We start from the raw sequence: 72,089 nt of genomic DNA, 5'->3' as shown, positions 1-72,089 counted from the left end.
GTACGTGACATTTGATAAAGAGGAGCAAAGAGGAAAGAGGCAAGATGATCAAGGGAAGAGAGTGAAGGTTGCAATTCATAATTTTTGTAAGGAATTTATGTAAGGGTGAGAAATTGCTTCAATAATGAGGGTATATGCATGAAGGGTAGAAGAGTGCCTAAAATCCAATAGGGAATTTTAGATTTTACTAAATTTTAAATTTTTATGATATCTTGATGTTATATGTTGTGATTATTGATTATTTTTTTGCACTATGTGTGACTGTATTTTCTTTTTTGAGTGTTGGGATAATTTCACCATTGTTGAGAGTCTCAAAGGATTATAGAATTGATAAAGTTATAAATTATATGATTTAATTGATTCCAATATGTGATAAATCATAAATTTAATGTTTTAATCATTGTATAAGTGTTGTAATTTAAATTCTGAGATCGGGACTTTTTACGGAATCGAAATCGGAGGTCCGAAAGGCCTCAAACAGTGAAAAATAAGTTTTTATGTTGTTCTTCGAACCTGTAACCGGTTACTGAACTGAGTATAAAAAATAGGTTTTTTCGGCTAATTTTGAGCTCGTAACCGGGTTTAAGCGTAACCGGTTACCACTTTTACGTAAAAATTTAGGAAATTGAAAATAACGTAACTTGAGTTTTGTAACTCCGTTTGACGCACGGTTCAAAGCATTAGAAAGCTAAAGCATAGTACTATCCCATGGTGATGAATTAAGAGTCTAACTATGATGTATTTAAAATTGAATTAATTGGTAATGCATTATTTTTGTAGATTCCTTAGTTGTTATATGGAAGTTGTTTATGTGAAAGTTACAATTGTCAATTTTCCGTGTTTTGTTAGTTGTTTGCTACTATTACCTGTTGTATGATGTTATTTTGATATCAGTTGTTGATTTATCATGATTTTAATCGGTATGATATAGTAATTGATGAATGATAAATATATGTCAATCATAAATGATTGATTAAACATGAATAATCATTGTGTGATAATAATGTTGTTATGTCAGTGTTGCTATAATGATGTTATTAAGATGATTGTGTTGATGTTGTTATGTTGGTGTTTTTATGCTGACAATATGAATATGATGAAATTACATTGATGATGTGGTGTTGATGTTGGCATAAACGGTCAAGAGTGGACCGATGTGTTGATGATATTGTTATTGTTGCATGTTGGGAGGCATGCATCCATGTTGTCGGAACTTTGTTTCTATTTATTTAGTGAGCCTCGACCCTCTGGTGATGGATCGGGTGCGAGTAGATAATTCCTATTATAGAGGATCAGTGAAGTGTTACATATGCTGATGGTAACAATTTTGGTGTTCTCCGGTTCCAAGAGGGAATCGATACTATGGTGGGGATTATGGAGTGAAATGAACCTAAGCGTTCATATTTGGTACCACATGCGGTGTTGAGTCCATTGCATAAGTGTTGCATTTATATTGGCTGTGTAGGATTTTGATGATAATTGAGAATTTGTTGTGTATGATGTTGATGATGATTTGGGTGTGAGAATTACAATATGTTATTGTGAATGATTATGTTGAGTGCAATCTATCTTTTATGTTATGCCTTTTATAATTGATTGTGATATCTCACCCTTTCTGTTTGAATGTTGCCTCTACATGGGGATCGTGCAGATACCCAGGAGTAGACCCTATTGAAGTAAATGGAAGGAATCTTTGTAGTGACTTCCATTGGTTGTCATTATGTAGTGAAATTCTGCTCTGGTCATGTAACATCAGGTTGGGATCGAATGTTTGGATTAAATTATAAAGTTTTATGATGAATCATATTATGTTGAACATTTTAAGGAATCTTTGTAGGACTCTTTATGATGTTTTTTAAATTGAAGTTTAAGACTAAATATCATATTCTCTTCTACCTTCTTTGAATGTTAATGTTGAATTCTATTGTGATGATACCTAAATGAAGGTGAGCATGCGATGACAGGTTAATATGTTAGTTGTAACCCGTGTTACAGGGCAAAATAAGTTATCTTTTATGAAGTGTGACACCCTTGTGTTGGTGATTGTTTAAATAATTCTGTTAATTATACGTGGGATTTAGAAGGGTGTTACATTAGTGGTATCAGAGTAGGTCGGTCCGTCCGGCCAGGTTGTTTAATTATGTGTGTTCCCTAGTATGCGACATGTGTGTGAGAACACTGTCAATACTTGTTTTATTTTCCATTTGCAGGTTGGAAATGAAACAAGTGGGGGAGAAGTGTCTGTTTCTCTTGGATGTTCCAACTTTATAGAGCTTAAACATCATGTTGTTGCATGCAAGAGTGCAATGCTGCCTAGTTCAATTGTTTTGAGAATGTTGTGCTTTTCCAGAACCCGGAGAGAGGTCAAATTTGAGGATGGTGTCGGTTAGCAAAATGGTGCGATTCTCGAGGGAAGATGGTCAGGTGTTCTTGTTGGTCGCTTCCCTGTGAGGGGGAAGGCGATGTTTTGGCCATAGACGAGCCAATGGTATGTTGAGTATCCTGACGTGTTCCATGAGGATGTATATGGTTTGTAGTTTGTTGGAACAAGTTGATGTTATTCTTGGAATGAATTGGTTGGAGTTAAACCAAGTGTTTACCAATTATTTTGATAAGTTGGTGCAGTATGCCGCTGATTACAAGAGCTCAGGAAATGTTGAAGTTGTGTTGTTCCTAACACTGAAGATGTTGTGGACTCGAGATTCCAATTTGTCGGTCAAGTTAGGAAGTCTTTAGGGAAAATGATCAGGTATTGTTGATGTTACTTCTCAGAGAGTAGAGAGCAATGTGATGACTAATGTTATGTCAGTGATGTGTGATTCCTGATGTTTTCCTGAAGATACATGGGACTTGCCTCCAGAGCGTGAATCTAAGTTCGATGGAGGTGAAAATTTGACGTTTGTATCAGTTAAGCAAGTGAGAGAGTCCATGAAGGATACGACCTAAGTGTCCGTGATGTTAGCTTTGTTGGAAGCTAAAGGAAAGGGAATAGTTCGTGATCTTTCTGGAGTGTGTGAATTTCCTGAAGTGTTTCCTGAAGACATCAGTAATTTGCCTCTAGAGCGTGAAGTAGAGTTTGCTATTGACTTAGTACCAGGTATGAGTCCGGTGTCGATGTCTCCTCATAGAATGACAGCTTCAGAGTTGGGTGACTTGAAGAAACAAATGGAAGAATTGCTTGAGAAGAAGTTTGTTCGACCAAGTGTTTCTCCGTGGGGTGCAACTATGTAGCTAGTTAAGAAGAAGGATGGAAGTATGATATTATGTGTTGACTACAGGTAGTTGAATAAAGTGACTATCAATAATAAGTATCCACTTCCGAGAATTGACGATACGATGGATCAGTTGGTTGGTGCTTGTGCTTTCAACAAGATAGATTTGACGTATGGTTATCATCAGATTCGTGTTAAACCAGGTGATATTCTGAAGACATCATTCAGGATGAGATATGGTCACTATGAGTATGTTATAATGTCATTTTGAGTATATAATACGCCAAGCGTGTTCATGGAGTACGTGAATCAGACATTTCATCCATATTGTTTGTGGTGGTCTTCACCGATGGCATTTTGATGAGGAACATGTTGAACATCTGAAGATTGTGTTGCAGGCGTCGAGAGAGAAGAAGCTTTATGCCAAGCTACCCAAGTGTGAGTTTTGGTTGGAGGAAGTGAGTTTCCTGGGCCATGTGATTTCAAGTGATGATATTTCTATAGATCCTTCTAAGGTTGATGATGTATTATAGTCGGAGACTCTGAAGTCTACTATTGAGATTCGAAGTTTCCTTGGCCTAGCTGGTTATTATCACAGGTTTATAGAAGGCTTCTTAAAGTTAGCATTGCCTTTGACTCAATTGACTCGAAATGGTTAAGCTTATGTGTGGGATGCTGCATGTGAAGAAAGTTTTGTCAAACTCAAGAAGAAGTTGGCGACTGCTCTGTAGCGGGGTATTCGTTACCTTTAGATTTATTAACTAAATCAAAAGTAAATCATACAATTCGAGTCGTCACCGCACTTCTATTTATCCAAAGGAAAGGTTAGAAAGCAAACAAAAACCGAGAAGTTTTATCAAATAAAAACTAATAAAAATGTCAGAGATCTGGGTAAGGGGGTTGGTTATGCAATGGGAAGGTTTTAAGCATCCAAAACATCCTTAGTACTCTAAGGGAGCCCTTTTTGCAAATGTTGTATGGTAGGTTGGTATTTGTGAAAATATTTGTGCAAACATGATTGGGGAGATGAGAAAAGAATATACAATTTATTTACAATTTTGTTGTTTGAATGGATAAACCCATTGCCTACGTGTCATCACAAAGGTAGGATCAAAACCTCGTAGTTCGGGGTAAAAATCTCAAAATAAGTTGGTGAATTGATTGGTCAAAAGCCTTAATGTCTTTTGTTATCAAAGGGAGAAAACTCAACCTAAAAACACAAATCCACCATGTGAGGAGAGCTTCAACATACTAGTGAGGGATCCACCCTATAATAAGTATGGAAGACTTATAGTCCAATCACTAAGGGTACATGTGATGTTTATATCAACCACTATGATAACTCAAACCTAATAGCTAATGTTCATGAAAAGCTTTGGCAAAAGTGGTCATTGGAACCACAAAAAAAATTTGAGTGAGTTGTATTTACAAATGAAAAGTATTCACAAAATAAAGTCAAAGTTGACTTAAAGTTCAATTCAAAATAAGTATTATGAAAAGAGTTTGAAAAATCAAAGGCATAGTGCCTAGGTTTCTAATTTTGAAAACAATGTCAATGTTTGCACAAAATAAGTTTGGCTTGGGTTAGAGTGGAGAGAAGAAGATAAGGGCTAGGTCCTAAACATGCAAAGATGGGGCATGAGAAATAAAACCCCTTGGAGTTCCTTTTTTGAGATCATAAAGATGATCCAAGAGCTCTTTTCCTTTGGACTTAGCAATTAAACTCAAGCAATCAAGCAAATAATCAATCAAGCTCCCAGGATCCTCCAATTTGGATTTGTCTCTCTTATGTTGAATGCTCATGACAATGGTCCTTCTAATTAGCTCAAGTTTAGGATCCCAATCACACAAGAACACACAAATCAAAAAGTTCCATAATGCAATAAAAGAATGGACAATAGTGAGTTTAGAATAGAGGTCCTTTCAATTCATCTTTCAAGATTAAGCATTCTCAAGGCATGAGGCCTAGTTGCTCTTCAACAATTTTAGCATTCTAAAGGCATGAGGCCTAGTTGCTCTTGAAACTCCATTTAGCATAGGTAAGGTCCTAATTCTAAGTCCTTTCTCCTTTTCCATTGGTTCACACAAACAAAACAAAACAAACACAAGGCAATAGTATATACACAATAATGTGCTCAAGTGAGCAAAAGGCAAATGGCATAAACATAAACATGAGCTCAAGTGAGCAAAGGGCAAAGACAAATGAATTAATGAGCAAGAAAATTAAATTGCATTAAAGTAAGTTTCAAGAATTAAATGCTTGAATTAAAAGTTAGTCATTAATAGTTAGTGTTAGTGTGCCATAAGGCAATTTAGCGCTATGTTAAGCAATCGTAAGTGGACTAATGTAGTAGTCACACCTATCTGAGGTCGGTCAATAAAACTATAGGTAAATAAACATAAGTTAGAGATCATGACTAGTAAGTCAAGCTCCAACAACTTGCCATGCCAAAAGAAAAGAAGAATGACCTTGTATGGATTTAGGTTTTTTGCTTGACCAAGAAGCAACCTATCTTGGACACAAAGCAATTCACTTGATCTTTGATCAATATGAATTTGATTTGGATCAAAGAAGGTTAAGCCTCTCATATGTCAAGGCTAACCAATCATTAACTCATTGGTCAAAAGAAAAAGAAGAAGATGAAGATGGAAATGGAATGAATCAAATGAGAAATCAAAAGACATAACTAAAACACATTGATCAAACATGAATGGAATCAACATCAATTAATGGTAAACAGAAGTAGAATGAAGATTAGAGGTCAAGAAAGGTCAAACATATTTTTGGTATTTTTGGAATTAAAATAATATATAAAATAAAATGAACAAATAAAGGTCAAACTTCAAATCCAATTCAAATCAACTTGGATAAGTCCAATTGGATCATCATGAGTCTAACATGGTCAAACAAGGTTTGACAAAATTTCTCAACATTTTTTGAAACAGAAACTATTTTTAAACAATTAAAAATGAAGAAAAATAACATAATTGGACTAAAATCTCAAATAAATCTCAAATCAATTAAGAAATTGATGAGAATATTTTTCATAGATTCATCATCATCCAAAGATGTTAAGAAAATATTTTTGGCATTTTTGAATATCAAAAAGTATTTTAAATGAATTAAAAACAACCAGAAAAGAAATAATTCACAAAAAATATTAAATGGAATCACAAAAATAATTAAAAATCATTTTATGAAACTAGAATTTAAGAGAATTTTTTTGCAATTGGTCCCATATTTTTGTGATTCGAAATAAAGAAGTTATGAATTTTTAAAATAAAATGATTAAAAGAAATTAAAATGGAAATTCAGAAAATAGGAAAAAACCACAAGCGTCAGATCTCACTTCATTAATTGACGTGGCTGATCACATGGCCAGGAAGTGCGCGCGTATGGTAAACACTAGTCAACAGCGTGGTACCATGCATTAAAATAAGTCATAACATTCAACAGCCAAGATTAGATCTGAGACTCATCATCCAAGGGCCTAGGTTTGGACGCGTGGGGACAGTGGTGTAAACCACCATCTTCTCCGGTGAGAAGCCATAATCCGGTCACCAGTTGCAGGTTTTCAAACCTCAACCATAGCACGCGATCCATATACCATTCGAAAGCTAGGGTGATGTACATCACCCCTGTGACCTTAGTTTCTTCTCAAGATTCTTATGGAGGAAGAAATCTGAGGTTGAAATATAAGGTGTTCAATCTGAAGTTAACTAATTCTCAAAATTAAAACCACAAATCAATTGCCTCTCACATGAGGACTTCAGAAATGCCAACAAAACCAAGCAATGCTCAATAATAAGAGAGATTTGAATCAAAACAGTTATGGTGAAAACCTTTGAAGTGCAACTTGTGTGAGCTTGATCCAATCCAATCCTCGAGTGCAGCTTGATCTTGAAGTAACAATGAAGCAAGGCTAAGGAATTAGAAGTTGAAGATCAACCAGGGAAATTGAAATTCAAGCTTGAAAAGTGAAGTGAAATTTCAGAATTCCTTTGAGTGAGAGGTTAGGAAAGCAATCCAGCAGGGTTTCAGGCGTCTTCAGGTTGAGATTTGAAGTGAGCAATGCCTTCTATTTATAGCCATAGTTGATGCAAGGCATGATCAAACTCGTGTGTGCATGAACTTGGGTCCTCCATGCATGGGCATGTACAGGCGCATGTGAGGCCCAAACATAATTGGTTTTGCATGTTGAACATCAAACAAATGGATTTGGACGTGCAGATGGCAATGCATTAGCTCATGTATGGAAATTTAGCATGTTACGCATAAATGATCACAAAACTTCACCTCTTCGAAAAGGCCAGTTGGAAAATTGAAACATAAGCATGTGGGTAATGGTTGGAAAGGTCTTGACATAAGGAACAAATGTTATATTGAATAAAAGTCCATTTGGAGTTTGGAAAATATTGAAAATTGGCCATGAAGTTCAAGGTACAAAACATGTATTTGATAATTTTGCCAAAATTAACCAACTTCAAGCCCTTATGTTTCAATGATGCATGCCTCAAATGACAAAACCTTAAACATCAAAGTTGTAGATCATTTCAAGACAATAATTTTGGACTTAGATTTTGCATCATTTGAATTTTTTATGAGAAAGTTATGGGCACTTGAAGTTGGATTTTTTCAAGATTCAATGGCTTTGGTCGAAAGTGACCTATAATGTTTTGTATTATCACATGTGTTTCTTTTAGGATTATGAAATTCTGTCCAACATAACAATTGAATCAGACATCTTAAAATTTCCAATGCACTTGGTCTCACATCAAAATAATAAAAAACGAAGGAGTTAGGTTCTTGGGAAGTTGACCCAAAATTAGGGTTTCAATCAAAATGACCTATAATGTTTTGAAATGAATGATGACCTTACAAGTTTCAAATGGATTTTTTATGAACATGAAAGTTGTTCATATGGTTCTTAAGAACAGTTTTTATCTTGGGATCATCTTCATTTGGCAAACACATAAAAAGTTAGGTCTCAGTGGATTTCAAAATAGTCAGATGAATTGACTGATCAACTTCTCAAGTCCAAACTTCAAATCTTGATGAATGAATGATTGAGGACACTCACATAGGCTCATACATGCATAAAATTATGAATGAAATAAATTACCTTGATTGTATTTTATCATAGGTTGAGGTTGCTTCATGAGCAAGGCACAGTCAATGCACAGTTGAATTAGGGTTTCCTTGGGAAACAATCCTCAAACTCTTTGGGTTATCTTGATCAAATTGACAAATTGAGACACTTGGGAGGCATATATGATGATTGAGAGCTTTGTGAATCATTTTCATGCTTGCTTTCATCCTCATCTGGCCATTTCAATGGGCAAAGGGGCCTCCTAGGAGCCTTGGATCACATGACTGCTTAAGCTTCAAAACAAAAGATGTTAGTGACATATTTTTGTGCTTTTGGTTAGTAAACAAAATAAGAAAATCAATAATGTACAATTCAAACATGCTTGGTGGTATCAAACCAACTCACACAAGTCCCAACCCAAGGGTAAAGGAGCCAAGATGCTATGATCCTTGAGGCAAATGCAAATGAGCAATGTTATGATGCCATGAGGGATCTTAGGGTCAAAATTAGGGTCTTACAGATGCCCCTATTTAAGGTCATTCTATCCGGAGATGTGAAGGTTAAAATATTTGCCTCGACGAGGTAGAATGGGCTTTAATAATAACAAAAAGACGAATTTTGGTCCCTAAGAGACCTCATGATGCAAATGTATGTATGTGAAAGTTAATACTCTGTGGGGATATGTGTCCATAAAGGAAAAAGAAATCCGGGGAAATTGAAAATCCATAAGAGTAATATGCTCCCTAGGGAGACAAAGACTTTGGGGGGAAATAAGGGTAAAATGCGTGAGCAGGTCACGACTTAAAACTTGCTGGGAGACACGAAGGGATTCCGTGAAAATAAATCAACAGAAAGACTCGAGCTAACGCAAAGATGCATGTATTGGGGAATATGCCAATACAGCAAAACTATCCACAAAAGATACTTCGGATAAAAAATCCGGACTCAGGCGGGGAAGTCCATTAAGGACTCAGCTGAGGAAACAACAAAATGAGGTATTACCGGTTACTGGGTAATAAATTCAAAGAGACATGTGATCCAAAACACCAGTATAAGGGTGAAAGAACAACACGTTCAGGAAGAATGAATATCTAAGACCGGTATAAGGGTGAGAGATATCAATCGTCCAAAACATCTGAGGAAAACCTAAAAGGTATATTTCAACTCAGAAAAATCTGACTCCACAGGGGACAAAAAGTCATAATAGGGAGCAGAAGGAAGGAACACCAGGGATATCGGTTACTGGGCATATAATAGGTGACCAACCAGGCGTGAATTGGGGAATATTTCCAAGAAACTCATCATCCTAAAGGAGGGCTGCAAAAAGCAAACTCAATTATAGGATGGACATTCGATTCCATAAGGATATACGAATCTTACTCGACTGGGGAAGACAAAGGCTTCGACTGAAGAGCGCATGAGATATATTATCTATTACCGTTAGAACGTAGATAACATACTCACATGGAAGATTATTCACAATCGGTTACTGGGTTAATAAAGGATAAATCGACCTAAAAGAAAGGACATCGAGATACCGACCATTGGGTATAAAATGATGACCAATCAAGGGGAGAAACAATCATCACCAAATGAAGGGTAAATGAGAGATGACTCGTTGGGGATAGATTGCTTGATCAGAGTAATTATCCAGGAGATATATCACTGGTTACTGGGAGATATACTCAAACTTGAAGGAATATCGATACCCAATATTGGATAAAGATAACCAACAAAGAGGGGATTACATCTACCGGTTACTGGGTAGAAAACCACAGAAGAGAGTATCCGTCATCGGTTAGGATGAACAAAATCAAAGATTGACTCTGCGAGGGGATAAAAATGGGGTTTGCAACTACCGGTAACTGGGTAGAAAACCACAGAAATAGGGCTTACAACTATCGGTTACTGGGCAGAAGGCCAAAGAAATATCCACTGGGGAGAAGAATGAACAATTACTGGTTACTGAGCAATTGATCACCTGGACCACAGGGAGCTGCAGGGGAAATAACAAGACATGAGTCAATCTAGGAACAAACTAGAGAGACGCAAATGAAGCAAGACTCAACCCAATGAGGATATAACTCAGGGGAGTAATTCCATCCCATACATGTTTTGGGAGGAAACTGAAACAATAACCATCCACGAGGTCATAACTCAGTGGGGAATGATGAAGGAAAGATAGACATTTTCTGCCTACAGGGATGACTCTATATGGGGAGATCAGACACAAACATTTGCTTGGGGAAGAACATTTCACCACTAGCAAGAGATAACAAGCAAATATATATGGAAAATAATGTAACATGAATATCTGAATGTTATAAATATGCATGTATATGCGTGGTTTGTATGATTAATGCTGACAAACAGACATATCTAACACGAACAAGTCCGCGAATCAGTGGACAAACATCCGGTACAACATCTCAAAAGAGAAAGCCAGGCCCACGAGATAAATCTAATCTGGTGGGGGCAACAAATATCGGGAAACACCAATCACAACTGGGGACCAAACAAGGTCACCTTCGGGGATCCAGACTACTGCTAGGGGAACAAGCAGGATCGCTGGGGATTAGAGACCGTTGTTGGGGATCAGCCAAAGGGAACTACTACCAAAAGTTAGGGATCTTCCAATGGTTCTCCGGAACTTGCAGAGATGTGGATAAGATCAGTCAAAGAAGAACTCTACTGGGGATCTTATCAGGCAATAATATGAAATTATATGGGGAACAACCACCAAACAGAAGCACATCAAACAAACATTCACTTCTAGCTACTGAAGGAACATCTCTACTGCGGAGAAGGAAACAAACACTCCACTGGGAAGCTAACAACACATCCTCCTCAAAATTCCAATGCTAAATTAGGATCAAGTAAAGTCTCAACTGGGGAAGCTATAAAGCCAACGCCAGGCATTTGCTGCTGAACAGACAAAATATCCGATGCAGAGGAAACTCTATCGTGAAGCTCAACACAGATAAAATCCATCATAGAAGGAACTCTATTGGGGAACTTGCCAGGGAAAGGTATGAAACTCCGATGGGAACAACCACCAAACAGAAGTTTCAAAAATCAACAAATTTCCTCATCTCTGTTGGGCAAACCTCTCTATCAAGGAGAGAGAACCACTGCTCCGCTGGGGAAGGAAATTATCCAACAAGGAGGAAAGAACATATATATCATGCTCTGATCAGGCAACTCCACTAGGGAAAAACTCCTGACGACTGAACTGAGGGCAACCTACAGGCGATCATGCTGGAGATAATCTGTTGGCGAACCAACTAGGGAAGTCTAACGTGAGAAACCCTACTGAGGATGAGTGGTAAGCAAACTTGCTGGGGAGAAAAAATGTGTCCGAATCCACTGAGGATAAGCTACAAACCAACCTGCTGAAAATTTCCACTCATGCTGGGAATTCCTGCTCAGTCTTTGTGGAGAGACTTCCAATCACAATGAGGGAAAACCAACTTCCTCAAAAAGATAGCATATCAATTTTTATCAATCTATACAGGATTTTAGGTCAGTCCACTCAAAGAGATGACAACCATAAAATTGATAAAACACAGATGCTAGACCCATGCTCACTGGGGAATTAGAAGACCGAGACCAAAACTCCAGACTCTTTGGGGAGTTTGGTGGTGCATTATCTTTCCCTACGCTCACTGAGGAGACAACCTGAAATATGATGAAAGAGGATATAAACATGCCAGGAATATGAACAAATGTCTTACCCTTTTGGAGATCATGCTATCCTCGGGAGAGCACTGAAGATGTTCCAATATATCTTTTTCAGACATTGTGAATGTTCACTTTAAAAACAGTTTATAAAAACTTGATTTGTTTAAAACAATGATATTTATCAATTAAAACATGCAAACATTTGTTAAACAGAAACAAATAAGAGTGCAAAGAATTGGATAAAGGTTCAAATTTATTTGATAGAATGGTAGTCTGCAAATGGCAAGACTCCATGGATCTTTACAAATTTGAAATTGGTGATATATAATGGAAAATGGGCTACATTGAACATAATGACCATCTCTCCACCAACTTTGAATCCAATGTATCTGAAGCATCAATTGACGATGACTGAGCGAGAATTCTTGACAGATGACAGTTGTAGAACAAAGTCTTGTCAGGATGCAGTTACTTGCCAAATCCCTAAATTTTGCCTAGATTGCCCCAAGGTGAGGTACTCAATCTAGCGGTATATATATATATATATATATATATATATATATATATATATATATATATATATATATATATATATATATATATATATATATATATATATATATATATATATATATATATATATATATATATATATATATATATATATATATATATATATATATATATATATATATATATATATATATATATATATATATATATATATATATATATATATATATATATATATTTGTCTCTAACTTTTGCCTGGATCGCCCTTTCGGGTTTTCAATCCACCGAGACGCTCATTTTTGCCTAAGTCGCCCTTTCGGGTTTTCAACTTAGCGAGCTATTCTGTTTTTCTTTTAGGCGAAGTATTTCTTGACTGCATCTGAATTCACAGAACGAGTGAAATTCTCCCCATCCATAGTTGTAAGTATCAAAGCACCGCCTGAAAAGGCTCTCTTAACAACATATGAACCTTCATAGTTTGGAGTCCACTTGCCCCTGGAATCGAGCACGAAAGACAAAACTTTCTTAAGCACGAGGTCACCTTCTCGGAACACACGAGGCTTGACCTTCTTATCAAAGGCTTTCTTCATCCTTTGCTGATATAATTGACCATGGCACATGGCAGTCAATCTCTTCTCTTCTATTAAATTCAGTTGGTCATAATGACTCTGAACCCATTCAGCTTCAGTCAACTTGGCTTCCATCAGAACTCTCATTGATGGGATCTCAACCTCCACGGGGAGCACAACCTCCATGCCATATACAAGGGAGAAAGGGGTTTCCCCTGTTGAAGTGCGGACGGATGTACGATAGCCATGCAAAGCAAATGGCAGCATCTCATGCCAATCTTTGTACGTAACAACCATCTTCTAAATAATCTTCTTGATGTTCTTGTTAGCAGCTTCAACAGCCCCATTCATCTTGGGTCTCTAGGGAGAAGAATTATGATGTGCAATCTTGAACTCGCTACACAACTCTTTCATCATCTTGTTGTTCAAGTTAGATCCATTATCAGTAATGATCTTATCTGGCACACCATAACGGCATATGAGTTGATTCTTAATAAACTTCACAACCACCTGCCTGGTCACATTTGCATACGATGCCGCTTCAACCCACTTGGTGAAGTAATCAATTGCTACGAGAATAAATCTGTGATTGTTCGACGCCTTTGGCTCTATCATGCCAATCATGTCAATTCCCCACATAGAGAATGACCATGGTGATGAAATAACATTCAGGAGTGTCGGGGGAATATGAATCTTATCCGCATAAATCTGACACTTGTGGCATTTCTTCACATATTTGCAGCAGTCAGACTCCATTGTCAGTCAATAGTAGCCTGCTCTCAACATCTTCTTTGTCATGGCATGTCCATTGGAATGAGTACCAAATGAACCCTCATGGACTTCAGTCATCAACAGGTCTGCTTCGTGTCTATCCATGCATCTGAGCAAAACCATGTCAAAATTTCTCTTATAAAGCACATCGCCATTGAGGTAGAAACTGTCTGATAATCTCCTCAAAGTCTTCTTATCTTTAACAGATGCCCCAGGCGGGTAGATCTGACTCTGAAGAAAACACTTGATATCATAATACCATGGCTTATCATCTTTCGCTTCTTCAACTGCAAATACATGAGGTGGTATATCCAAGCGCATCACAGTGATATCGGGGACTTCATTCCATAATTTCACCATAATCATTGAAGCAAGCGTCGCAAGAGCATCTGCCATCCGATTCTCATCTCGAGGAATATGATGGAAGTCAACCTCAGTAAAGAACGTTGAAATCCTCCTCGCATAATCTCTGTACGGGATGAGGCCAGGCTGATTCGTCTCCTATTCACCCTTAATCTGATTAACAACAAGGGCCGAATCACCATAAACATCAAGATGTTTGATCTTAAGATCAATACATTCTTCTAAACCTATAATACAGGCCTCATATTCCGCCATATTATTTGTGCATTTGAAAGTTAGCCTTGCTGTAAAAGGAAAATATGTGCCCTGAGGAGTAATAATCACCGCCTCAATACCATTTCCATATTGATTAACAGCGCCATCGAACATCATACCCCATCGGGAACCAGGCTTTGGCCCTTCATCGAGCGTAGGCTTATCACAATCTTTCATTTTCAAATACAGAATCTCCTCATCAGGGAAGTCGTACTGAACAGACTGATAATCCTCAATTGGTTGATGTGCCAAGTGGTCAGCCAAGATACTACCTTTAATAGCTTTTTGAGCTCGATACTCAATATCATACTCAGACAACAACATCTGTCAACGAGCAATTCTCCCAGTTAAAGAAGGCTTCTCAAAGATATACTTGATTGGATCCATTTTGGATATCAACCAAGTCGTATGATTTAACATAAACTGGCGTAAACGCTTAGCGGCCCAAGCCAAAACACAACATGTCTTCTCAAGCATTGAGTATCGAGACTCACAATCAGTGAACTTCTTACTCAGATAGTAGATAGCATACTCTTTCTTCCCTGATTCATCTTGCTGACCCAGTACACAACCCATAGAGTCTTCAAGAACAATCAAGTACAAAATCAAGGGTCTCTGTTCCACAGGCGGAGACAAAATCAGAGGCTCGGACAGATACTCTTTGATACTGTCAAAAGCCTTCTGGCAATCCTCGGTCCAATCATGACGCTGATATTTCTGGAGGAGCTTGAATATAGACGCACATGTGGCAGTCATGTGGGATATAAATCTGGAAATGTAATTCAAGCGGCCAAGAAAACCTCAGACTTGCTTCTCAGTTTTGGGCGCAGGCATCTCTTGTATTGCTTTGACCTTGGCAGGGTCAACTTCAATACCTCTTTCACTGACAATAAAGCCCAATAACTTGCCGGAACGGACTCCAAATGTACACTTGTTCGGATTCAGGCGAAGTTTGTACTTCCTCAGACGCTGAAAAAGCTTCAATAAGTGTTTTACGTGTTCAACTTCCGTTCTCGACTTTGCAATCATATCATCAACATATACCTAGGTCTCCTTGTGCATCATATCATGAAACAAGGTAGTCATAGCACGTTGATACGTGGCTCCGGCGTTCTTCAAACTGAAGGGCATCACTCGATAACAGAATGTTCCCTAAGGTGTGATGAACGTTGTCTTCTCCATATCCTCGGGTGCCATTTTAATTTGCTTATATTCAGAAAATCCGTCCATAAATGAGAAGACATTGAATTTAGCTGTATTATCTACCAACATATCAATATGTGGTAGAGGGAAATCATCTTTCGGACTAGCTTTATTCAAGTCTCTATAGTCCACACATATTCGAACTTTTCCATCTTTCTTAGGCACGGGCACAATATTAGCCACCCATTGAGGATATGTAGAAGTCACCAGAAACCCCGCATCAATTTGCTTCTGAACTTCTTCTTTGATCTTCACTGCCATATCAGGATGAGTTCTTCTGAGCTTCTGCTTCATAGGCACACACTCAGGCTTCAAAGGCAGGAAATGCTGCACGATATCAGTATCCAGACCAGGCATGTCTTCATATGACCAGGAAAAGACTTCGACATACTCTCGTAGCAACTCAATTAACCCCTTCTTAAAAGATTCTTCTAGGAGTGCCCCAATCTTCACTTCATGAATGCAATCTTCAGACCCCAAGTTGGTTGTTTCCAGATTCTCAAGATGCGGCTGAATGATCTTCTCTTCGTGCTCAAGCAGACGGGTAATCTCATCAGGAATCTCTTCAACATCATCTTCTTCGGCCTCAAATACAGGGAACTCAAAGTTGGGAGATGGTGTTGGATCATTATGTTCAATGGGTTTGATCAACCTGCATAATGATTTTGAATATAAAAGAGATTTCAAATTTCAAACAAAGCAAATCATTATGCAGATGAAAAGATTGATTTTATTCTCTTTTTAGGGTTTTTTAGTGATCACCAATTTAATGCAAAAAGCAAAAAGTGAAAATAATTTGGAGAAAACAAACATTTAACATGTAGTTGTTGAATGAATATCATTGTATTAATGTGCCAACAATGTCAACACTTCTCCTTTTGGCATGGGAGAAGGGTTTTTGAACAAAAGTGAACACATTACGTGGACTTATGGACAACTGTTGGAACATCAACAGCGACCCAACTATTGCAGACTCCTTCAGGGATGACAAAGTTTTCAGAGTCTTCTTCTGCATCATCTTCCACTATAGCAGCAGCCTCTTGGTCTTCGACCGTGTGGATGAAACCTCCACTCTGAAACAGCCCATGCTTGTTGAAAGTGCCTGAAGAGTACCCTATGCCAACCCGGGATTTATTTTCTTCCAGCTTAATCATTTATCCTAAACCAGTAGTTGCGTCATGCTCAATGACCAACTTCGCATCATTGTAGGACGCAAATGAAGAAGTGCCTTTCCTTAAAGGCTCAGCAATAGATAAGGCTTGGAACGACATCTCAACCTCATCCTCAGCATCTATGTAAGAAAAGGAAGACAAATGGCTTACCAAGAGAGCATTCTCTCCCCTTGCCACCACCAACTTCTTGTTCTTGACGAACTTTAACTTCTTGTTCTTGACGAACTTTAACTTTTGGTGATGAGTGGTATTCTGGACGAGATCAGAGAAGGTTAGAAGATTGACTTGGGTTTGATTGACCAATTGGTGTTGATCAACCAAGGCAAGGGAGGTGATTTTTGGGTTGATGAGAATGGTTTGATGAGGTTCAGAGATTGAGTGTGTATTCCAAATGTTTCATAACTTAAGAAGAGTATTCTTGAAGAATGACATCAAAGTGGTTTGAGTATTCATCTTGGTGCTACGAGGATGTATCAGGATTTGAAGAAGTTATGTTGGTGGTCAGGTATGAAGAAAGATGTTGCATAATTTGACATACATTATGGATCCGTCTCATGTGATCTAGGTGGATGATGTGCATGTGAGGGATAACTTGACTATTGAGACATCACCCATATGGATAAAGGATCGGGAAGTGAAGAATTACGTGGTAGATAGATTGCCTTGGTGAAGGTAGTGTGGGGAGGACCAGATGGTGGGAGCATGACTTGGGAGCGTGAGGAGCAAATGAGAGAGTCATATCCGATTCTGTTTTTCTTAGGTAATTTTCGAGGGTAAAATTTTCTTAAGTGGGGGAGAGTTGTACACCCTATTTTTTATTATATTTTAATTGTTTGAATTATTTATTTTGATTATTTATTTTATAGTTGGGTGTTGGCGGGTTATATATCCTTGAGTTAGGGGTATAGAGAGATAATAGAAGTGAGTAGAATAATCTAGAGTTATTTTGATAATTAAAAAAAATATTTTATTTATTTTTATATATTAATTAGTGAAAATAGAATAATTTGGTCTAATATGAGAAATTGAGAAAGTTACTGGGAAGACGCAATAAGAGATCATTAAGTTGGGGCCAAGTTGGTGATTTCAAAAAGTTTACCCTAAAAATAAAAAGTTAAGACGAACCTAGGTTTAGGGAGATTTTCACAGTACGTGACATTTGAGAAAGAGGAGCAAAGAGGCAAGAGGCGAGATGATCAAGGGAAGAGAGTGAAGGTTCCAATTCAGAATTTTTGTAAGGAATTCAGGTAAGGGTGAGAAATTGCTTCAATAATTAGGGTATATGCATGAAGGGTAGAAGAGTCCCTAAACTCCAATAGGGCATTTGAGATTTTACTAAATTTTGAATTTTTATGATATCTGATGTTATATGTTGTGATTATTGATTTTTTTCCACTATGTGTGGTTGTATTTTCTACTTTGAGTGTTGGGATAATTTCACCATTGTTGAGAGTTTCGAAGGTTTATAGAAGTTATAAATTATATGATCTAATTGATGCCAATATGTGATAAATCGTAAATTTGATGTTTTAGTCATTGGATAAGTATTGGATTTCGAATTCTGAGATTGGGACTTTTTATGGAATGGAAATCGGAGGTCCGAAAAGCCTTCAACAGCGAAAAATAAGTTTATGGGTTGTTCTTCCAACCTGTAATCGGTTACCGAACAGAGTGTAATCGATTACCACTTGAAAAATAGGTTTTTGGGCTGTTTTCAAGCTCTCAACCGCTATGGGTTTGAGTGTAATCGATTACCACTGTTACATGAAAAATTTGGGAAATTGAAAATGACGTAACTTGAGCTCGGTAACTCCATTTGATGCGCGGTTTGAAGCATTAAAAAGATAAAGCATAGTACTATATCATGGTGATGTCTTTAAGAGTCTGAATATTATGTATGTAACACTGAATTAATTTATAATACATTATTTTTGTGGATGTCCTAGTTGTTATATGGAAGTTGTTTATGTGAAGGTTACAATTGTTGATTTTCCGTATTTTGTTGGTTATTGGCTACTATTAGCTATTGTATGATATTGTTTTGATGGCAGTTGTTGATTTATCATGATTTTAATAGGTATGATGTAGTAATTGATGAATGATGAATATATGCAAATGATAAATGATTGATTAAACATGAATAATTATTGTGTGATAATAATGTTGTTATTTCGATGTTGCTATAATTATGTTATTAAGATGATTATGTTAATATTGTTGTGTTGGTGTTTTTATGCTGACAATATGAATATGATGAAATTACGTTTATGATGTGGTGTTGATGTTGACATACACGGTCAAGAATGGATCAATGTGTATGTGTTGATGATATTGTTATTGTTGCATGTTGGGAATCATGCATCCATGTTGTCAGAACTTCGACTCTATTAATTTGGCGAGCCTCAATCCTATGGTGATGGATCGGGTGCAAGTATCTAATTTCTATTATGCGGGATTAGTGAAGTGTTACCTATGATGATGGTAGCAATTTTGGCGTGCTTCGATTCTAAGAGGGAATCGATCCTATGGTGAGGATCATGGAGTGGAATGAGCCTGAATGTTCATATTTGGTACCACATGCATGTTGAGTCGGTGTTGAGTCCATTGCATAAGTATTGCCTTTATATTGGTTGTGTATGATGTTGATGATAATTGAGAAGTTGATGTGTACGATGTTGATGATGATTTGGGTGTGAGAATTACAATATGTTGTTGTGAATGATTATGTTGAGTGCAATGTATCTTTCATGTTACGCCTTTTATAATTGATTCTGATTTATCACCCCTTATGTTTGAATGTTTCCTCTACGTGGGCATCATGGATATACCCAGGAGTAAACCCTATTGAAGTAAGTGGAAGGCAGCTTTGTAGTGACTTCTGTCAGTTGTCGTTATGTAGTGAAATTCTGCTATGATCATGTAACGTTGGGTTGGGGTCGAATGTCTGGATTAAATTATAAAGTTTTATGATGAATCATATTATGTTGAATATTTTAAGTTATTGAGTTGAACTGTTTACGATTCTTTATGATGTTTTTTAAATTGAAGTTTAAGACTAGATGTTGTATGCTCTTCTACCTTCTTTGAACGTTGATGTTGAATTCTACTATGATGATACCTAAATGAAGGTTAGCATGCGATGACAGGTTAATATGTTAGTTGTAACCCGTGTTACATGGTAGGATAACTTATCTTTTATGAAGTGTGACATCCTTGTGTTGGTGATTATTTAATTAATTCCGTTAATTATACGTGGGATTTAGAAGGGTGTTACATTGAGTCTCGATACACTTCTAGAGTTTTAATCTTTTGGTTGATAGCAGCTTTGAGACCCATGATACAAGCTTCATATTCAGCCGTATTCTTTGTACAATCGAAGCATAATCTTGCAGCAAAAGGAATATAACCATTATTTGGAGTGATCAAGATGGCTCCAATTCTATTCCCCTTAGCATTTGAGGCACCATCAAACGCGAGCTTCCATTGAGCTCTTGGTTCGGGTTCCTCATCTGGACTAGGAATAAGCATTACATCCTCATCAGGGAAGTCAAATGGAATTGATTGATATTCCTCCAAAGGTTGGTGAGCAATATGATATGTAAACACGCTTCCTTTGATTCCCTTCTGGGTAGCATACTGGATATCATATTCAGTTAATAGCATTTCCCAACGAGCTATTCTTCTAGTGACATCATGCTTTTTAGAATATGTACTTAATTGGATATCAATAAAGTAGTATGACAAACCATGTATTTCCTTAAACGTCGAGAATCTCATGCTAGAGCACAACAAGTCTTCTCCAAAAGTGAATAGTTAGTCTCACAATCATGAATTTCTTGCTCATATAATATATGGCATGCTCTTTTCTTCCAGTGTCATCGTGTTAACCAAGTACACATCCCATTGATTCATCTAGTACCGTGAGATGCATTATCAGTGGTCTACCTGGAACTGGTGGTATTAGGATCAGTGGTTCTTGCAAGTATTTTCTTTATCTTATCGAATTCCCCTTGTCAATCGTCATTCCACTCGATCACTTGATTTTTTCTCAGAAATTTGAATATAGGTTCACAGGTGACTGTTAGATGAGAGATGGACCTCAAGATGTAATTTAGGGTCTACCCAGAAAGCCTCTAAGTTGCTTTTCTGTTATAGGAGATGTGTCGCACCTCAAAAATGATAATGCAATCCCTCGCGATGGAACGCGGAAAAATGTTAGTTCGAACAAAGTCGCCACCGAACTTTATTCATTCCAATGAAGGAATAGGAAAATATCGAGAAAACCTTTGAGAAACTAGAATAATGGTCGTCGCAACCATATTCGGGTTCGAGAGTCGATTACGCAAGGGGAAGGTATTAGCACCCCTTACGTCTGTTGTACTCAACGGGAACCTTTTAGTCTGATTTTGCTATTTGAATGTTAGTTGACTGTTATTTGCTTGCTTCGAGTAATTAGAATTGATGATAGATATGGATAAAGACCTTAGAAGGAGAAAGGGGAGGTTTTTTATTAGTGTGCTCACGAAGATACAGTAATCTCTTGCCTACGTATCCTTATGGTGCAATAAGGAAATCAGAGCTTTCGTAGTTCGGGTAACTACGGTTGGTTGGTGTCTTTTATGAACGACTGTTTAGATCATGTCCTAAAGGCTAAACGCTGGCTTGTCTACTCTCGGCGGAGGCTTAAGTGTTGGTTTGTTGTGCGCATTAGAAAGGATTAACAGTGTTCTTTCGAAAAGAGTTTTGGTCATGCGGGGGTGACAAGTTAAATTGATGTGTTTGGGTGTTTTGGTTTGGCTTCGATCGCGCGGGGGCGAGAAGTTGAGTTTAACGTGTTTTGAGATGTTTTTGAAGAACGACGAAAGATTGAGCAATATGGTGCACACCAATCATCCAATTTTCGAGGAATAATAAGGCGAACGCCTTCTACTCCTTTTTTGATTCGAATTATTTTGAAAGTTTGTTTGTGGATGTTGAATATGCACGGTAGTGAGGCGTACGCCTCCTACTTGCTTATTCAAAGAATAATGAGGCGAGCGCCACCTATTCCCTTATCCAAGTTTATTTAAAGTATTTTAATCGGAAGTCGATAACTTGAGCAATATGGCGAACGCCAATTATTCTAATAATCGAGAGATGGTGAGGCGAATGCCTCCCATCTCTTATCACCCGAGGTTTAACTTGTAAAAGATATGTCTTTAGATGTCGTATTTGATTTGTGAAAATAGTTTGAATTAGTAAGTTCTGAAAAGTCGATGATTTGAGCAATGTGGCGTACGCCAATTATTCAAATAATCAAGGAATGGTGAGGCGAACGCCTCCCATTCTCTAATTGAGGTTTAAGTTATATAGTTTATTTTTGTGAAATTGTATTCTACATAAAAGGTGATTTTGAATTTATTCGATTGTGGTTTTGATTGGATGATGAAAACTCGAGCAATGTGGCGTACGCCAATTATTCGAATAATCGAAAGATGGTGAGGCGAACGCCTCCCATCCTTTTATTATCATAAATCTAGAATTAAACGGATTTAAATTTGGTAATTGATTTAAAAAAATATTTGAATATGATGGTTGAAGTTTTAAAAATTATTTGAAATTAGAAATTATATTTAATTTGGAAAAAGTGATTTGAAATTGGTATTTGAGGTTTAATCGGGTGACAAGAACTCGAGCAATATGGCGTACGCCAATTATTCAAGTGCTTGAGAAATAGTGAAGCGAACGCTTCCTATATCTTTTTCATCCCAAAATTTATGTTAAAAGAGAAAATTCTTTTGAAGTTAAATGGTTAGAAAAATGATTTGAATTCGTGAGCATTAGTCGGGAAAATGGTTTGATCAAATTTAATCAGTTAATTGAAACAAGAAGTGGAATGGTTCAATTAGTTAATTTAATAAAAAAGTCAATGAACAAAATTAATTGATTAAATTGAAAGAAGAATAATCGCCCCAATTGCAAATTAGATTAACAAATTAATCAACTTAACCATATTTTAAATAATAAAAGAATATATGATATATATAAAAAATTATTAAAACTGAGTGGGCTTTCAAAAGCATAAAGCCCACTAGATCCCAATGGGCAAAGAGGGTGGGAACAGCAAACTCGTGGTGATATGAGGAAAAATTCGGGTCAGGCCCACGCATGGCCCAATCCCAATTGATTTTATGCCCTAGTATTAATACAAAAAGAAATAGAAACATTGACATAGGTAGCCGCCCCCTTTCCTCGTGATAGCTTCCAGAGCCCTTTCCCAAAAGATTTTGACCAATTCTATAGAAATAAATGCTATATGCGTATCTCTTAAACATTTGAAATGGCACCGAGAATTTAATAAGAGAAACAATATATTAAAAATAGTGAATACATGTTAAACCCAATGCAGTAAATTACTTAATGGAATTTTGATCAAGCCTTTATCCCTATAATGAATGCAATACCATTAAATATGCAGAGAAATCCATAAACCAAAAAAATTCAAATGAATATTCGTGAATGCTTATCTATCCCTTATTCTGCCGAACTCTCCTTCCCAAAACAAGATTAAAACACCATGAAAGCCTGAATAGCATCTTAAATACCACTCAATAACACTTGAATGTTCTTGAGATATTTTCCAGAATTTAAACAACCTAGCACGACTTCTAAAATCTCAAACATCAATCCTACCCCAAATTGAATCCCAAACGTGATTCTAACATTAGATGATTCAAATAAACAACAATTATAAAGGATCGGAGTCCTTAGAGGTGAACCAAGTTCCGCACGAACTCCAGATTTTCGTTCTCATCACCTTCAAAGTCGGAATCAAACCTCACATGGTTTGCAACAAAGACAATCCATCCAACAAATGAAAAAATAAATCAACAGTTATCACCACACATCAAAATAGAATCAAAATGCCCTAAGAGTCATGGATCTATACAAAGGCAAAGCGTATAAACCAACCGGATCTGCAGTGTATAAGGTATGCCTTCTCGTTTCGCGATGGATGGAAGATCTCGGGTTGTTGACGATGAAGGTGGAGCGGCGGAAGCGAACAGAATCGTCGGTGAGATTGTTGGTGAAGACCGACGGTGAATGTCGGTATCGTGTGAGTTTGGACGGTGGGTGGTTGTGAGGTGTGAGCGATGGTGAACGGCGGCTGAGGGTTTTATGGTGTTAGGAAGGTGATGAGCTTCGGCGGATGTGTGGTGGTACGGCAGTTTCGTGGATGAAGAATATGAAAGGTTGTGAGATGTGAATGGCTATTACGGCTATGAGTGGTGGTTTGTGTGTTGTCGCATGGTGATTGTTGATGAGGGTGTGAAAAAGGAAATCGCGGATGGACGAAGAAGGTAGTTGGTGGTGAGGTGTGCATTTGGTTTTTTTGAGGTGGATTTCGCCGGTGTTGTCGGCGATGAGAAGGTTGGTGGTGGACGAAGAGGAAACGGAACGGTAATGGAGATTTTTAAGAAGAAAAGTTTTCTTCTCTTTTTCGTTTCCGTTTTTTTGGTGGCTGAGAGAGTGGAAAGGTTTTAGTTAATGATGAGTGAAGTGTGAGGTGAGGATAAATATGAGGAAGCGTGTGAGTGAGTGAGAAAAGCTTCAGCTTTTCTCTTTTTCTCCTTTACGAGAAAGTTGAGAGAAAAGTCAGGGAACAGGTGGCTTTGGTAGGTAGTGTAAATTTGTTGTGAGTAGAGAGAAAACGTGTGGTGTAGTTAAATGAGTGGAGAGTGGGAAAGATAGTGGAGAGAAGGGTGAGGGACGTGAGAGGATGTGTCACGTGGGAGGTTATTGAGTGAGCTGTCCAATTGCCAGGAAAAGAGAAAGAATCCAATGCCGATAAAATACATTTATTTGCAAACAATTTTATTATCTATTATTAAAAATTAGTTATTAAAAAAAATCTTGAACAGTAATTTAACTTAGATAATAGTAATAATAATAAAAACTCTAATTGTTTAATGTGATATTTTGGATAAAGAAATAAAATGATCTGATTAAAAATAGAAATCGAATAAAAATTGACTCAAAAAAAGTAGATCGAACATACTAAAATAATCAGCACAAAATATACTTATTGAAAAAATACAGCGTTTCCTCAAATTCTAAAATAAATTTTCACCTGTTAAACGGCTCAGGCGGGTCAAAACGCAACCGAAACGGCCGCTGAAAAATACAACGAGCACACCAGGTTAAACTACGTGAACCGTAGATTAATAATACTGGTCTCTGTGATTTTAATTTTGAAACTTTTTACCCGTTGACTTGTGCACATTCTTGAGAAATGATTCAACCGATTTGTCTGTATTTTCAATAAATTTATCTTGACTAATATATTAGGTATTATTCATGATGGAATGTATGTCATGCTATGTATATGATGCAAAATAAAAAATGAAATCAATTCTATTAAAATTTAAATATGCCCAGACAAAATTAGGGTATGACAGCTGCCCCTATTTAATTAACTTGAACTAGAAGGTAAGAATGACGACGGTCTTCATACATTCATGGTGGAAGGCAATTAAATACGAAAAGACCCAAATTTTGTCCTTTGGAATGCAACGGGATATGCAGAAAGAAAATGCAATGGATTCTAACAGCACCAAGGTAATAGGGGTAGAATGCACAACCAATGCCAACCCTCGAGTCGACACTCGATCTTGCATAGGTCGTATTGACCTGAGGACAAAAACTGAACAGGTTTCCTGGCGACAACAGGACGACATTAGAAATTGCCACCACCAAAAGGATGATAGTAATTCAACATGATTTTCAGGATCGTCATCATCAAAAGGATAATGGATAAACCGAGCTTCCAAAAGTAGTCATCACCAAAAGGATGATGGTTACAGTGGCTACAACAAAGATCGCCATCACCAAAAGGATGATGGTAAGATCAACAACAAATCTCGCTATCACCTAAAGGATGAAAGTTAGACACAATTCAAAGATTTTCATCACCAAAAGGATGATGTTCGTCACCCCGAAAGGATAATGGTTATTTTGATAAAGTTTCCCATTACCGAGAGTATAGTATCAAGGCTATCACCAAAAGGATGATAGTTAACTCATCAATTTCAAAGATCTCCGTCACCAAAAGGATGAGGGTAAGATCAAAACTTCAAAACTTGTTATCACCAAAAGAATGATAATAAGTCGGCAGTCACCATCACCAAAAGGATAAAGGTACTACAAACAACATAACTCGTTATCACCAAAAGGATGATAATAAGTTACAACAATTTAAATGATCACCATCACCAAAAGGATGAAGGTAAGAACAACAACAGAACTTGTTACCACCAAAAGGATGATAATAAGTTAATAACCTTAAATGATAACCGTCACCAAAAGGATAAAGGTAAGAACAAAACTTTAAAACTTGTTACCACCAAAAGAATGATAATAAGTCACGACACCTTAAATGATACCCATCAACAAAAGGATGAAGATAAGAACACAACTTCACAACTTGTCATCACCAAAAGGATGATAATAAGTCAACGACCACCATCACTAAAAGGATGAAGGTAAAATTAACAACAAAACTTGTTATCACCAAAAGGATGATAATAAGCACACAACTCAAACGATCACCATCACCAAAAGGATGAAGGTACAATTAAACAACCAAAATTTTTACCACCAAAAGGATGATAATGAGTCAACAATCACCATCACCAAAAGGATGAAGGTAAGGTTAAACGACAAATCTTGTTACCACCAAAAGGATGATAATAAGCACACAACGCAATTGATCACCATCACCAAAAGGATGAAGGTAAGATCAAGACAAAAACTTGTTATCCCCAAAAGGATGATAATAAGCACACAACGCAATTGATCACCATCACCAAAAGGATGAAGGTAAGATCAAGAAAAAAACTTGTTATCACCAAAAGGATGATAATAAGTCAACAATCACCATCACCAAAAGGATGAAGGTATAATTAAAAGACAAAACTTGTTATCACCAAAAGGACGATAATAAGTCAAAATAGACTCAAATGATCCCCATCACCAAAAGGATGAAGGTAAGATCAACAACAGAACTTGTTACCACCAAAAGGATGATAATAAGTCAATAACCTTAAATATCACTGACACCAAAAAAATGACAGTAAGATCAAACAAACAGAACTTGTTATCACCAAAAGGATGATAATAAGGACAAAACTTCAAAACTTGTTATCACCAAAAGGATGATAATAAGCTGAAACAAACTCAATGATCGCCATCACCAAAAGGATGAGGGCAAGATCCAAACAAAACACGTTATCACCAAAAGGATGATAATGAGCCCATAACTTAAATGGTCACCGTCACCAAAAGGATGAAGGTAGGATTAAACAACAAAACTCGTTACCACAAAAAGGATGATAATAAGTCGACAATCACCATCACCAAAAGGATGAAGGTACTACAAACAACAGAACTCGTTATCACCAAAAGGATGATAATGAATCAACAATCACCATCACCAAAAGGATGAAGGTGAGATCAGAAATGTCAAGGATTTACCATTATCAAAAGGATAACAGTTATCGTAGACAGGGTGATAATTAATATTATTCCTCAATGGACTTTCACCAAAAGGATGATAGTGAGAAAAATATTTGGAAAAATAAGGCTATTGACGAAGGTTCAATAAATCTGACTTGTTGGGTAGTATTGGAACATTATTGGTTAAGACTTGTTTGGGGTATCAACAATAAAAGGTTGCAAAACCAATATTCTCTGGAGAGATGTAGTTTCTGTCAACAAAAGATTACAGGAAACGACTCATTGAGGGACGCTCAACACGACACAAGGTAAGTGTTTAACAAAACAATGTTTGACTTAGCTGAGGATAACGTCTTATCAACAAAAGGTTGAAGGATGTAGCTCAGTCGGGAACGCCCGATAGTAGGGTAGGAACTCACTTAGAGGAAGTGACAATGACTCAACTGAGGGTTGGCCCGGATACCTACGACTAAACCTTGGATTTTGACTCGTGCTATATGCATAAATGTCATGTATGCGTTATGTATGAGGTGATGCATGTGATGCATGTTTGAATGCAAAGACTGATTGGCTTGATAGGGATTGGCCTCCCTTTTCAAAGGCGATATATTTTATGGAAACAAATGTTGGTTGTATTTGTTTTTATGAAGGTGCCATCAAGGTGGGCTTTGGTTTTTTTGGTAATTGTCACTGTGACTTGGATTATTGATTGGTGGAAAGGATTTGACTTCCCGACACTCGGTAGTTGATGATGTGATGAATACGCAATAGATGCGGATACTCTTGGTGCCCCAAGTTTAATCTATTGCTGATATGTTGTGTATTTGTCTTTGAGAAAATCTCAGTTCTTCTTCTGAAGTGTTTGGCCAGCCTGTGACTGAGCATAGCGACGTGATCAACGCATGATGGTTGTGCTTTTGATGTGCCCTGAGGCTATGATGTTGTACTGGTATGAACTTTTGACATTTCTGGCTGTGAATTCAAGCAATCACTGATGTCTGATGCAATCTGCTTGACTGACTTGAAGATATGAAGGGAACTTTGCCCCTTGCAACTTGTCTTGCCCATGACTGTAGGGTGTTCAAAGGAATTCTCCTTGAAAGGGAACTTTATGAGTGATTATCCCATGACGTGGTCTGAGTCTATTTTTCCCAGCTTCTGAATCTTGCAATGGTCTGCCCCTGATTAGCCTTTGGGGACTTGCCCCAGACGGACTGAGTGTTGAAGTGTTTTTCCTCCCTGATCAACCGATGCTTTGGAGATTTGTCTTATACTGACTACTTCTTAAGTCAATATAATCATAAAGACGTCATGCCCCTGATTTATGAGATGGTCTTGATTCGTGTCAGCACCAGCAATCAAGTGCCTCTTGAATTGCCCCTTGTTGGAATTTTCTCGATGTCAAGCACTGACTGACAATTAAGAATTGTTATTCAGGAAATGGTGATTTTAATGTAATAGTTATGCAAGTTTTGAAAAACAATCATTCATTTGGAGTGTTGTGGTAGTGTGTGACGAGTGGACCATGAGTCCAAACGCGGTGCTGATTCAGCTAATGTGTGAATGATATAGTGAAAAGAGAATATTAGCAAATCTCTAGGAGTCAGTTTACTTAACCTTGCTATAGTATGCGTTCAGAACAAACCTTACTTCAATTAGGTCTTTTGAAGGTTGTACCGTGGCTTGGTTCACGGTTATTGAAACAAAAGGATATAAGGCTCAAAGTTTATTTTAACCCACCCCTTCTTCATGATGATCTCCAATCCTACGTTCAGTTAATTCACACACATTCGTCTTTTGCAGGTGTAAGGATAAAGATGGTGATTCAAGGTCTCTTGGAATGGCAGCCATCTTATTTCGTTTTTTTGGATGTCGGTGACCCTTTGATTTTGGTATGGTGGTCATTGAATCTTGCTTTGTTTTATTTGAGGATTTTCATTGCCTCCTTTGATTTTTGTTTTGATCCCTAACTTTTGCATGGACCGCTTTGTTTGAAGCTTTAATCCATCGGAATTGCCCCTGTTTTTGCCTAAGTCTCCTTTCAGGGTGTTGGGCTTAGCGGGCTCTTTCTTTGACTTCTTTTGGAAATTGTGACTGCCAAGTCATTGGTCATTGAAGAACAACCGACATAAAATTTGGATTTGTATGGTTCCTTCGACACTTCAAGATGTGTGTGGAGAATGTCATATGGTTGATCCTTGTATGGGATATTTCATCTTGTAATTTGAACGTGTAGTCAAATCAACTGAACACTACCCTGCCCCGGGTTAAGCGTAAGGGTTTGTAGATCCGAAAGAAACTCCTACTTCTAGGCTCGAAGTGGTTGACTAGGGATTAACTCCTAATCTCTCCGGTGTTTGGGGATTTGAAACAATGCATGTACATCATTAGCAGGATTTTATCCAAAAGCATTCAATCAGCAATTATGAGTATTTTGTTTTCGTCATCCTCCTTCCAACATTTACTAACAATAGTGTGATAAAGAAGGTGAAGTGGAAAAGCATGTGTTTGTGATTTGAAAATGTGATAGATGAATGAATATGAAAGATTGATCCAAAGCATGCATAATCATCCCATTAATAAAACCAAATACAGATAACAATGTTTAAAGCATACAGTACTTAAACAGACAAGAACAAATTACAAAAGTGCAAAATGGTAAAAATGGCATAATGATTGCCTTCATTCAACGAAACGAGACTTCATCTCCTGATTCACTATCGAGCTGGCTTCATCAGGAACTACTCTGCTTGTTCAGGTTGGTGAGAAGCTTTATCTTCGAGCTTCACTCGATTCTGCATGCGCCGACATGGAATTTGTTGCAACATTTGGCCTAACTGGTGTGAAGGTAATTGCCTTACTGTCAATTAGGTCTTGGACTTTGTGTTTTAAAGCCTTGCAATTCTCCACTATGTTCCCTGGGGCACCCATGTGATACTCGCAGTGAGCATTGACGTCGTAGCCTGGTGGATATGGCGGAGTTGCAGGTGTTAGCTCCTTCAAAACAATTGATCCATCCTTTAGCAGGTAGGGAAGGATCTTGCTGTATGGTACTGGAAAAGGATCAAAATGTCTTTCTGGCCTCCTTGCCCTCTATTGGTTAGGTTGACGTTGTGGTGGAGCACGTTGCTGTTGATTCTGATGTTGTTGCTGATAAACTAGCTTTTGATAAGGCTGATGATATTGTTGTTGATAGGGTTGCTGATACGGTGGTTGATATGGTGTTGGGATGACAGCGGCAACCTGATGATAAGGCATAAGAGCATATGGACGTGCCCTATATCCTCCTCCTTCCATTATGGCATTGGTCTTCCCTTCTGGCTTCTTTGGGAGATTAGGATATGGTTTCTCTATACCACCTGAAGCACTGGCGGCGCAAGGTAGCTTTCCCTTTCTGATCTGACTTTCAATTCGTTCTCCCATAGAGACAAGCTCAGCAAAAGTCGGGAAGCTGGAGCCCACCATCTTTTCCATGTATTGGGTATGCAGAGTTCCCATAAACATATCAATTAGCTCATTGTCAAGAAGAGGAGGTTGGAAACGAGCTGCTAGCTCTCTCCACCGTTGGGCGTACTCCTTGAATGACTCATTGTTGCGTTGAGTCATGTCTTGCAGCTGTGTGCGATTGGGTGTTAGATCAATATTGTACTGGTAATGCCTAAGGAAGGCTTCAGCGAGATCTCTCCAAGATTGGACCTGACCTCTCTCTAGCTGGATATAGTACTCCAAAGATGCCCCACTGAGACTATCTTGGAAGTAATGAATCAGGAGTTGATCATTACTGATGTGGGCAGCCATCTTGCGGCAGTAAGCTCTGAGGTGAGTTCTCGGGCAACTAATCCCTTTGTACTTGTCAAAGTCCGGGACTTTGAATTTTTGCAGAATCACCAAACCTGGTACCAAGCACATGTCGACAGCGTCCAAACCGGGAGTAGTGTGAACCTCCAAGGACTTAAATTTCTCTTCCAGAGCATGGAGTCTCTCGACAGCTGGGACCGGGAGATCTCCAATAGCAGGTTTGGTTGGTTGTGGCATGAAGAAGGCGTCATATGGATCTTCATCACCTATCACAAATTCGTGTCAAGCTGATGTAGCAGAATGCTCATGGGGGTTCATGTTGACCATGGGAACAGGAATGGGGATCGGTCCTCCTCTAGGCTGGGCAAGATTACCATTAAGGTCAGTCTCTCCAGGGATGCTAAGCGATGGTGATCCAAATTGAGCAGCAACTCTTCTGGCTTCGGCGCTAGTCTCAGCATCCTTCTCCTTCTGGGCTAAGAGCAACATGGTGTCAAGTAAATGATCCATCTTTACCTGTATGGAGTCAATGTCTGTCCTCATTGAAACTTGGTTGGCTTCAAGTTGTTCGAGTGTCATCTTGTAGTTGTGGCGTGTCTCGTACCGGTGTCGAGTAGTCAGCGTTTACTGGACAAAGGGTAGAATATGGTGTAAGCTTTTGTTTCTGGAAGATGAAATGCAATGCATGTTTATGATATGCAAATGCATGAAATTCTGTCATATTTTCAAAGGAATACAAATACTCAAGATCATTCACACGTCGAGTACATCGGGATAACAGGAAGAAGCACAGGTTTCTCTGATTACTAGAAATTCCCAAAGGTAGATTCTAAAGTTATGTTTTCAAGGAAGGAACTTAGACTCACGAATCAAGGTCAAAACTTCCTCGCAATGGTGGGCTAGCCACATCATGATGGGAGTTCTGAATTGATCTAATCTAAGTGGGATTCTCGTATTGTTCGAACAGGGTGTAGACCCTTCGGTTCAATACTACATAATCGCCAATCATGAAAAAACAAAACCTAGGTTTAAGGCGAGGTCCCTAGAGTCACGGATCGTATCTAGAACCTCCCCCACAATAATGGGCTAGCCATATTGTGATGGAAACTCCAAACAGATCTACTCTAGGTGGAGTCTTCGTGTTGTCCCAATGAGGTGTACACCCCTCGGTTCAATACTTCACAACTCCGGGTTCTAAGTTTTTCTCGAAGCTCGGGTATGGAGCTTATCTCACATCAAGTCCCGTATCAAAGTATCAACATATTACATACAACACAAGTAATCAGAATAAAATATAGAGGAATAAACATGGAAGAAAAGAATATCTTCCAACAGTCATATCAAAATCAGACTAAGTTAGGCTAGACTCTCTCTTGCTTGGAGCAGGGTCCCCAGCAGAGTCGCCAGTCTGTCGCACCTCAAAAATGATAATGCGATCCCTCGCGATGGAACGCGGAAAAATGTTAGTTCGAACAGAGTCGCCACCGAAATTTATTCATTCCAATGAAGGAATAGGAAAATATCGAGAAAACCTTTAAGAAAATAGAATAATGGTCGTCGCAACCATATTCGGGTTCGGGAGTCGATTACGCAAGGGGAAGGTATTAGCACCCCTTACGTCCGTTGTACTCAACGGGAACCTTTTAGTCTGCTTTTGCTATTTGAATGTTAGTTGACTGTTATTTGCTTGCTTCGAGTAATTAGAATTGATGATAGATATGGATAAAGACCTCAGAAGGAGAAATGGAGGTTTTTTATTAGTGTGCTCGCGAAGATACAGCAATCTCCTGCCTACGTATACTTATGGTGCAATAAGGAAATCAGAGCTTTCGTAGTTCGGGTAACTACGGTTGGTTGGTGTCTTTTATGAACGACTATTTAGATCATGTCCTAAAGGCTAAACGCTGGCTTGTCTACTCTCGGCGGAGGCTTAAGCGTTGGTTTGTTGTGCGTATTAGAAAGGATTAACAGTGTTCTTTCGAAAAGAGTTTTGGTCACGCGGGGGTGACAAGTTAAATTGATGTGTTTGGGTGTTTTGGTTTGGTTTCGTTCGTGCGGGGGCGAGAAGTTGAGTTTAACGTGTTTTGAGATGTTTTTGAAGAACGACGAAAGATTGAGCAATATGGTGCACACCAATCGTCCAATTTTCGAGGAATAATAAGGTGAACGCCTTCTACTCCTTTTTTGATTCGAATTATTTTGAAAGTTTGTTTGTGGATGTTGAATATGCACGGTAGTGAGGCGTACGCCTCCTACTTGCTTATTCAAAGAATAATGAGGCGAGCGCCACCTATTCCCTTATCCAAGTTTATTTAAATTATTTTAATCGGAAGTTGATAACTTGAGCAATATGACGAACTCCAATTATTCCAATAATCGAGAGATGGTGAGACGAACGCCTCCCATCTCTTATCACCTGAGGTTTAACTTGTAAAAGATATGTCTTTAGATGTCGTATTTGATTTGTGAAAATAGTTTGAATTGGTAAGTTTTGAAAAGTCGATGATTTGAGCAATGTGGCGTACGCCAATTATTCAAATAATCAAGGAATGATGAGGCGAACGCCTCCCATTCTCTAATTGAGGTTTAAGTTATATAGTTTATTTTTGTGAAATTGTATTCTATATAAAAGGTGATTTTGAGTTTATTCTATTGTGGTTTTGATTGAATGATGAAAACTCGAGCAATATGGCGTACGCCAATTATTCGAATAATCGGAAGATGGTGAGGCGAACGCCTCCCATCCTCTTATTATCATAAATCTAGAATTAAACGGATTTAAAATTGGTAATTGATTTAAAAAAATATTTGAATATGATGGTTGAAGTTTTAAAAATGATTTGAAATTAGAAATTATATTTAATTTGGAAAAAGTGATTTGAAATTGGTATTTGAGGTTTAATCGGGTGACAAGAACTCGAGCAATATGGCGTACGCCAATTATTCAAGTGCTTGAGAAATAGTGAAGCGAACGCTTCCTATATCTTTTTCATCCCAAAATTTATGTTAAAAGAGAAAATTCTTTTGAAGTTAAATGGTTAGAAAAATGATTTGAATTCGTGAGCATTAGTCGGGAAAACGATTTGATCAATTTTAATCAGTTAATTGAAACAAGAAGTGGAATGGTTCAATTAGTTAATTTAATTAAAAAGTCAATGAACAAAATTAATTGATTAAATTGAAAGAAGAATAATCGCCCCAATTGCAAATTAGATTAACAAATTAATCAACTTAACCATATTTTAAATAATAAAAGAATATATGATATATATAAAAAATTATTAAAACTGAGTGGGCTTTCAAAAGCATAAAGCCCACTAGATCCCATTGGACAAAGGGGGTTGGAACAGCAAACTTGTGGTGATATGAGGAAAAATTCGGGTCAGGCCCACGCATGGCCCAATCCCAATTGATTTTATGCCCTAGTATTAATACAAAAAGAAATAGGAACATTGACATAGGTAGCCGCCCCCTTTCCTCGTGATAGCTTCCAGAGCCCTTTCCCAAAAGATTCTGACCAATTCTATAGAAATAAATGCTATATGCGTATCTCTTAAACATTTGAAACGGCACCGAGAATTTAATAAGAGAAACAATATGTTAAAAACAGTGAATACATGTTAAACCCAATGTAGTAAATTACTTAATGGAATTTTGATCAAGCCTTTATCCCTATAATGAATGCAATACCATTAAATATGCAGAGAAATCCATAAACCAAAAAAAAATCAATTGAATATTCGTGAATGCTTATCTATCCCTTATTATGTCGAACTCTCCTTCCCAAAACAAGATTAAAACACCATGAAAGCCCGAATAGCATCTTAAATACCACTCAATAACACTTGAATGTTCTTGAGATATTTTCCAGAATTTAAACAACCTAGCACGACTTCTAAAATCTCAAACATCAATCCTACCCCAAATTGAATCCCAAACGTGATTCTAACATTAGATGATTCAAATGAACAACAATTATAAAGGATCGGAGTCCTTAGAGGCGAAACAAATTCCGCACGAACTCTAGATTTCCGTTCTCATCACCTTCAAAGTCGGAATCAAACCTCACATGGTTTGTAACAAAGACAATCCATCCAACAAATGAAAAAATAAGTCAACAGTTATCACCACACATCAAAATAGAATCAAAATGCCCTAAGAGTCATGGATCTATACAAAGGCAAAGCGCATAAACCAACCGGATATGCAGTGTACAAGGTATGCCTTCTCGTTTCGCGGCGGATGGAAGATCTCGGGTTGTTGACGATAAAGGTGGAACGGCGGAAGCAAATGGAATCGTCGGCGAGATTGTTGGTGAAGACCGACGGTGAATGTCGATATCGCGTGAGTTTGGACGGTGGGTGGTTGTGAGGTGTGAGCGATGGTGAACGGCGGCTGAGGGTTTTGCGGTGTTAGGAAGGTGATGAGCTTCGGCGGATGTGTGGTGGTATGGAGGTTTCGTGGATGAAGAAGATGAAAGGTTGTGAGATGTGAATGGCTATTACGTCTGTGAGTGGTTGTTTGTGTGTTGTCGCATGGTGATTGTTAATGAGGGTGTGAAAAAGGAAATCGCGGGTGGACGAAGAAGGTGGTTGGTGGTGAGGTGTGTGTTTGGTTTTTTTGAGGTGGATTTCGCCGGTGTTGTCGGCGATGAGAAGGTTGGTGGTGGACGAAGAGGAAACAGAACGGTAATGGAGATTTTTAAGAAGAAAAGTTTTCTTCTTTTTTTCGTTTCCGTTTTTTTGGTGGCTGAGAGAGTGGAAAGGTTTTTGTTAATGATGAGTGAAGTGTGAGGTGAGGATAAAGGTGAGGAAGCGTGTGAGTGAGTGAGAAAAGCTTCAGCTTTTCTCTTTTTCTCCTTTACGAGAAAGCTGAGAGAAAAGTCAGGGAATATGTGGATTTGGTAGGTAGTGTGAATTTGTTGTGAGTAGAGAGAAAACGTGTGGTGTAGTTAAATGAGTGGAGAGTGGGAGAGATAATGGAGAGAAGGGTGAGGGACGTGAGAGGGTGTGTCACGTGGGAGGTTATTGAGTGAGTTGTCCAATTGCCAGGAAAAGAGAAAGAATCCAATGCTGATAAAATACATTTATTTGCAAACAATTTTATTATCTATTATTAAAAATTAGTTATTAAAAAAAATCTTGAACGGTAATTTAACTTAGATAATAGTAATAATAATAAAAACTCTAATTGTTTAATGTGATATTTTGGATAAAGAAATAAAATGATCTGATTAAAAATAGAAATCGAATAAAAAATGACTCAAAAAAAATAGATCGAACACACTAAAATAATCAGCACAAAATATACTTATTGAAAAAATACAGTGTTTCCTCAAATTCTGAAATAAATTTTCACCGGTTAAACGGCTTAGGCGGGTCAAAACGCAACCGAAACGCACGCGTCAATCTATAGTCAACATGCATCGACCTAAAAGAGTTATGTGTCGACTTGAGGAGCTTATGTGTCGACACATACTGGACAACAAATTTAGTTTTGTAAAATCTTTAGTATGTGTGAACCTCTAGCTTAAATGAGTCGACCTATAGAATGGTTTTTCACATAAAAACTTTATTTTTACTTGTAAAAAAACTTTTAACCTGATTTTAAGTATCTTAAGATGAAAATGCACATCTACACACAGAGTATAAGGTCCAATATACACAAATACTAAAGTCCTAGTTTTGACATCATTCAAAACATTTCTAAAAGAAAAGTGCACTCACAACATAACCATAAATGACCATGATTTGGGTCATGTTTGACTCTAATTTGAGTCAAAGTGTCTTCTGATTCGAGTGAGACACTTTCTTGATTCGAATTACAAATACATATCCAAAATCCAAGTTTCAATTTTTTTCCTTTTTTCTAGCTTCACAATAATTATTTATTTGAGTCACCTATAAGCTTAATTCAAATCAAACATCAAATACTCATTGTTCAAATTTTATTATTTATTTATTACTTGTGATTCAAGGTACACATATAGTTTATTTTGACCATACGTTCAAACACAAACATTTTTAATGGCTTCGGTCTAAACGGGTGGAAGAGATAATTCAAGATACATTTTTATGATAAAATAGTGAAATCAAATAACGGATAAAATGATACAATCAAATACGATAAAATGATAGAATCAAATTACAAATAAATTGATAATCTGAAAATATCAAAATTACATAGATGAGCTTAAACAAAACTAACATTGTTACCGACAATACAATTTCAATCACAAAAGAATGAAACACTCTTTAGTAAATTATAATAATTTCACAACATCGGAATTCTCACAAATATTTTTTCACTCTCAAAGTATTAAGACAGCCTTATGAAGAACTAGAAATATATGAAGTAAGAGAGAGTAGAAATGAGAAAGAATAGCTAAAGATTCAATTTCTGGTGTGAATGAAAAATAAGGAGAAACCTTATATTTATAAAAGAAAAAAATTCCAAAAAAAAAGATTCATAAAATTTGTAATGACTTAATCGATTAAACATTGGCTCTAATCAATTAAGAGCTTCAAAAAGGTGCAATCCTAATCTCAAAATAGAAACTCTACATCAGTTATTTGTCTAAACAATTAAGAGTATTTCTAATAATCGAAGAGTCTTTTGCATTTATCTATTCAATTGGAACAAGTCCTTAATCAATTAGGAAGTGTGCGGATACTTCTAAAATGATTAAGAACTTTTTTGGTCAATTCCATGTGCGCTTTAATAATTTTTTTTAGAAGTTTAAAGGTGTTATAGTAAATTCAGAGACGTTTAAAAAAAATGTGTGAATATGTAAATTGATAATGAAAATACACAAAAATGTGTGTTTGTTGACTTTGAAATGCTTCTCTTGCTTTGGGTGTACAAATGCTTCTAAAATGATTAAAAACTTTTTTTGGTCGATTCCACATGCGCTTTGATAATTTTTCTTGGTCGATTCCACATGCGCTTTGATAATTTTTCTAGAGATTTAAAGGTGTTTAAATCCATAGATGTTTAAAAAAATGTGTGAACGTGTAAATTGATAATAAGAGATCATACACAAAAATGTGTGTTGACTTTGAAAAGTTTCACTTGCTTTGGGTGGCTTCGATTTCTCTTGCTCTGGGTGGCTTCAACGATGATCGATGAGTGTCCATGTCGACTTACTAATGGATTCTTCCTCTTTAAATTTGAAGCTAAACATGCTTGTGATCAAATCACCAGATGAAGGGAGTAGGAATGCCATAAATTACGAGATTTCAAGAATAAGTGTCGATCTTAATCATATAGAACCAATTTCAAACATTACTATGAAAAACATAAGGGACACAAAAATATTGTAAAACCAAAAAACATCAAAATCTGTAACATAAGGGACACAAAAATATTGTAAAACCAAAAAACATCAAAATCTGTAACATAAGAGACACAAAAATATTGTAAAACCAAATGATCAAAGATAGAATTAAAGTTGGTAACGAGAGATCAAACAAAAAAATGTCACATTCTAAAGAGAGAAAGGTGATATTTTAAAGGCTATATATAAATATCATACAACAGGGTTTGCTTATTAATACAAAGTGCATTTTGAAAATTGTCACTAATATGTTGAAATTATCAGATTCGGACTTCTATGCCTTCCTTCAACAAATGTTCTTTCACTGATTGAATAGGTACCTGCAGTTTATGAAAAGTTCAGTATGGCAACAACGATTTCCTCGGAATTAAGAAATTCACAAAACAGAAGTTATACCTCCTTTCTATGAAAAATGCCAGCAGCGAGTGCTGCGGAAGCATTGGTTTTAGCAAACACCTCGGAAAAGTGATCAGGAACGCCAGCGCCACTACTAGCAATCACAGGGATACTTACAGCATCTGAGATCAACTTAACTAAATCGACATCAAAACCTTTCCCTTGACCTGAAATATTGACAACAACAATAGAAATAAACAAATTAGAAAGAATAAAAATACAGTAAATTATATTTAAAGATATATAGAGTGAGATTGACCATCACAGTCGATGCAGTTTAACAGTATTTCACCAGCACCAAGCTCTTCAACAGCCTTTGCTAGTTCATAAGCCCCAATTGGCCGGCCTTCCCGTCCCCCATTAACCTTAAACAGAATAACAAGTGGTGAGATAAGAATTTCAGGAAGTAGTCAAATAACTGCTTCTGAGTTTTGGTAAATTGAGCATTCCCTCATTATATGTGGTCAAGTTTTGTCAGACATGAAGAATCAATTAACAAGACTAAGAGATCTAGCTTAGTGAACATGTTCAAAAACTTAATGAAGAGGTATAATAAACTTACTGTACACTGATACCAGGCATATTCTTCTCCATTTGGACCTGAAACCGGCATAAAATGGATTTGAATATTTAGTTAGTTTAATTTACCCGAAATATCATCTCAAAGTCAAAACTTCTCTAGGAAGAAAAGAAAAATGAAAATAAGAAAGAAAAGAAAGAACTTCACCTGGACTTGAAATCCTTATGGTCTGGAATTGCACGTCATTTGAATCGTTTATGTAAACCCTACGGGGATCAATACTAACAACAACTGCCTGCAAATTGAAAGTCAATAGGTATATAGACATTTCAATCGATATATCAAGTATCACCCAGCACAAACAAACATACACACACAAACCAATGACGATATTAAAGAATAATGCCATGCAGTTGAATAAACACTTTAGAAAATAGGTTTTCTAAATATCTCCAAAATGTAGAAGGATTACAAAAGAAATTATCCTACTGCCTCTGCAACAATCTGAAAAGAAGAAGCATGTCTAATAAAAAAAATTTAACCTTTCTATCATCATTCACTAGCAAAAAGACGTGTCCGCTTTTCTATTACGTTCAACCGTATATTTATTTTATCGTACCTGGTTATGAATTTTTTGGCATATAAGAGTCATATCATTTTTTTAAATAAGATCACTTAACTGATATTGTTGCTTTTATGAGGGGGGAGTTTTACCATGCAAACATGTTCGTTCAGGTAGTCACGTCAAATATTATAAACTCATTTATGATATGGATAAGATAAGGGGTGAAAATTAGAAGCAGACTCAGCTTACCTGATTCCCATAAACTCTTGATATCTGCTCTAAGCTGGTCTTCCCTGTCTTTACCTAAATGTGACGGCCATTGCAACATCAGAAGAAGAAAAAACACAGTTTTTTAGATGATATCAATAGAAACAAGCAATAGGTTGAATTTACTCCAGTTCTTATATATTCTTCAGCAGCATAAACTGCATCACTTCCAATGGATATCTTGTCAGCCCCGGACCTAAAATATTCCGCAGCTACTTCCAAACTAGAATAGTGCCTAGAATATAGGTATTTGTATGAAAAATTAAAATATGTTCTGAGCAAACAAACACACAAAGATGGAACAATAAAAGTGGACAATTTTAATTGAAATAATGCAGCGAAAATGACAAGAGTATTATCATTGATTTGGCATAAAGGTTAGTAATAATAATACCTTCCTTGTGAATCTGTAAAATCTCTAATTCCACCCCCAACTGTTAAGGGTACAAAAACATTTTCTGATGTGTATCGCAATACCTATGGAGAAACATAGTGAGCATGAAACCCCAACAGATACCGGATAAATATGCAATCAGCAGCACCAACTAATAAAAACTACCATTTTGGCACATTTCACGGACCTGCAACATTGGTAAATCACCAAGAGGGAAGTCGCGAAATCCAGTGATGTTTAGAAAGCTGACCTGCATACATATAGGTGTAACATTAGTGGGAACTGGGAAAGAACACACTTCATAATGATTGTGAAAACAATCCAATTGTCGAAGGTGTTACCTCATCAGCTCCATCTTTATAGTACTGTTCAGCAAGCTCAACTGGCTTACCAAGATTCCTAACCTGACAATTAAAACAGTATCATAAGATGATAAACATACAGTTTTCTCTTTAATAAGAACTTGTCTTGCAACCAATAGAAAACTGTTTAATTATCCAAACCAAAGAGTAGTTTATATTTATATTTTGGCATATTCTATGTAGCACAGGCACCTCTCAAAAAATGTGTGTTTGTGTCTGTGTCAATGTTGGGCACCGACGCAGGCACTTGTGATTACATTTAATTTATTCATTTATCAAATTATTTATTACCAGTGTCGATGTCATGCCCGGTGTCTGTGTTCGTGCTTCATATGGCATATTCTGTATTAGAAAAACCCCCCAAAAATCATACATATTATTGAAATGTGTGTATCATCTTTGTACCTCATTTTCTTCTGTATTTTCTCTTACATCATACTGGTCTCCTTTGGTTACAACAAGGTCCCCGTTATCATTTGCTCTCACATCAAGACAAGCAATCACCTTCATAGACAATGGTTTGTTAGCAAATCAAAATAAGGAAAACATTGACGAGGCTGAGCATACATATAAACTAATAAAAATTAGAAAGGGATTTTCATGACTATTACCCTTTTAGCGAGTTTTGAAGCTTTGCCTTCACCAGTCTTCTGTCTTCAAGTGAATGTCACAAATGGTTAGTTACCATAATTCAAAATGATCATAATAATAGTAATACATAAGATGTTCGTAGAAAAGGCATGAAGGCCACCTTTGCCACATTTGATTTCGGATACAAGAATCTTCTCAAAATAGAAAGACCAACATCTGCAAAATGTCATTTCACAAATCAGAAAAAACAGAAACCAGAAAAATATCAAAAAACTCAGATTGATAAGGATGATAAAACTTGCCTCCACTCTTCTCTGGATGGAACTGAACTGCATGCACATTTCCTCTTCTAATAGATGCTATAAACTTATCACCATAGTCACAGGTGGAGGATATCCACTCTCTATTATCATCTGACTGAGAAATGAAAAAAAAAATCTACTTTAATAATTCACAAATCATAAAAACATAGAATTTGAATGAGACGACAAAAGTAACAAGGAGATTTTTATAGAAAAATGGAAACTTACAGGCATGGCACGATAAGAGTGAACAAAATAGACATGGTGGTTTCCAACATCATCCAAAATTTCCGAGTCCTTTGTGATTTTCAAAGCATTCCATCCGATATGCGGTACTCTAAAACCCTTTGATGAATCAAATCTCCCAACAGTTCCAGGTATTAAGCCAAGACCTTTTACTGATTTGCAAAAGCATATTTGTCCATTCAATTGCAAGAGTGAATAAAAAAGTAACTTACTCTTAAAAGAAAATTAATATCAGACCAAGGCCTTTTTTACAATTTTCCGAAAATTTTCTTTGATCTTCCTCTACCCTTTTCAATCAAACTATCTTCCAACCAGCCTAATTGTAAAATCTTTTAAATATGAGATGAAAAATCAAATAGTATTGTTATTTCATATAAATATTTTTTATGTATAAAATAAAACTACTGTATAATTTCACATTTACTTGGATGAATATCTCGGTACTATTTATGACATAGTACAAAAATGTTCAGAGAGTACTTAAAAGATTATCAAAGGATGATAATAACAAGAATAAGAATAATAATATTAGAGAACTTTATAACTGACTTGGTCCATTCTCCTCGCTAGATTCAAAAAGTAATTGAAGACCAAGACATATGCCTAAAAATGGACGATCCTTTTCAATATATGAACATAGTGCTTCGCCCATCCTGCAAAAGTTATGACACTGCTTAAAGATTGATACTAAAATGAATGACAAAATAAAGCATCTGACTCAACCATTGAGCCTAAAATTTAGAGTGTAAACTCTCAAAGATAAAAAAAAAAACTTCCTCAAAAGAAATTTAATGTTTCCATGACAATGCCTAGGTAAATAAGTGTTAACAGAAAGTGGCTACGGTGTAGCAGAATTTGAACAAATCAACAGTGTTCCCTGATATACTACTAAATACAAAGTGTTATTATATAACGGATATACCAACACTTATCAAATGTACAGATGTTATTCAACAACCACCAACCCTTTCAAACATGACTATCCCCAAAATTAGATACATATACATTTATGCATGATATCAAATGTAAACATTATTCAACAACCACCAACCCTTTCAAACATGATTATCCCTGAAATTTCAGCACTCCCGTCTTTCGTAGGAAATAGTACATAGCTATAAACTCTAATACATAACAAGAAGAGTCTTGGTTTAACTCATCCTTGATATAGATGGTAAATATTGATCAAGCAAAAAGATACTGAAGATCAACACTAGTATTTCATTGCATGATTAAAAAATAACACATTGTTCTTTCATTAGTTTTCCTTTACAGGCCAACTACACTTCAATCCAGCATCCTTCTGCGACTGAAGTCGGTGTAATAATGGTTTTTTCAGCTGCAATTTCAGCAGATTTGACCGCAATTCTAAGATATAACGAGGATTGTGTCAATGTCGGTGTTGCCTGCAAAAAGGTGTGTCTATCCGAAACTGAACCTTGTAATTATCTTTGATTTATTCATTTTTTTCAAATTACTACCTGTGCCGACGCAGTATTGGTGTAGTGTTTAAGGTGTATATGCTTCATAGATAAATTGAGGGGGGAAAGGAAAGTAGAGATTACCCAGATTTGCTTAACACCTCCATAGCAGGTGCAAATGCTCCAACACCCGGAAAGATTAAACGACTTGCATTCAAAATGTCTTCTGGGGTTTTAACCTATAAATACCACAGTTATTTCATATTCAACAAAAAAAATCACAAAAAGCAATGCCATTAAGAAATGAAGTAGAAAAGCTTACATCTTTGATTTCAAACCCGAGAAATTTGATAGCATTTCTAATACTTCGAACATTGCCAGCACCATAATCAAGTAAAGTCACAACTAAAAATAAATTTTAAAAAAAAAAACAGGGTTTAGACCAAAACCAAAACCCTATAAGAAAAAAAAAAACTTCTTTTTTTGAAAAGGGTACCGAGAGAAAGAGAGAACAAACCAGAATCACTAGAAGAGGAAGCACGAATTGAGAAGTTGGTTCGGATTTTGACATTGGGAGAGCGAGAGAATTTAGTGAAGGAAAGTGGTGTTTTGCGACGAAGGAGGAGAGAAGAAGGGGAATATGAAGGAGCGAATGGGGGCGCCTCCATTGCTGTTGACTTTGCTATCTCTGAATGCAAACTCTCAAACCTACGGCGTTATTGTTCTGCTGTGTGTAGTGTATAAGCTCAACGTACTTTACGACGACGTCGTTTCCCATTTTTAGTTATTCTACACTTTTTTTGTACAAGTGGAAAAATAAAAATAAAATTATTTAGAAATTAAAGTTCCACGCGGTAGCAAAAGAGTAATAATTCTAATAGAATTTTTTTTAACGAATTGACACACTACATCATTATTAGCCACATGTTTCTTTGATAGTTAGCAGAAGCATTCTCTTTCTTAAGAATATGAAATAGTTGAATTCGTCATTTCTTAGAGAGAAACATTTTAATATTGTGAAGAATTGTGGAATATTGATGTCAAATATTAACACTTTGAGATAAGCTTGAAAGTAGAATCGGAGTCAGAATAACACATTAAGTCTTTGATGTCAAGTTCTTAGACCATCCATAATCCATGATATTCCATCATGAAGGATGTTGGAATAACCAATATTATCTACAAAATTGTGAACCTAAACACCATCAGCATTTTGAATCAATCCATCGAAACTTGAGACTTCGAGATTACTGAGGCTACTGCCATCAACATTCAAAATCATAATACTACTTTTGTGTGCATTCCACTTAGTCGTTCTTATTGGATTAGACGGGTTATACTTGGGAAAATATTTAGCTAACAAATTAGCATAATTCACTATGAAGAGTTTCAGAGTATAAGAAGATATCATTTTATTCGCAAGATATAATTTGTTCCTATCGCACCATAACTGTCGTTACGCGAAAAATGTAGAGTCGCCATCAGTTTTTATTTATTCTAAAGGAAAGAGAAAATATCGAGAAAACCCCAAAAGAATGGTCATCGCAACCACGAACAGGTTCATAGTCGGTTATGTAAGGGGAGGGTATTAGCACTCCTCATATCCATCGTATTTGATAGGAACCTTCTAAGATGTCTACGTTTGAATGGGTGTCGTTATCTTAATGTTTACTTGCTAAAAATTTACGAGTGGAGATGGATTTTTAATTAATGTGCTCATCAAGGATTTGGGTCCTCGTGCCTACGTATACTCACTTATTGAAGTGAGAATTCAGAGCCCCGTAGTTCATGGGTACAAAAAATGTTTGTTTGCTTTGTTGATTTTATACCTTGAAAAATGATTTTCGAAGTGATGCCCTAAGGCTCAAACAAAAGGTTTGATGAGTTGATATTGGTTTTATATTTTTAAACAAGATTGTTCTTGATTTTGAATTGCACTAAAGACTATGGATAAAGGTGATTATCCCGAACTACCAAGTCAAGCGTCTTGTGTCCAAAATACTCAGAATGAGTGTAGGAAAGCTCCATTCTCATCCCTTCTCTACCACTTAAGACTCGTGGCATACAATCATAATCGTATTTTATTATGTTTTTAAATTTGATTTGAGAAAATACCGCTTGACGTTGGATCAAGGATTTGTTTATTATTTATGAAATGGTAACGATCCTATGTTCTAACAAGCAATAACAAGACAAAGGAAAACGAGTAAAAAGTACATCAAAGTGAGAAGAGGGATACATGAAAAATATAAGGGATTTATGCGAGAAATAAAGGGTGTCGCTGTAAGGTACCCCGAGAGAAAGCATTTGTGTGTGCGTTGTGTCCTAAGCTAAAAAGTGCATAATGATATTACAAAATATGACTCCCTTTTTCTGAGGGTAGTACCATGAGTGCTCAATTGTGATGAAAAATTACAAAGTCAAATATGCTCCAAATTGTGCTTAGGTCAATCATTTATGTCCAAGGTCCAATGCAAGGGTCTTAAAAGAGTCCTCTAAGTCTCCATAGCCCATATATCCATAAATCCATGCTTAGGTCTTAATGAAGATGGATCAAGTCTTTTTATATCATTTTCCCTTTTTATCATGTTTTTGTTCATTTTATATTGAATATCAAGGTGAAGGCACTACGCCAAAAATGACTTTTAACAGCGCATCTTAGACAGCGCTTTTAAAAGAAAGCGCTGTCTAAGGTTAAAATTAAAATAAAACACGGAAAATGTTCCAAAAAAATAATGAAAGCGCTGTCTAAGGGGGGGTCTTAGACAGCGCTTTCTAAAAGCGCTGTCTAAGACCCCCCCTTAGACAGCGCTTTTAGAAAGCGCTTTTAAATATAGACCTTAGTCAGCGCTTTTGATAAAGCGCTGTCTAAAGTCTTTAAATTAAAAAAAAGGTTAAAACCAAAAGCGCTGTCTAAGGGGGATACTCAATATTCAACTCATTAAAATAATTTATATATTTTAAAAAATATAAATTTCATATTCATTTTGAACAAAATATTTTAATAACATAAGAGTTCCTTTAAGAAAGTTGAACGTGTTTGGCGCTTTCTACGCCCAAAGCAATGCCACTCTTCATCTTTGAATCATTCTCCACTCTCTCTCTCTTTCTCTCTCTAAAACCTAACTCTCATTCATTCCAACAATGAATTCTGAATGTGTGTAAACGCGGTTTCTGTTCAGATCGATATTCATGGGGATTTGCTTAAGCATTGAAGAAAAACACGTTTCCCTCTCCGATTCAAAACCAAAACCTAATTCCACAGGTACTTCAATTTCTTTCTCGCATTTTCTCTTTCCGTTATTTTATTCTTGAATTTGCTATGAATCAGGTTCGGTTGGAAATGAATCCACTGCACCAACAACTCTATTAGGTGGTGGTACTGGTTCCATGAATATCAAAGAACTTCGTGAAGGTGCTGGATACAGCAACGTCCATATTTTTACCTACAACGAATTGAGGCTTTCCACCAAGCAGTTTCGTCCCGATTTCATTCTTAAAAGGCTTAAGCTTCTCCTTCTCACTCTCCATCTGTCGTAAACCCTGAGACGAGGCTTAAGCTTCTCCTTCTTCCTCAAATCTACCGAGTTCACCCGGAGGCGACACCTGAGTTCTAACTCGCTCCCTTCCAGATTAAGCCATGCAAGCAGTATCAAATTCTCGCCGAGTCTCTCGGCTCTTACAGTCTCCGATTTTCCTTTCATTTCATCTTCGAAGCACCGAACAACCGTTTCTCTCAGGGCTCGCACAACGCAATTACAGTCCCGGAGTTGATAATGTTGAAGAAACTCCAACAGGTTCTTCATTCATTTGTTAACTGTAAATTCGTTTTTCGAATTTCAATTTTGTGATGTTTATTGATTTTGTATTGTTGAATTTTTCAATGTAGAAGCTGTGAAGGATCTTTATGATAAAATGCTTCAGTCTGTAAATGTTAAACGATCCATGCCTCCAAATGCTTGGCTATGGTCGATGATTGAGAATTGTAAACACCGTCACGATATTAGTCTTCTCTTTGACGTTTTGCAGAACCTCCGCAGATTCGTTAGTTTCTATACTTTTGCAGAATCTCTATCTATATATTGATTCAGTCTCTTTGCTATGGTGACGGGTTTAATTATTGTTTTATGTGAGCAGAGGTTGTCGAATCTTCGCATACATGATGATTTTAACTGCAGTCTCTGCCGGGAAGTTACGAAAGCATGTGTTCATGCCGGAGCCCTTGATTTTGGTATGGTTTGTTTGTGTTTGCATTTTATTATTTTTAATCTGTGCTGTTTCATTTATGAAATTTGAAGATATGAAATGGCATTTTAAGGTTATTTGATTTTAATGTGTGAGCAGGAAAGAAGGCTCTGTGGAAGCATAATGTCTATGGATTGGCGCCAAGTGTTGCATCGGCACACCATATATTGGTATTATTTGACATTCTAATGCTCTAATTTCTTTGATTTTCTCTCCTGTTTGCAATTGATAAGTTACTGTTATTTTGTTGTAGACGTATGCTAAGAATCACAATGATACTAATCTATTGGTGGAAGTAATGAAACTTTTGAAGAGGAATGATTTACCATTGCAACCGGGCACGGCAGATATAGTTTTTAGGTATGTCATTCTTTTTGCATTTTCATGATTTTGTTTTGCAGTACAAAGGGTCTTCTGTGAATAAGATTTTAATATGGTGTTTACCTCTAAAAGGAGTTGCTGAACTTTTTGTTGATTTCATTGTTATTCCCTTTAAACTGGCTGGCATGCTTCATTTTCAAATCATGATCTGTTGTTAGTTCCCCCAAAGCTCTATTTGATTGTATGAAGGCAATTTGGTGCCTCTTTGTGCCTTAGGCTACAAGCCTACAATGCAGTTAGTTTGCTTGGTTTTTAGTATTGTCCAACACTAGACAAATTATGAATCTCACCTTTTCTTGTATGTTGCTTTTGTTCTCTTAAGTATGTTTTTCTGACCTGTTACCTGGGTCAATCATTTGCAGCATTTGTTACAATACAGATGAATGGGAGTTGATTAATAAGTACGCGAAAAGGTTTGTTAAGGCTGGTGTAAAACTACGACAAACCTCATTTGAAACATGGATGGGATTTGCTGCCAAAAGAGGTGCTCATACTTGATGTCTTTTGTCTGCCTAATTCTATAAGCTTCTATTGAACTTCAACATAAGTTTGTTAAAGAGGGTTCCTATTCCTAAATTGAACACTAAACTATCCATAAAACTATGGAGATAATAATTTGCCTAGTATTTACTGGCTTTTGTTTTTTCTTTCTCTCCGAACTTGCATCTTCCCAAATGTTGGCAAGCTGTGTTTTCTCAGCTTTTAGGACATTGAAAGAAACCCAAAAGGGAGGTTAGCAACGCCTCCGCACGGGTAAAAAGTTCTGGTGCTAAGAATTATTTTATTAATTCTCTATGTTCTGTTCACTTTCTAGTTTCAGCTTTCTACAACCATTGTTTGGGAAGTTTCTAATTTTAGCTTCATCTGGGTTTACTAACGATAATCTTTTATTTCTAATCATACATGTTTCATTCTAAATTAATCTTGTAAAATCCTTACTAACATGTGATTTTTTATCAAATTGTTGCAGATTTTTTTTACTCTGTGGGTTTAGGGCTTGGAAAGACTGATTCTCCCCAAGCAAGTTTTCGGAAAAGTATCAGCAATGAAAGGACATTTTCTGCCACTGAGGACGAAGTGCTGTTGCAGAAAAAACTGGGTATATGTCTTGTCAATTATTGTTCATTTTTCAGGGAATTTTGATTTCAAATTTTAAATGTTGTCATCATAATTGTAGTTGATCAGTTTGAATTTGTGGAGATCCTCTTAAGTTTAAACTCCATTGTCATGAGATTCCTTCAGTTTAGGTTACAGTTTTGTTACACATGCTAATGACACTATGAGATGCTGAGTTTTTGAATTAGATAAGTGTTTAGTTATATTGAATCATAAAAAAGATGAGCCATGCAAGCTTATGTTTGCAGTGGAGCTTGCTGAAATGCTGTCCACAGACATGCAGAAAGAGGGCCTTCATGGGCGAACGTTGACTCTTAAACTGAAAACTACTTCTTTTGAGGTACTTGTGATTTCTTGACTCTGTTTCTTTCTAAACAATTTTCTGTTTATGATAGAGGTCAATTCTCTGGCTTGGGTTCTTACCTCTGGACAAAGCTTTGTTAAAAGAAAAGTTGTTAATATTGTTCAAGTTCCTTTAAGGATTTGTCATGATCACCATGCATTTTACTATCTTACTATATTTCTCTTGCAAGTACTAAAAAAATGCTCAATCTATAGGTTCGGAATAGAGCTGTGACTTTACAAAACTACATCAACTCAAGTGAGGATATTCTGAAGCATGCATCAAAATTGCTGAAAGCTGAACTTCCCGTTTCAGTAAGATTAATAGGTATATGTTTCTGTTAACTTGCTTTATTGTTGACCAATTATTCAGATGGTGCTCAAGGCCAATATAAGAGGGTGCTTTCTGCTTATAGATATAGTCTATGAGCAAGTTCACATTAGTTCCTTGTATAAGTCAGTGCATAACAGATTTTTCTTCTCCTCTTAGGTCTTAGAGTATCACAGTTTAACGGAGATAAAAGTGGTAGTGGTGCTACCCCTGATCGTACACAGAAGACTATTACCAATTTCATTACTTCAGGAGAAGCCAATAGGAAAAAGGACCCTTTTTCAGATGTTACAGATCATGACTTTATCAGTGATATAGAAACTGATCCTTCGATTGATGTTGGGCACACAAGCCAGCTTGATAGCAGAGATCCTTTTGATGGTAATCATTCATTAGATGTAAATCACCAAAGCTGCACTCTCTGGAAAAATGATGGTGCAGAGAAGGTATATCTCCTTTTCTCTCTTTATTTTTCGAAGTAGCTGACATATATTGATATAGGTCAGTTTCCGCAATCGAATAATTGCTTTGGCGGATTGAGGAGCATGTTGATGTTTTTTAGCGCTACTATTTATCATCTCTGCCGTATTTACCAGGTACAAACTTCTGGTAATGATGCTGCAAGTTCTCACCACAGTGCATGTACAGAGATGCTTGGATCAACTTCATTCCAGGGGAAGTTTGAGGGGAAAAATGTGAATGATGGGTCTAATCTTCTGGAGGAGGATAGACTTAATTCTTGTCAGGAAACAACAATGTTGTGGTTGAATGACTATAAATGTTCACTCTGTGGAATAGAACTTCCTCCAAGTTTTGTTGAGGAAAGATTAGAGCATTCTGATTTCCATTTTGCTGAGAAGCTTCAAAAGGAAGAATCAAGTATTCGCCAAACATCTATTCCGATTCAAAGGTAAATTATTGAACTAGACAGTGATTCCACATTTCTGTTTAAAGTGTTTGATGTGATAGGTCTATGTTTTTTCAGTCAGGATCAAAAGCACCGAATCAATAGACAAAGCAAATCCAAGAAGCAAAAGTTGTCGCAGAGAGAGGGCCGATATACGCCCATTGATTATTTTTTTGTTAAGGAGTAATCAAAGCTTTAAGTTATTATTGTATAATTTGTATCTTATTTTGCCTCACATCAATAATTTCTAAGTCTCTAGGAATGTCTTTTCTCCACATAAGATAAAATATGTATAGTTGTATTATGAATCTTGATATGATTAATAAAATAGTCTCATTCATTCACCGTGTGTTTAATTTTTCTTAGTTTATGTGAATTGTTCTAATTGTTTCATTTTTATTTTATTAGCGTGGAAAAAATCTGGTTGAAAACAGGTAGAAATTCTGGTTTATAAACCTGGAAAAAATATGGTTTAAAACAAAAGCTTCAAAAATTTTCGTATACCTTAGACAGCGCTTTTGTAAAAAGCGCTGTCTAAGGGGGGGATTAGAAAGCGCTTTAGGCAAAAGCGCTGTCTAAGGGGAGGGCTTAGACAGCGCTTTTTGAAAAGCGTTGTCTAAGGTATACCTAAAAAATTTAAATAGGAGGGTCTTAGAAAGCGCTTTTGGCCAAAGCGCTGTCTAAGGGGTGGGGCTTAGACAGCGCTTTTTTCAAAAGCGCTGTCTAAGGGGGGGGCTTAGACAGCGCTTTTAAGATTTAAAAAAGCGCTGTCTAAACCTTTAGCAGCGGAGGTTTAGACAGCGCTTTAAAGCGCTGTCTAAGGCTAAAAAAAGCGCTGTCTAAGGTCTTGTTTGTTGTAGTGAGGTGAAGAATGACAATGATGAATGAGTATTATGATACAAAGTAAAGTAAATGACAAGAATTTAAATGTTAGTATAAGTTAGGTGCATAAATGTAAATCTTAGGAATTAGAATGCGAAAATATAAATGTTAGGAATTAGATATTATAAATTAGATTCAATCGAAATAAAAAATTACAAGAATATAAGAGAACTGAAAATAAAAACAAACAAATCAAATATCAACATTAATATTCTAATAAGTAGAAATTAATCTAAATCATTAATCTCTAAAAGTAATATTTCTAAACAAACAAATAATTCTTTAACAAAATTAAAATTCAAAAATCAATATCTACCATTATATTCTAAAATTAATATACTAAATCAAATAATCAATATTATATTCTAGAATTAACATTTCAAAATTAATTCTAAAAATCAACATAATCAATATTCATTCAAAATTAATATGATCAAAATTAATTCTAAAAATTATCTAACTATCCTAATTAAGCTAAACTAAACCTAATATTAATCTAACTAAATCCTAATGTGAGGCGATGAAGATGGAGATGTGAGGCGCGGGAAAAAGAAGAAGATGGTGGTTCTCGAAGATTGAAGGAGAGAGACTTCATTGTAAGTTCATGTGTTTATATAGAGTTGTTTGTAATGGACGTGAATTGAATTTGGATTGGAATTTGAACTTGAACTGTAAGCTGTGTTTCAATTGCGTTTCGTCGTTTTGTGCTTGCTGCGTTTCGGTTATTTGGACCTGCGTTTGGAATGCTCACGTTTTATGCTGCAATGATGTGTTTCATTTTGCTGCTTGCGTTTAAGCTTATGTGCGTTTCGTGCTTGCTATTTTCTTTGTTGGAATGCGTTTTGGATTTGTAATGTGTTTGTCTTGCATTACTTTTCATGCTCATGTGTACTTCCAATTGCACTTTTATCTTTTTGTCTTATTTGGATATGGTGCAGTATTGGAGCTAGGGATTATGGACCTTCTAATATGAATATGGATTGATATGTGTGGGCTTGGGCTGATATTTTTTGGACTCAATGAATTGTAATACATTCTGAATTTTGTTATATAAAAAAAATGATGAATGGGCATACTTCTAATTAACAACCATGACCTTATTTGGTATGAAATGATTCTAAAAATTTATTTGAATTATTAAAATCAATTTGAATTTCTAAAATTAATTTGAAACAATGATGAAATGATTATGGACAGTTATGCTAAATGAAATGATTGAGTATGATTTCACTTGGACATTCAAACAAAATCAAATCCAAATTCAAACACATATCATGCAATGGATGACACAATGATTAATCTAAAAATAACATACAATGGACCAATGAGTCCAAATGATGACAAGACTTGTAAATCAAGCAAACCCAACCAAATGGCTTAGATCTGAAGAAAACTCCTTGTGCTTATGAAACATGTCATGTCCCAATATGGATTGGACCACATGAAATGCAAAACCTAAGAAAATAGATGAATGAACCAAATGATGAATGACCTTGAATAAACAACATGTATCACAATGAATGAATGACATTGATTGAAAATGGACCATGACCACATGAAATGAATGGAAGTATAGATGTACTAATGGATCATTGCATCAAGAAACATGTAACCAAGAATTAAATGGCTGATTTTGAATGAGCATAGATATATGAGTGAAGTGAGGTATAAAACCAAGTGGATACCTGGTCAACAAGACATGTGTCAAACCTCAAAGATCAATGCATGATCATGCTTGATCAAATGCCTTAAGATGAGTGATTTACCAGGTAAGTGAAAGGGTCTACCAATGCCTTATCCCAAGAAGTTAGGGTTTGATTGATTGATTGATCCACCTTAAGTTGTTGAACCCTAGTTTCCATTAGGTGTAACCATAAAGCCATGAATTCAAGTCACATGTCTCCTTGTGTTGAACCATGCTTATGTAGGTGAAATGAATGCGTATGATGATATGCAAATGATTAGGTTTATTGGCCTATATGAATATTGTGAAGGGTAAGGTGAACTTTGGGGTATGACAGCTGCCCATATTTAATCTTCTCGGACCTGAATGTACGAATAGCAACGGCTTCCAGACAATCAAGGTAGGAGGGGATTAATACTAGAATATTGGAAATATTTCCCAACAAGAACAAATGGAATGTAATGTGAAGATAGGTCGCAAAGAGTCTCTTCAGTGAGGGTATGGGATGAACAAAACCATCTTTTGTGTAGAGCAACTGTTGGGGATTGAAAAGTTATTTGGTAAATAGGTATTTATTAGAGGTTAGATATGCATGACGTATGCAATATGCTAATGCAGTATGATTGATGGTTTTTTTTCTTTCTCTTAGCTTCTCTTTCTCTTCTTTTCTTTTTCCATTCTTCTCTTTCTTGCCTCCACTAATAAGTTTTGGCATGTAACCGATGATCGAGGTATTCCCGCAGGATTCCGTGAAGGTAAAAGAATAAAGTGCTTGCAAAAGGCAAGTACCAATGGGTATAAAGCTGAAATGAGATCTTCTGCAAAAGGCAGAGAAACGTCTTGCAAAAGGCAAGTAACTCAATTGAGAAACAACCTTCTCGTGCAACGGGTAGCAACAGTTCCTTATCAAGAGAGACGGAAATTTCCAAATAGTTAAGAAGAAAGATGAAAAGACTTCACACACAAAAGGTGATGAGAACTTCTTAACAAAAGGTTAAGAAGAAAATGGGAATGAGGGACGGTCTCGCTGGGGAAATATGCTTTTTCTTGTACAATAGGTAGCAACGACTCCTTAGCACAAGAAAAAGGGTCCTCCAAACAAAAAGGTTAATAAGAAAGGTGGTTAAATTTCTCACACAAAGGGTGATGAGAAACTCATTAACAAAAGGTTAAGAAGAAAAATAGGAATGAGATTCTCGTACAAAAGGTAACAAGAGCTCCTAGATACAAGGTCTGATGGGGATTCTCATACAAAAGATAGTGAGAACTTCTTAATGAAAGGTTAAGAAGAAAGCTAGGGATGAGATTTTCGTACAAATGGTAATGAAAAATTTCTCAACGAAAGGTTAAGAAGACGCATGAAGATGGATATGATTTCTCATACAAAAGGTAATGAGAAACTTCTCAATAAAAGGTTAAGAAGAAAGTTGGAAAAGACAATCATCTCATACAAAAGGTAATGAGAAACTTCTCAATGAAAGGTTAATAAGAAAGATGAATGGGATTTCTCATACGAAAGATAATGAGAAACTTCTTAACGAAAGGTTAAGAGGAAAGGTGAAAAGGATGATCATCTTATATAAAAGGTAGTAACGACTCCTTAATAAGAGAAGATTTCCAATGCAAAAGGCAAGGGTCACTTACAAAAGGTAAGTATGTTTAGGAATAGAAATCCCCGAACAAAAGGCTTAGGAGACTTACGAAAGGTAAGCAGCTGAGGATAATGGTTTTTTATGCAAAAGGAACAAATGGGACTTACAAAAGATAAGCAATAAGGGGAACTATTGTAAGACCCCAATTTTGACCCTGAGATCCCTCATGCTATCTCATTATTTGCATTGGCTTTAGGATCACAAGTTGGTATCTTTCTTACCCCTCATTCATTGGGTTTGCATTGGGAGAGATTACCAAGCATATTTTGATTGTATCATACTTTGTTTTTATTTTTTTACTAACCAAAATACCAAAATAAATGTCTAGTGTAGCTTTGTTTCTTTTGTAGGTAGTGTGTATGTCCATTTGTGCCTCATCAAGTTCATATTTAGGGCTTGAGACCCTCAATGCAAGAGATCAATCAACAAAAGGTTAACAATGGTTCTAAGTATCATATATGGATCCCCATGCTCTTAAATTGTCATTTTGATCAAGAATTCATCAAGAGTTTGAAGCTTGTTTGTCAAGGAGGCCCTAATTCATCTAGGTATCTTGTGTGACTTCCTCGACAAGTTTCTTCAACAATTGGTCATATATATTATGGAATACTTCATTTAAATTAATCACAAGCATATATGATTCTCTGTGATCCCCAAAGAGAAAAAGAGCTTCAAGTTTGCAAGTTGGTTCAAAGAGGTTGACTAGAGAAAATCAACTGGTCAAATCTAGGGTACTCTATACCCTATCTCTTACAAATTTTGTCATATGAAAATTATTCCAAGAGGAAAGTAACTCTTTATGACATTACAAACAACTTTCATGTTGGCATCAAGAGCTAGTTTTGCTTGGAAAGTCATTTTTTATAGTGAAAGATTATATGTCATTTTGTTTGTGCCCTTGTTAAAAGGTCAACTTCCAAGGACCATAACTTGCTCAATTTTTGTGATATGAAGGAAATCCAAGTTTCATGATCAAACTCAAGATGTCTTATCCAACTTTTATTCTTTGATAAAAGTCAAATTCAACATGAAAGGGAATGTACTAAGAGGAAACTTTATAGGTCATTTTGGGTCATCATCATTGAACAAACAATTTTCCTCAACTTCTTAAATTTGTAACTTCCTCATGCAGGATTAAAATAGTGTCAAATTTATGATCAAATTGAAGAGGATTGAAATATCTACAACTTTTATGAAGGAACCATTTTCATTTGAAGCGCATAGAAAAAGTTATTAAAGGTGGAAAAATGGTCATTTGACTTTTAACTTAGAAAATTTTCAACTATGTTTGATTTCTCCAACTTCCACCTCAAAATTAATCATGATTCAATATCCAAATGGAAAAGTTTTCAACATTAAAGTTGTTCCCCTTCATGTTACCTTTCCAAAGAGTCCAAGATAATGGCATTTGGAGTATTTTTGAAGGACTTGCGCATGGGTGTAATGCATCGCCCCATTTGGAAGATTTTCATGACCAACTTCCATTCTACATTGCATGGCTTCATGAATTGCTTTCAGCATCACATGTGCATAATATTGGACTAATTCCAATCATCTGATGGGCCTATTACATGCCCATGCAAGCATGCACACTAGAGTTGTTATTTTTTCCATTTGAATGGAAGTGTGTGAAAATCAATTGAAAAGTCTATAAATGCAACCCATTCTACTCAAAGTCAAGGATCCTTAGCCCAAGTTTTGACCTGCAAACACTCCCACCCTCCATTGATATAATTTCTTGAAGATTTCTCTTGAAATTGAGTTTTGATTCCCATTCTGTTTTGAAATTGAAACTCCAAGAATTCAAAGTCCTTTTGCATCAAAATCATCTTCTACAAGTTAGTGGAAGCAAGCCCAAGCAAATTGAGATTGAGATCGATCTTCCTCACTGCAAACAAAAGTTGGTGGTGGACTAGTCCGATAAGTTTTACCGGAGAAGATGATAACACGAAATTATATCACATTTTAAGACTTAATTCAATTAGATTATATTATCATTTACTTTAGTTTATCTCATTTTATCAGATATTATGCAGTATTTCCTTGCTATTTATGTCAGGTATCCATTTTGAAGCAAAAGTGAAAAAGGGAAGAAAAGGAGGTGTAAAAAGGAATAAAAAGGAAACAAATAACAAAGACCAAGCCCAGCCCAAAGAAAGTGCACGTTATGCCTGTGACGGGCGTCACAAGGGTTGTGACGAGCGTCACACTAAAAGCACTCCTGTGACGAGCGTCACACATGGTGTGACGAACGTCACACCAGTCCTCTATATTTTTGGCGCAAGGAACTCAACTGACCACGTTGAAAGCTACTTCCACGCACGCTTAACCCTCGGAACGAGACCACGCACACGGAAACCCTTGAAAAGCAGTTACACCAGCAGCTGTATAAATAGCAGCTAATTGGGAAGTTTCAATGACCGGGTTTTTCCACGCTCATATTGCCGAAGCTCTGCCAATTTTTCTTTTCACGCCTTTTGCTTATTTTCTTCTTTTCCAGCACTTAACATTGTTTATTTTATTTTATTTCTTTTGCAAGTTTTACATTCTTTTTCCCTTGCAAATTTACCTTTCCCGTTTTAGCTTTTAGATATTTTTCGCATAATAGTTTCTACACCGGAAACTATTGTGCAACTTTATACTGGATTTAACCTTACGTTATATTCCAGTTTTATTTCCTTGATTTAATTTACTGTTTGATTGAAGAATCCAAGAACAAATCCTACCGGCTTGTGGTGGAGTGTTCAAGACTATTGTATTACGCATTCAGGTTCTTAAATCATTATTTATTATTTTGTTTTATTATTTATCTATATTATCTGCCTGGAATGAGTCTGTTTATGCATGATATAAATTCTTATTTATTTAGCATGTCTGGCTAATTTGCCTAGGTATCGGTATGTAAAGTAAGCAGAATAAGGGATCAAGACTGAGTCGGTCTATCTAAACTTAAAATCAAAATCAATCTTTTTACGGTCTCAACTTACAGGTTTAATAACAAGATTTTTTACAAAAGTAAAAGACATAAAGAAGTTAAAATCAATAGAGCGAGAGTTTGAGATTTTAACTGGACAGTGTAAGTTAGGCATTAATTCTAGATCAGGGCGAGAGCAAGTTTTAGAGTTAATTAAATTCTGATCTTTTCCAAAAAGTATTTTTAAAGATTGAATGTGAGGACGAGAGTTAAGCATTTGGATTTAATTATATAACCTAAGTCAACAGAGCGAGAGTTTGAGATAAGGGTGTTTAAAACGGTCAGTATTTTCTTAAAAAGAGTTTCTGCAACTTTATTGCTTTCAAAATATGGTTTTTGACTTAATTATAAGTGACAGCAACATTAATATAAAATCATGGTTTATTCAACAGAGCGAGAGTTTGAGATAGAACCTTTAACCAATAAAGTTAACCAAAACGATTCATTTTAAAACCAAGAAACCGACAAAGACTTGATTCCCTAGTTTTGACGAACTACATACCGATATCCGTTTTATTAATATTTAATCTAGATATTAGTTTAGCTCTTAGTTTTTCCCCAAACAATCAAACATTTTCACCTTAGATTTACGTAGTAACCTTAGATAACGGTATATCGATTCATAAGTCCCTGTGGGATCGATATCTTTTAAAACTACGCGATAGAACTGTGCACTTGCAGTTTGTATCCCATTCTCGACTCACCCAGTCGAGCGATCAAGTTTTTGGCGCCGTTGCCGGGGACTTTTATTCAATCGATATCGTAACTCTTCCGTTACGCTGTAGAGACTAAGGTTTCTTTTCCTTCTATTTTTCTTTCTTTCGTTGATTTGTATGCCACGCACTCGCTCTCAAGGCGAACCGCTCTATTTACGAATCAACGATATCGAACTATATCTCCGAGTCTTACGACGAATTCGGGAATATCGTGCTGAAAACAATCTCCCTCCTATAGACCTTCCTGATCTCAAAGATTTTCCTTCTTTAACCGAGATGGCAGAACCAGCTCGTGCTCTTAGAGATTACGCCGCTCCATCGCAAGATGAACTGCATTCAAGTATTGTTCCGCCCGCAATCGAAGCAAACAACTTTGAACTTAAACCTTCGTTGTTGCAGGCTGTGCAACAGAACCAATTCTCTGGAAATCTTACCGAAGATCCAAACCTTCATTTATCCGTATTTGTCCAATACGCTGATACTGTTAAAGCTAATGGTGTCACTTCAGAGGCAATTCGACTTCGTCTTTTTCCTTTCTCATTAAGAGATAGCGCTAGAAGATGGCTTCAATCTCTTCCTTCCAACTCAGTCACCACATGGAACGAGTTGAAGAAAGTTTTTCTTGCCCGATATTTTCCGCCAAGCAAAACAGCTATGTTAAGAGCCCAGATAAACGGATTTAAACAGAAAGACAACGAGTCTCTTTTCGAAGCATGGGAAAGATACAAAGACATGATGAGACTTTGCCCACACCATGGTTTGGAAGACTGGTTAGTAATTCACACATTTTATAATGGTCTCTTATACAATACAAGGTTAACAATAGACGCCGCTGCAGGTGGTGCACTAATGAACAAACCTTACGCTGATGCTTACCAGCTTATCGAGAGCATGGCCCAAAACCACTATCAGTGGGGAACCGAACGAACAACGGTGGAAAAACCTCAACCGAAAACTGGCATGTACGAGATAAGTAACCTTGATCACGTCAATGCAAAAGTGGATGCTTTGGTCCAGAAAATTGAAAGTTTAAACGTATCACCTCCAGCCGCCGCGGTTGCTATAACTCAGAATTGCGAGGTCTGTGGAATCCAAGGCCACACTCCTGCGGAATGTCAACTCTTGACTGGAATCCAAGCAGAGCAAGTAAACTATGCTCAAGGAAGCCCCTATTCGAATACCTATAACCCAAATTGGAAGAACCATCCAAACTTCTCATATAAGAGTAATAATGCTCTATACGCACCTGGACAGTCTCCAAATCAAGCCCCATCTATACCTCCGGGATATCAGAAACCGAATCCTAACAATAATACCCCTAGAAAATCCAACTTGGAAATCATGATGGAAAACTTTATAGCTTCCCAACAACAAACCAATAAAGATTTCTTAAACCAGAACATACACACTGGCGAACAACTTAAACAACTAGCAAGCAAAGTAGATGCCCTGGCTACCCATAACAAAATGCTGGAAACGCAAATATCTCAAGTAGCTCAACAACAAGCACCTACTGCTGCACCAACTGGTACATTCCCTGGACAGCCCCAACCCAATCCGAGAAGCCAAGCTCATGCAATTATATTGAGAAGTGGAACGGAAGTGGAAGGACCGTCTGACCCAAGGATAGAAAACCAAAACCCTAAGAAATCTACTGAGGAAAGTGAACCTAAGGAAAAGGAAGAGAGTAATAAGGAAACCCTAGAAAAGAAGGAACCTTATGTACCTCCACCACCTTACAAACCACCTATACCTTACCCTCAAAGGCTTGTTAAAACCAAAGATGTAGGCCAATTTAGAAAATTTGTTGATCTCCTTAAACAATTAAACGTTACAATTCCGTTTACCGAAGCTATTACGCAGATGCCCTCATATGCTAAATTCTTAAAAGAAATTCTTTCTAATAAAAGGAAACTTGAGGATAGCGAAACCGTTACACTCCCTGCCGAATGTAGCGCTATAATCCAAAACATGCCCCCTAAACTCAAGGATCCGGGTAGTTTCTCTATACCCTGTCACATAGGAAAATTTGTCATCGACAAAGCCTTATGCGATTTAGGAGCCGGAATTAGCGTTATGCCTTTATCCATATGTAAGAAACTGGAGATGGGAGAATTAAGACCGACCAAAATGTCTGTGCAATTAGCAGATCGTTCCATCAAATATCCTGTAGGAATCCTTGAAAACGTTCCCGTACGCATAGGTCAGTTTTACATTCCCACTGAATTCACAATTATGGACATTAGAGAAGATGATACGACACCTATTATACTAGGAAGACCATTCTTAGCAACTGCCGGTGCAATCATAGACGTAAAACGAGGACGACTCACCTTCGAAGTAGGTGAAGAGAAAATTGAATTCATTCTTTCCCAATTCTTGAAAGCACCTGCAATAGGAGATACATGTTACTTCATGGATATCATCGATGAATGCATAAAAGAAGCAGAGTCAGGAGAAGACAAATCATCAGACTACCTTCTAGAGGACAAATCTAAACAATGCCTAGCAATAACACCGGATCCTACGCAGTGTCTTAACAAACCAACCCCTGATTTGAAAACACTTCCCAAAAATCTGAGATATGAATTCCTAGACTTAGAACTTGAATGACCTGTGATAGTTAATGCAGATCTAGGAAGACTCGAAACAGAAAAACTCCTACATATCTTAAGAAAATATCCAACCGCACTAGGATACCACATCACCGATCTTAAAGGAATAAGCCCTTCTATTTGTATGCACCGCATCATGTTAGAAGAAGACTGTAAAACCTCTAGGGAACACCAGAGAAGACTAAATCCGATCCTAAGTGAGGTAGTAAAGAAAGAAATAACCAAGTTATTGGAAGCAGGTATTATATATCCTATATCTGATAGCAAATGGGTTAGTCCTGTACACGTTGTACCAAAGAAAGGAGGCATAACCGTTATTGAAAACGAAAAAGGAGAAACTATAACTAAACGAATCGAATCGGGATGGAGAATGTGCATTGATTATAGGAAACTAAACAAAGCAACCCGAAAAGATCATTTCCCTTTACCATTCATTGACCAAATGTTAGAACGATTAGCTAAACATTCACATTTCTGTTATTTAGACGGTTATTCAGGCTTCTTTCAAATACCAATTCACCCTGATGACCAAGAAAAGACAACATTCACATGCCCTTTTGGTACCTTCGCTTATAGACGAATGCCGTTTGGTCTGTGTAATGTGTAACACCCCGATAATAATAAAATAATTATTTGAATTGAGTTAATAATTTAATTATTAATTTAATTAAATAATTGGAAATTTTATTATTATTATTTTTTTTGGATTATTATTATTGGAAAATATATATATGTTGGAATAAGGAAAAGTTCTCATTTGGAAAAGCATTTCACGTGAAAACAGAACAGAGAAGCATCGTGAGAGAAAAGGGAAAAAGGGCAGAGAAGAGGAACTGAAGAGCAAAGGTTGAAGGACGAAAGCTTGAAGCTCAAAGATTCTGCCGGATTGTTAAGGTAAGGGGGTTTATCGTCGATTAATGGGTATTATGGGATAATATGTAGTGGGTAGTGATAAGCCGTTAAGTTAGCCCTAATTGGAACTGTATATGCTGAAATTGATGTTGGTTAAACTGTGTAAAATTTGTAAATTGAATCGGTAGTTGTGTGAGTCTTGAATGTTAGACTAAGGCACGAATCCCAATTGAAAACTTGAATCGGCGCTACCAATTTACCGGACGAATTGTTCTGTTCAGAGATGGTCGTAGTTGAGGAAACGGCCGGGAAACCGGATAAACGTAAGCTGACGGAAACCTGGAAATAACTCAGAAAATCTGAGTCTGCGCGCGAGCGGTCGACCATAGGGTCGGCGTGCGCTGACCCGTGAGGCATGCGCTGACTGCATGCGTCGACGCATGGTAGTTTTGCGCCGACCAGTAAGCTAAGCGTCGACTGTATGCGTCGACGCATAGGGCTTTTGCGCTGACTCCCTCCAGTTGAGCAGAGTCTTTGCGCCGACCTGTGAGCTTTGAGCTGTGGAAAAAATTGATATAGTACGTTGCAGAGTGGAAAAATGGATATTTTAATGTTGTGTACTTAATTGAGAGCTGGCCTATGTTGGCACATGATGTGATAGGGATTATACCCCGCTGTTGTGAGCAGTATAAGTATTAGTAGAGAGTGCTAATACGGTGTTTAATTGACTTACATGATAATGATGTGTTGATTGATGTATGAGGGCATGCCTAATGATGTGTATGCACATATATTACCTGTGTTGTAAATGGACTGTTGTATGGCTTAGAGTGTGAGCTTATGTCCGTTGTGAATTGTTGTTGATGCTGCATTGCTAGATGATTAGCGTGTATGGCATAGCCTTCGGGGCTGTAGCTAATTCCCATTGTGAGGAATTAGTGAGTGAATTGTTGTGATAATTGCTGTTGATGCTTGCATACTAGATGATTAGCTTGCATAGTCTAGCCTTTGGGGCTGTAGCTAATTCCCATAGTGAGGAATTAGTGAGTGAATCATTGTGGAGTCTAGCCTTTGGGGCTGTAGCTAATTTCCATTGTGAGGAATTAGTGAGTGAGTCATTAGATCTCAATGAGTGGGACTAGTGAGCTTAGTAGCCGTATCCGGAGGGATCGGTGAGCTTGAACTGTATGTTCAAGAAGAGTCGGTACCGCATTTCATGGAGTCTCATTGCATAATGAATGCATGGCATAGCCTGTGGGGCTGTAGCTAATTCCCATTGTGAGGAATTAGTGAGTAAATCGTTGTGTTGTGTTGTTGGTGTTGAATATGGGTTGAGGATTATACATATGATATATATTATTGTTGAATATGATGTTGGGACGGATATTGCCGTTGCTGAATGCGTAGTCTGGTTAGGGTGAATTGATGTGTTATTTACTTAGCATTACATGTTGTTCTATAATGCTTATTATATTGATTGAGGAACTCACCCTTACAACCTATTTTTCAGGTAACGAGAAATGAGTCGAGTAGAAGCTAATGCTTGGAGTCTAGAGTAGTTCTTATGGGTCATGCTCTGATAGATGTAACATCGGGCGGGAACACTTTGATTATTATTGTTGTTGTTGTTGAACTAAATTACATGTGATGTTACATGTTTTGGCATGATTGAGTTGATCTCTATCCGCTGCGTAGTTGTGCAAATACTTTATATTTAAATTAAATAAAAGAGCATGACTGTTATATTGGCTATGGTGTGGAATGTTTGTGTGACACCCTTGGTGCACTAGTACTCTGATTTTATGTTTATTATTTTAATTAATTTTTGGGGTATTTAGAAGGGTGTTACATTAGTGGTATCAGAGCATAGTCGGTCGTGTCGAGTCGTAACTATTCTAATTCCCCTGTACGGGATAGGCGTTGTGTAACCCTATCAGTACTTATTGTTTAGCTTGTTGGGTTTTCAGAATAGAGATGGCTGGAAGAGGTAGAGATGATGCTGCGATTGCTGAGGCTCTGGGAATGCTAGCTGGAGTACTTGGAGGAAATCAGAATGTTATGGGAATGGGAGCTGCTCGTCAACTGAGTGAGTTCCAGAAGAACAATCCTCCAATGTTCAAGGGAGCATACGATCCAGATGGTGCTCAGAAGTGGTTGAAGGAGATTGAGAGAATCTTCAGAGTAACTGAGTGTGCTGATAACCAGAAGGTCAGGTTCGGTACACATATGCTGTCAGAGGAAGCTGATGATTGGTGGGTTGCTACCCGCACTGAGTTGGAATCTGCTGGGAATGCTGAGATTACTTGGGCTGTGTTCAGAGAGAGATTCCTGAGGAAGTATTTTCCAGAGGATGTTAGAGGGAAGAAAGAGATAGAGTTCTTGGAATTGAAGCAGGGTAACCGGTCTGTTACTGAGTATGCTGCTAAATTTACAGAGCTGTCAAAGTATTATACTCCCTATAATGAGGCTGCGGGAGAATTTTCGAAATGTGTGAAGTTTGAGAACGGGTTGCGTCCCGAGATCAAGCAGGCGATTGGATATCAGCGAATCAGGGTGTTTTCTGATTTGGTTGACTGTTGCAGGATTTTTGAACAGGATTCCAAGGCTAGAGCAGAGAGCTATCAGCAAAGGGTTGATAGGAGGGGTAAGAATCAGGTTGATCGTGGGAAACCGTATGCAGCTGGCAGGGGTTTCCAGAAGCAGAGTGGGATGAAGAGGCCTAGTGGGGGAGACTCTAGTGCTCCTGTTAAGTGTTATAGATGTGGTCGGGCTGGACATCGTGTTCATGAGTGTACCAGTGCTGAGATGAAGTGTTTCAAGTGTGGAAAAGGTGGTCATTTGGCTGTAGAGTGCCGGTCGAAGAATGTGACTTGTTTCAACTGTGGAGAGGTGGGTCATATCAGTCCACAGTGTCCTAAGCCGAAGAAAGAGAATCAGTCAGGAGGCAAGGTTTTTGCTTTATCGGGTTCTGAGACTTCTGCAGATGATCGTTTGATCCGAGGTACGTGTTATATTAATGGCTTTCCTCTTGTAGCTATTATTGACACAGGTGCGACTCATTCTTTTATCTCTTTGGATTGTGCTGTGAAACTTAAGTTAGGGATATCTGAGATGTTTAGTAGTATGGTGATTGATACTCCTGCGAAGGGTTCAGTGACTACTACTTCAGTTTGTTTGAATTGTCCTTTGAGTATTTTTGGTAGAGACTTTGGGATAGACCTTGTGTGTCTCCCGTTAGTGCAAATTGATGTTATTCTGGGTATGAACTGGTTGGTGTTTAACCGAGTCTATATCAACTGTTTTGATAAGACTGTGATTTTTCCTGAGATTGAAGAAGAAAAGAGTTTGTTTCTATCGGCAAGGCAAGTGAATGAGGAAGTAACTGGTGGAGCAGAGTTGTTTATGCTGTTAGCGACTTTGGAGGCTAAAGGTAAACTGGTGATTGGCGATTTAGCTGTGGTGTGTGATTTTCCTGATGTGTTTCCGGAAGAAGTGAATGAGTTACCGCCAGAGCGTGAAGTTGAGTTCTCGATTGAATTGGTACCTGGTACTAGACCGATATCGATGGCTCCGTACCGTATGTCTGCTGTTGAGTTAGCTGAATTGAAAAGTCAGTTGGAAGATTTGTTGGATAAGAAGTTTATTCGTCCAAGTGTGTCACCGTGGGGTGCACCAGTGTTGTTGGTTAAGAAGAAGGAAGGTACTATGAGGTTGTGTGTGGACTACAGGCAACTGAATAAAGTGACGATCAAGAATCGGTATCCTTTGCCGAGGATTGACGATTTGATGGATCAGTTGGTTGGTGCGAGTGTGTTCAGCAAGATAGATTTGAGATCTGGGTATCATCAGATACGTGTGAAGACTGAGGATATTCAGAAGACTGCTTTCAGAACAAGGTATGGACATTATGAGTATTCTGTAATGCCTTTTGGTGTGACTAATGCGCCTGGAGTATTCATGGAATATATGAATAGGATTTTCCATCCGTATTTGGACAAGTTTGTTGTGGTGTTTATTGACGATATTTTGGTGTATTCGAAATCTGAAGAAGAGCATGCTGAGCATCTGAGGGTGGTTTTAGAAGTTCTACGAGAAAAGAAGTTATTTGCTAAACTATCCAAGTGTGAATTTTGGTTGGAAGAGGTTAGTTTTCTTGGTCATGTGATTTCCAGAGGTGGTGTTGCTGTCGATCCTTCTAAGATAGAAGCGGTATCTAAGTGGGAAGCTCCTAAGTCTGTTGCTGAGATTCGAAGTTTCCTTGGGTTGGCCGGTTATTATAGGAAGTTCATTGAGGGATTTTCTAAGTTGGCGTTACCGTTGACGATGTTGACCAGAAAGGGGCAAGCGTTCGTTTGGGACTCAAAATGTGAAGAAGGTTTCCAAGAGTTAAAGAGGAGGTTGACTACTGCTCCTATTCTGATATTACCGAGTTCGTCGGAATTATTTGAGGTTTATTGTGACGCTTCATCGTTGGGTTTAGGTGGTGTGTTGATGCAGAATAAGCAAGTTATAGCTTATGCTTCGAGACAGCTAAGGGTTCATGAGAGGAACTATCCGACACATGATTTAGAGTTGGCAGCTGTGGTATTTGTTCTGAAGTTGTGGAGGCATTATTTGTATGGGTCAAGGTTTGAAGTTTTCAGTGACCATAAGAGTTTAAAGTATTTGTTCGATCAGAAAGAGCTGAATATGAGACAGAGAAGATGGTTAGAATTTCTGAAGGATTATGACTTTGGTTTGAATTACCATCCGGGTAAAGCAAATGTAGTGGCTGATGCCTTGAGTCGGAAATCATTACATATGTCTATGTTAATGGTTAAGGAATTGGATTTGATCGAGCAATTTAGAGACTTGAGTTTGGTGTGTGAAAGTACTCACAATAGTGTTAAATTGGGAATGTTGAAGTTAACGAGTGGTATTCTGGATGAGATCAGAGAGGGTCAGAAATCCGATATGCTTTTGGTTGATAAGTTGACTTTAGTGAATCAAGGTCAAGGTGGTGAATTCAGAGTTGATGAGAATGGGATTTTGAAATTTGGTAATCGGGTGTGTGTTCCGGATGTTACCGAACTTAAGAAGAGTATTCTTGAGGAAGGACATCGTAGTGGGTTGAGTATTCACCCTGGAGCTACGAAGATGTATCATGATTTGAAAAGGTTATTTTGGTGGCCGGGAATGAAAAGAGAAATTGCAAGTTTTGTGTATTCCTGTTTGACTTGTCAGAAGTCGAAGATTGAGCATCAGAAGCCGTCTGGGCTAATGCAACCGTTGGCTATTCCAGAGTGGAAGTGGGATAGTATCAGTATGGATTTTGTTTCTGGTTTGCCGAGGACAAATAAGAATTTTGAAGCCATTTGGGTGATTGTGGACAGGTTGACAAAATCGGCTCATTTCATTCCGATCAGAATGGATTATCCGTTAGAGAGGCTAGCTGAGCTGTATATTGAGAGGATTGTAAGTCTACATGGTATTCCGTCGAGTATTGTTTCGGACAGAGATCCTAGATTTACATCGAAGTTCTGGGAAGGTTTGCAGAAGGCTTTGGGAACTAAGCTGAGATTGAGTTCTGCATATCATCCGCAGACTGATGGACAGACTGAGAGGACGATTCAGTCACTAGAGGATCTTTTGAGAGCTTGTGTTTTAGAAAAAGGAGGTGCTTGGGATTGTTATTTACCTTTGATTGAGTTTACCTACAACAATAGTTTTCATTCGAGCATTGGTATGGCACCGTTTGAAGCTTTGTATGGTAGGAGATGTCGGACGCCTTTATGTTGGTATGAGTCCGGTGAGAGTGCTGTGGTTGGACCGGAGATTGTTCAACAAACTACGGAAAAGATTAAGATGATTCAGGAGAAGATGAGAATTGCTCAGAGTCGTCAGAAGAGTTATCATGATAAGAGGAGGAAGTCACTTGAGTTTCAAGAGGGAGACCATGTGTTTCTTCGTGTTACTCCGATAACTGGTGTTGGTCGGGCGTTGAAGTCGAAGAAGTTGACACCTCGATTTATTGGTCCCTATCAGATTTTGGAGAGGATAGGAGAGGTAGCCTATCGTATCGCTTTACCGCCGTCGCTTGCGAATTTGCATGATGTGTTCCATGTGTCTCAGTTGAGGAGGTACATTCATGATCCGTCGCATGTTGTCCAAGTAGATGATGTACAGGTGAGAGATAACCTGACTGTTGAAACATCACCTATGAGGATCGAGGATCGAGAATTGAAGCAGTTGCGGGGTAAAGAGATTGCCTTGGTGAAAGTAGCTTGGGGAGGACCAGCAGGTGGCAATGTGACTTGGGAACTGGAGAGTAAGATGAAGGAGTCTTACCCAGAGTTGTTCGCTTGAGGTATGTTTTCGAGGACGAAAACTCTTTTAGTGGGGGAGGGTTGTAACACCCCGATAATAATAAAATAATTATTTGAATTGAGTTAATAATTTAATTATTAATTTAATTAAATAATTGGAAATTTTATTATTATTATTTTTTTTGGATTATTATTATTGGAAAATATATATATGTTGGAATAAGGAAAAGTTCTCATTTGGAAAAGCATTTCACGTGAAAACAGAACAGAGAAGCATCGTGAGAGAAAAGGGAAAAAGGGCAGAGAAGAGGAACTGAAGAGCAAAGGTTGAAGGACGAAAGCTTGAAGCTCAAAGATTCTGCCGGATTGTTAAGGTAAGGGGGTTTATCGTCGATTAATGGGTATTATGGGATAATATGTAGTGGGTAGTGATAAGCCGTTAAGTTAGCCCTAATTGGAACTGTATATGCTGAAATTGATGTTGGTTAAACTGTGTAAAATTTGTAAATTGAATCGGTAGTTGTGTGAGTCTTGAATGTTAGACTAAGGCACGAATCCCAATTGAAAACTTGAATCGGCGCTACCAATTTACCGGACGAATTGTTCTGTTCAGAGATGGTCGTAGTTGAGGAAACGGCCGGGAAACCGGATAAACGTAAGCTGACGGAAACCTGGAAATAACTCAGAAAATCTGAGTCTGCGCGCGAGCGGTCGACCATAGGGTCGGCGTGCGCTGACCCGTGAGGCATGCGCTGACTGCATGCGTCGACGCATGGTAGTTTTGCGCCGACCAGTAAGCTAAGCGTCGACTGTATGCGTCGACGCATAGGGCTTTTGCGCTGACTCCCTCCAGTTGAGCAGAGTCTTTGCGCCGACCTGTGAGCTTTGAGCTGTGGAAAAAATTGATATAGTACGTTGCAGAGTGGAAAAATGGATATTTTAATGTTGTGTACTTAATTGAGAGCTGGCCTATGTTGGCACATGATGTGATAGGGATTATACCCCGCTGTTGTGAGCAGTATAAGTATTAGTAGAGAGTGCTAATACGGTGTTTAATTGACTTACATGATAATGATGTGTTGATTGATGTATGAGGGCATGCCTAATGATGTGTATGCACATATATTACCTGTGTTGTAAATGGACTGTTGTATGGCTTAGAGTGTGAGCTTATGTCCGTTGTGAATTGTTGTTGATGCTGCATTGCTAGATGATTAGCGTGTATGGCATAGCCTTCGGGGCTGTAGCTAATTCCCATTGTGAGGAATTAGTGAGTGAATTGTTGTGATAATTGCTGTTGATGCTTGCATACTAGATGATTAGCTTGCATAGTCTAGCCTTTGGGGCTGTAGCTAATTCCCATAGTGAGGAATTAGTGAGTGAATCATTGTGGAGTCTAGCCTTTGGGGCTGTAGCTAATTTCCATTGTGAGGAATTAGTGAGTGAGTCATTAGATCTCAATGAGTGGGACTAGTGAGCTTAGTAGCCGTATCCGGAGGGATCGGTGAGCTTGAACTGTATGTTCAAGAAGAGTCGGTACCGCATTTCATGGAGTCTCATTGCATAATGAATGCATGGCATAGCCTGTGGGGCTGTAGCTAATTCCCATTGTGAGGAATTAGTGAGTAAATCGTTGTGTTGTGTTGTTGGTGTTGAATATGGGTTGAGGATTATACATATGATATATATTATTGTTGAATATGATGTTGGGACGGATATTGCCGTTGCTGAATGCGTAGTCTGGTTAGGGTGAATTGATGTGTTATTTACTTAGCATTACATGTTGTTCTATAATGCTTATTATATTGATTGAGGAACTCACCCTTACAACCTATTTTTCAGGTAACGAGAAATGAGTCGAGTAGAAGCTAATGCTTGGAGTCTAGAGTAGTTCTTATGGGTCATGCTCTGATAGATGTAACATCGGGCGGGAACACTTTGATTATTATTGTTGTTGTTGTTGAACTAAATTACATGTGATGTTACATGTTTTGGCATGATTGAGTTGATCTCTATCCGCTGCGTAGTTGTGCAAATACTTTATATTTAAATTAAATAAAAGAGCATGACTGTTATATTGGCTATGGTGTGGAATGTTTGTGTGACACCCTTGGTGCACTAGTACTCTGATTTTATGTTTATTATTTTAATTAATTTTTGGGGTATTTAGAAGGGTGTTACATAATGCCCCTGCAACTTTTCAAAGATGCATGATGGCAATATTCGCCGACTTTCTCGAAAACATCATGGAAGTATTTATGGATGACTTTTCTGTATACGGACAAAGTTTCGAAGAATGCCTTGAAAACCTGGAAAGAGTTCTGGAGCGATGTGTAAAAGTAAACTTAGTACTTAATTGGGAAAAGTGCCACTTTATGGTACAAGAAGGCATTGTTTTAGGACACATCATCTCGAACAGAGGAATTGAAGTAGACAAAGCCAAAATAGAGGTAATCGAAAATCTTCAACCCCCAAGAACTGTGAGAGAAGTACGAAGTTTTTTAGGACACGCCGGTTTTTACCGACGATTCATCAAAGACTTCTCTAAGATAACTAAACCCTTAACCGGACTGTTGATGAAAGATGCTGAATTCATATTCGACGATAACTGTTTAAAAGCATTTCAAACTCTTAAACAAGCATTGATCTCCGCACCCATTATGCAGACACCAGACTGGAATGAACCATTCGAAATAATGTGCGATGCCAGTGATTATGTTGTAGGTGCTGTTTTAGGACAAAGAAAGGATAAAAAGCTTCACGTTATATATTACGCTAACAGAACCCTGGATGAAGCACAGATGAATTATGCCACAACCGAGAAAGAACTCCTAGCAGTGGTATTTGCGCTAGATAAATTTCGTTCTTACCTGGTAGGAGCCAAAATAATAGTTTACACTGATCACGCTGCTATCAGGTACCTCTTAACAAAAAAGGATGCTAAACCTAGACTCCTAAGATGGATCTTGTTACTACAAGAATTCGACTTAGAAATCAAGGACAAGAAAGGAACTGAAAACGTAGTAGCAGACCACCTCTCTAGACTTGAGAACCTTGAACCGGAAAGAACATCCATTAATGATGACTTCTCGTATGATAAACTCATAGCTACTTTGGAAGAGAACAACTCCGACATGCAAGTAGAAACCACCTTAGCTATATCTGTCACACCATGGTACGCTGATCTAGTCAATTATTTAGCTGCCGGAATAGTTCCACCTACTTTATCTTACCAGCAGAAGAAACGATTCTTCCACGACATAAAACACTATTACTGGGATGATCCCTTACTTTTCAAAAGAGGCCCCGATGGTATTTTCCGTCGATGTATACCCGAAGAAGAGGTAGAAAATATAATCCAACACTGTCACTCTGCGCCTTATGGTGGACACACAAGTACATCCAAGACCTGCTCTAAAATCCTACAAGCTGGCTTTTATTGGCCAACTATATGGAAGGACGTACATGCGGCTATTAAGGAGTGTGACAGATGTCAACGCACGGGAAACATATCTAGACGTGACGAGATGCCACAAAAAGGTATTTTGGAAGTAGAGATTTTTGAC

General features: G+C 37.3%; 4 protein-coding genes and 1 pseudogene across 4 annotated transcripts; 3 read left to right on the top strand and 2 right to left on the bottom strand.

Moving 5' to 3' along the window:
* Window positions 1–38,535: 38,535 nt before the first annotated feature.
* On the bottom strand, window positions 38,536–44,292 carry LOC127084895 (imidazole glycerol phosphate synthase hisHF, chloroplastic). The gene is made up of 19 exons (XM_051025416.1): window positions 44,039–44,292; window positions 43,844–43,926; window positions 43,666–43,760; window positions 42,650–42,753; window positions 42,083–42,252; window positions 41,855–41,969; window positions 41,713–41,768; window positions 41,573–41,611; window positions 41,367–41,465; window positions 40,941–41,003; window positions 40,787–40,849; window positions 40,600–40,682; window positions 40,332–40,440; window positions 40,188–40,241; window positions 39,581–39,668; window positions 39,416–39,453; window positions 39,113–39,218; window positions 38,854–39,020; window positions 38,536–38,777 (listed from the first exon to the last, which is right to left on the bottom strand). Exons 1-19 carry the CDS (start codon window positions 44,187–44,189, stop codon window positions 38,718–38,720), a joined length of 1,743 nt encoding a protein of 580 aa, XP_050881373.1. The 5' UTR covers window positions 44,190–44,292; the 3' UTR covers window positions 38,536–38,717.
* A 2,273-nt stretch (window positions 44,293–46,565) lies between these two features.
* On the top strand, window positions 46,566–47,061 carry LOC127080817 (probable serine/threonine-protein kinase PBL17). Its single transcript, XM_051021110.1, has 2 exons — window positions 46,566–46,786; window positions 46,853–47,061. Exons 1-2 carry the CDS (start codon window positions 46,714–46,716, stop codon window positions 47,059–47,061), a joined length of 282 nt encoding a protein of 93 aa, XP_050877067.1. The 5' UTR covers window positions 46,566–46,713.
* On the top strand, window positions 47,046–48,662 carry LOC127079681 (uncharacterized). Its single transcript, XM_051020065.1, has 6 exons — window positions 47,046–47,318; window positions 47,411–47,565; window positions 47,659–47,752; window positions 47,866–47,936; window positions 48,020–48,126; window positions 48,510–48,662. Exons 1-6 carry the CDS (start codon window positions 47,162–47,164, stop codon window positions 48,643–48,645), a joined length of 720 nt encoding a protein of 239 aa, XP_050876022.1. The 5' UTR covers window positions 47,046–47,161; the 3' UTR covers window positions 48,646–48,662.
* Window positions 48,663–49,094: 432 nt separating this feature from the next.
* LOC127079680 (DNA polymerase kappa) lies at window positions 49,095–51,187 on the top strand. Its single transcript, XM_051020064.1, has 6 exons — window positions 49,095–49,246; window positions 49,512–49,603; window positions 49,822–49,933; window positions 50,096–50,382; window positions 50,533–50,846; window positions 50,922–51,187. The coding sequence occupies exons 2-6, from the start codon at window positions 49,526–49,528 to the stop codon at window positions 51,028–51,030; spliced, it is 900 nt and encodes a 299-aa protein (XP_050876021.1). The 5' UTR covers window positions 49,095–49,246; window positions 49,512–49,525; the 3' UTR covers window positions 51,031–51,187.
* An 8,225-nt stretch (window positions 51,188–59,412) lies between these two features.
* On the bottom strand, window positions 59,413–59,512 carry LOC127089283 (uncharacterized; annotated as a pseudogene).
* Between the last annotated feature and the right edge of the window lie 12,577 nt (window positions 59,513–72,089).

This window comes from Lathyrus oleraceus, chromosome 5 (assembly GCF_024323335.1).
Source record: "Lathyrus oleraceus cultivar Zhongwan6 chromosome 5, CAAS_Psat_ZW6_1.0, whole genome shotgun sequence".
NCBI classification, from domain to species: Eukaryota; Viridiplantae; Streptophyta; class Magnoliopsida; order Fabales; family Fabaceae; genus Lathyrus; species Lathyrus oleraceus.
Note: the sequence above shows the minus strand (reverse complement) of the source record. Positions and strands in the feature narration are given on the sequence as shown.

What these genes read in the sequence shown, in the direction of transcription:
- LOC127084895 (XM_051025416.1), bottom strand. Translation starts at nt 44,189, where the DNA reads ATGGAGGCGCCCCCATTCGCTCCTTCATATTCCCCTTCTTCTCTCCTC. An exon ending in TCGGGTTTGAAATCAAAGAT is followed by an intron (nt 43,761 to 43,843) that starts GTAAGCTTTTCT and finishes TGGTATTTATAG; the next exon opens with GTTAAAACCCCAGAAGACAT. An exon ending in AAGAATATATAAGAACTGGA is followed by an intron (nt 40,242 to 40,331) that starts GTAAATTCAACC and finishes CGTCACATTTAG; the next exon opens with GTAAAGACAGGGAAGACCAG.
- LOC127080817 (XM_051021110.1), top strand. Translation starts at nt 46,714, where the DNA reads ATGGGGATTTGCTTAAGCATTGAAGAAAAACACGTTTCCCTCTCCGAT. An exon ending in ACCAAAACCTAATTCCACAG is followed by an intron (nt 46,787 to 46,852) that starts GTACTTCAATTT and finishes GCTATGAATCAG; the next exon opens with GTTCGGTTGGAAATGAATCC.
- LOC127079681 (XM_051020065.1), top strand. Translation starts at nt 47,162, where the DNA reads ATGCAAGCAGTATCAAATTCTCGCCGAGTCTCTCGGCTCTTACAGTCT. An exon ending in TGCCGGAGCCCTTGATTTTG is followed by an intron (nt 47,753 to 47,865) that starts GTATGGTTTGTT and finishes ATGTGTGAGCAG; the next exon opens with GAAAGAAGGCTCTGTGGAAG. An exon ending in ACGGCAGATATAGTTTTTAG is followed by an intron (nt 48,127 to 48,509) that starts GTATGTCATTCT and finishes AATCATTTGCAG; the next exon opens with CATTTGTTACAATACAGATG.
- LOC127079680 (XM_051020064.1), top strand. Translation starts at nt 49,526, where the DNA reads ATGCTGTCCACAGACATGCAGAAAGAGGGCCTTCATGGGCGAACGTTG. An exon ending in TGAAAACTACTTCTTTTGAG is followed by an intron (nt 49,604 to 49,821) that starts GTACTTGTGATT and finishes CTCAATCTATAG; the next exon opens with GTTCGGAATAGAGCTGTGAC. An exon ending in CGTTTCAGTAAGATTAATAG is followed by an intron (nt 49,934 to 50,095) that starts GTATATGTTTCT and finishes TTCTCCTCTTAG; the next exon opens with GTCTTAGAGTATCACAGTTT.